This window comes from Poeciliopsis prolifica, unplaced genomic scaffold (genome assembly GCF_027474105.1).
Source record: "Poeciliopsis prolifica strain line A6 unplaced genomic scaffold, Auburn_PproV2 SCAFFOLD130, whole genome shotgun sequence".
Classification (NCBI taxonomy): Eukaryota; Metazoa; Chordata; class Actinopteri; order Cyprinodontiformes; family Poeciliidae; genus Poeciliopsis; species Poeciliopsis prolifica.
In genome coordinates, this window is record NW_026562505.1 from 427,526 (window position 1) to 499,614 (window position 72,089).

Genomic DNA, 72,089 nt, shown 5'->3' on the forward strand with positions numbered 1-72,089 from the left:
CTGTGGGGATGACCTTGGATGGAAATGTGAACGGCTATACTGACGGTGTGGTTAGAGTCCCCCTGGTTCCTGATTTATATGGAACAGAATGTTTTAGTGAGGTTCCTGGTGCTGGTCCTGTTGAGCCTTCCCTACCCGATTCCCTGTCCTGCAGTGATGGGGATGACCGTACTGCTTCATGGGTTCAGGATGTGTCCTTGGCTCCATCAGTTGGAAATAGTGACCTGCCTCATGACTGTGGGAACTGGAGTATGAGCAACTGCTGGATCCTTACCTCAATGTCCTGATGATGCTGGTTCTGTTCATTGTCCAGACAGTGTGAGAGGAGATGTTGTTTGCCGCCTGACTTCATGCTTTGGGAGGGTTATTAAACCAATTTGTCAGCTGATGGAGACAATGGCTGTCATTGAGGTGCTTTATGATAAGGATAATGTTCAGCCTGTTATTGATGTGTGATTTCCAAATTTTTGTCGAATGATTCCTGCCATTTAGTAAGATTGTTCTTTTCTAGGTTTGCATAAGCTTCAGTACCATCTATATGTTTACTCTGTATCGGGGGGTGTAAAAGGCACCTCTTGTTGTCCATAAAATATTATGAGATTTCACTAGGCGTCGAGCGAGCTCAAGTCTCCTGACCCCATTGTAGGGTAGCTGTTTTGCTGATGTTACATTATTGCAGAAAAAAAAAACTATTTTGTACTCATACTGAGTGTCTTTATCTCTGTTTTTCATTTTGTGTCATTCTAGGGGGTGAATGTAACCTGGTTATATTTCTCTTTTGTTATAATTACACAAAATGTCTTTTTTTTGGTTATTTGTATTGTTCCCTACCTGACTGAAAATCTCTCGTTGTTTTAAGAGTGTTACTTTAAGAACGGAAGCCCCTCATTTTTATTTCTTCTTTTGTGGTATTGTCTTTAAAATGTTTGCGTTCCTTAGGCCCTCCCCTTTTGTCATGTTGTCCTTTGGGAAAGGTGTGTACTATTTATTTTCTATCTAAATGCATCCAGTTTTTAGATTTATGAAGTTAATTTCTGTTATGTACTCTTGTTTTGTGTAGGACTTGGAGCGGCAGCCTATATCACGGTTGTTCTTGCCAGGTATGTTGTATAAAAAGGTTATTTTGCATATTTAAAAGTTGTGAGATATGGTTCTGCCCCTTTTGTCATGTTGTCCTGGGGCGAGGACTTGGAGCGGCTGCTGTTTTTGTATGTTGTTCTTGTCAGAATAAATCAAGGAACCATCCTTTAAAGACAAACCTTGCCATGGCCTGATCACTTCAAACCAGCTCAATGCAGAAAGGATCCAGTTACATATTCAAAAAAAATTAAAAATTAAAAATTCTGAAGAGTGCTTCTGACGCTGAGGGGCCACTCGTAGGCAAGCAGTCACATTGTGAAGAATTGTCATTCTGGGTGACAAGCAAGCAAACGGGGAAGGTTACGACAGCAATCCTATCTGCAGAGTGAAAACAGATCAGAGACAGAAAATGGAAAAGCTGTCGACAGGGTGTGCAAAAGGTTAAATATCAACCCAAGTTGCACACTACTACAAATAATGAGGGAGATTTTTCAGTGTTATGGATGTGGCAGCTCTCCATCTCATCCCAAACATGACTGTCCAGGCAATGGAAAAAATGTCATTTATGTGGGAAAGAGGGACACTATCAGAGGGTGTGTAGAACTCTCAAGACTACATGTACATGGTGTTGAAAAAGATGATGATTCTTTGTTTTTAGGCAGCATTACAAATGGAGATGAACCTTGGAGGCTTGTTTCTGAGTAACAGAAACATCTCATTCAAGATTGATACTGGTGCTGATGTTACGGTTTTGCCATGCGCCATGTACAAAGACATCTACAGAGACAAGAGTCCCCCTCCTTCTGAAAAAAGCCACCAGGCAGCTGCTGAAACCAGGGAGAAATGCATTGGATATTGTGGGGGTTGCTGAGACGTTGATGAAAAAAGGAGAAAAGGAGATTCAGGAAAGCGTGAACATTATGAGACACCTGCAAACTGCACTTTTGGGTAGACCAGCCATTCAGAAGCTGGAGCTTGTAGCTAGATTAAATGAGATAACTGCTGAAACATTAAACACTAGCTATCCAAAGCTATGCAGTGGTCTGGGAGAGGTGAGATGGCCTTATGCCATCAAACTGAAACCAGGAGCCCAACCATTTTCATTAAAGACACCCAGAAGGATTCCACTTCCTTTGATGGACAAAGTCAAGCAAGAATTGTCCCGTATGGAAAGTTTGGGTGTGATCAGCAGAATTGAGCCAACTGAGTGGTGTTCAGGAGTTGTGGTTGTTCCCAAAAAGACAGGGGCTGTACGCATATGTTCTGGTTTAATTCTTACATAAAGAACAGGGATTTCTTTGTTTCAATCAGAAACTTCTTATCAAAGAGGTCAAAGGTCACATGTGGTATGGTTCAATCCCAGGACCCCTCTTATTCAATATTTATCTTCTCCCACTAGCTCAGGTTATAATAGGAAATAATATTAGCTACCACAACTATGCGGATGACACACAGCTCTACATTATGATGTCACCAGGTGACCTTTGACCCAATCCAATCACTGAATAATAGAGCTATAGATCTAGAGCTATAAATCTAGAGTCAATGCACAGCTTCAGTTATTACAACTAAAAACTAATGATCAGCCCGAAACCTGGGAGTAGTGATGGATTCAGACCTGAACCTACAGAGCCACATAAAGACGATTACAAACTGAAGAACATCTCCAGGATTAGAGGACTAATGACTCAGCCAGATCTAGAGAAACTCATCCATCCGTTTATCTTTAGTCACATTGATTATTGTAACAGCGTCTTCACAGGCCTGTCCAACAAATCAATCAAACAGCTGCAGTTGATCCAGAAGCTGCTGCTCCTGTTCTCACTAGAAACCAGGAAGATAGAGACATAACAGCAGTTTTAAAGTCCCTCCACTGGCTCCCTGTAGCTCAAAGAATAGATTTTAAAATACTGTTGTAGTTTATAAATCACTGAACGGTTTAGCACCACAATACATCAAAGATCTGCTGTTGTTCTATCAACCTTCCAGACTCTCAGGTTCTGGTTCTGGTTCTGGTTCTGCTCTGCATCCCCAGAACCAGAACCAAGAGAGGAGAAGCAGCTTTCAGCATCTATGCACCAAAAATCTGGAACAAACGTCCAGAAAACTGTAAAACAGCAGAAACCCTGACTTCCTTTAAATCTCAACTAAAAACACACTGATTAGAGTTTGATTTGAAAAGTAATCAATTAAAAATGTAATGATGTAACAATGTATTGTTTATTCTATGTTGCATGACTTTGTGTTTATGATGTAAAACACTTTGAAATGCCTTGCTGCTGAAATGTGCTATACAAATAAGATTTGATTGATTGATTGCAGGGCCGTGCAGAGACCACTAAAGGGGCAGGTGCTCAAAAAAAAAAAAGGGCATATCTAATCGCATTTCAGGACAGAATATTAAAGTCACAGAGCTTTCTGAGTTTAATGAACGATGATAAAACCAGTAGGAACTAGTAAAACCAGTCGACAATGATGAATGATAAATCAGAAAATTGTGAGACATACATACAATCAAAGCTAAGGAAAATTTCTACATAGAGCATACATTATGCATATGTGAAATATTTTATTAGTCATTTCTGTCGGGTGTTGGAGTTAGGCTGGGTGGGGAACCTTTTCTTTCCCACCAGATGGAGCCAGAGGGTGGCAGTCGTTGGAGGGTGGATCCCGCGCACCTGTGCGTAATCGCATCATCGCAGCCAGCATAAGAAGAGCGGGCAGGCGGTCTCAGCGCTTGAGTGTATCCTTCAATGGTACTCAGAGCCCCCTCTGAACCTGGTGTCGGTGTTGTTGTGCGTGTTGCAAGCAACTAGAGACTATTCTAAAATTTCTCTCTCACAGGATTATCTCCCGCGGAGCCGCGGAGAAGTTCTTCCTGAGACCGTGAAGCCTGATCCAAGAACTGCCGAGACTGGCCGAGACCCGCTCTTTACCTGCCTGCCCTCCAACGGCAAACCCATCTGACGCCAACCCTCGGATCTGGACCGGACCCCTCCACCTGTCAGTCACTCCCCCCCTCCTCCCAGCGGAGACCACATCCTTACCAGTAAGCCCGTTCCTGTACTCTGTTGATTTTTTTTCCGTATTATTTCACTTACCTCATCTCTCACCGTATTTAGCACGGAGACGACCCTCACCCAAGACCCCCCTCCGAGACACATCGCAGAATTTCTATTTATTTTTGTTCCAATAAACTTATTTCATTTTTCCAAATCGCTTCTCCTTGTTTGTGCGCCTGCATGTGGGTCAGGCGTGTTGCTTCAAATATGACAGAACACTCAAGCCAACCCACTGACCCAGCAGACGCATTAAGGAGATCTTTGGCCGAACAAAATACGCTCATCCAATCACATGAAGCCGCTTTAAGAATCTTAGGGAATCAGCAAAGTGAGACTAATCAGCGACTTGATCACCTGGCTAACCTGTTACAAAGGGCTCTTCAACAGGGCGCTGAGGCTGCAGCAGCTTCGGTTGTTCCTGATCCCGGTCCAGATCCGGCACCCGCTCCAGAACCCACTCCCCTAGTCCACTCCGGGTTTTCTGAGGCCCGTCCGCCCAATCCAGAGAAGTATTCAGGTGAAGTCAATCGGTGTGGTGGATTTCTGTTACAATGTTCTCTAGCGTTCAATCACTCCCCACGGAGTTTTGCTCATGACGGAGCAAAAATCTCCTTCATCATTTCTCACCTGACAGGAAGAGCTCTGGAATGGGCAGAGGCCAGGTTCAAAGATCCAACCAACTTCGGTTGTTCATTCAATGAATTCCTGGTTGAATTTAAACAGACTTTCAATCAAGAGCCGGAGAGCACATCTAGTTCAAGAAGTCTTTTGAATATAAAGCAAGGTTCCAGATCTGTGGCAGACTTTGCAGTTGATTTTAGAATCAAAGCTGCTTCCTCGGGTTGGAATGAGTCGTCCCAGAAAAGTGTGTTTTTTCACGCACTTAACGACTCATTAAAGGACGAATTAGCCACCATAGATGAACCGCGAACTTTAAATGACCTAATTTCCCTGGCTATTCGGCTTGACAATCGAATGAGGGATAGACATAAGGAAAAGACTAGGAGACTTCCCTCCGTGAGAGTTCCTTTTTCCCCGTTGTCTCCACCTACTCATTCTCCACTTCCTTCACAGATTCAGTCGGAACCAGAACCCATGCAAATCGGGCGAGCTCGGCTGTCCGCTGAGGAACGTCGTAAGAGGATAAGTGCCAATCTGTGTCTGTACTGCGGATCGGCTGGCCATTACATCGCCGCTTGTCCTCTCCGATCAAAAGCCCAGGCCTGTCAGTAGATGTGAGGAGACTGGCGGGCCAGTTAAAATGTGAAAAAAGTTCTCCTCGTCTTCTCCTTCCTGCCACTCTTTTTATCAGTAATGAACCCCTCAGTTTGTCTGCACTAATTGATTCCGGATGCGAGCAAAATCTCCTAGACTCCACTCTGGTTAAACAGATGGCAATTGAAACTGTTCTCCTCCCGGTCCCCGTCCGTGTTACCGCCCTGGATGGAAAGATCCTCCCGCAAATAACCCACAAAACTAAACCACTACGGCTGGTTATCTCCGGAAACCACAGCGAACTAATCTCCTTTTTTGTTTTTCCGTCAGCCAACTCTACCGCGATTCTGGGATTTAGTTGGCTTCAGAAACATAACCCTAATATAAATTGGGCAGATTTACATATCGAATCCTGGTCGTCTTTTTGCCACTCCGACTGTCTCCGCTCCGCTATCCCGCCGAGTTCTCCGCCGGCAGTTGCTCAGGAGGCTGACCCTCCCGACATGTCTGCTATTTCTGCTGAGTATCAGGATCTAGCGCCGGTCTTCAGCAAAACCAAAGCTCTGTCACTTCCCCCTCATCGACCCTACGATTGTGCCATTGACCTCCTCCCCGGAGCCCCTCTGCCCTCCAGTCGTCTTTATAACATCTCTCGGCCCGAGCGCGAAGCCATGGAAACGTACATTAATGACTCCTTGGCGGCAGGAATCATCCGCCCTTCATCCTCTCCTTTAGGAGCGGGATTTTTTTTTGTCGGGAAAAAAGATGGGACACTAAGACCCTGCATTGATTACCGTGGTCTGAATCAGATTACCGTCAAAACAAATATCCCTTACCACTCCTCTCCTCCGCTCTCGAACCAGTTCATGGCGCCACGGTTTTTACAAAACTCGATCTCCGAAATGCTTATCACTTGCTCCGTATTCGCCGGGGGGATGAATGGAAAACTGCATTCAAGACCCCCTTAGGCCATTTCGAGTATTTAGTTATGCCGTTTGGCTTATCCAACGCCCCAGCATTTTTTCAAGCCCTAGTAAACGACGTTCTCCGTGATTTTCTAAACATTTTCGTTTTTGTTTATCTAGATGACATAGCCTACTCATTTTTTCCAGACCTCACTGAACACAAACGGCACGTCCGGATGGTCCTGCAACGTCTCTTGGAGAATAAGCTTTTTGTGAAGGCAGAAAAATGCGAATTCCACAAACAGTCTGTGACCTTCTTGGGATTTATTCTTGAGGGCGGGCAGGTCCGACCAGCGATGGATAAGATAAGAGCGGTCTTGGAGTGGCCGGTGCCGCAGACCCGCAAACAGCTGCAGAGATTCTTGGGCTTCGCTAATTTCTATAGGCGTTTCATCCGCAACTATAGCCAGACAGCTTCGCCCCTCACCGCCCTCACCTCCACTAAATCACCGTTCAGATGGACTCCCGAAGCTGAGAAGGCTTTCCTATATCTCAAGTCTCTGTTCTCTGAAGCACCTGTCCTCATACAACCAGACCCTAAGAAGCAGTTTATTGTGGAGGTGGACGCCTCCGACACGGGGGTGGGGGCGGTTCTCTCTCAGTTTTCCGACTCAGATAACAAGACTCACCCCTGTGCGTTTTTTTCTCGCAGGCTGTCTCCAGCTGAACGCAACTACGATGTGGGCGATCGTGAGTTGCTGGCCATTAAGCTGGCTCTGGAAGAGTGGCGGCACTGGCTGGAGGGCGCGGACCATCCAGTTCTTATCTGGACGGATCACAAGAACTTGTCCTACCTCCAGTCAGCCAAACGACTCAATTCCCGTCAGTCCCGCTGGTCTCTGTTCTTTTCAAGGTTTAATTTGTCCATTTCTTATCGCCCCGGTTCCAGAAATATTAAACCAGATGCACTGTCCAGATTGCACTCACCAGACGACTCTGACAAGATCCCAACCACCATCCTCCCTCCAAGCTGCACCGTCGCCTCTGTGACCTGGGAAATGGAGGACATAATTCGTCAGGCCCAGCAAACCGAACCAGATCCAGGTACCGGTCCTGCCAAGCGGATCTTCATACCATCAGCTGTCCGAGCTCGCCTCATCCATTGGCTACACACAGCTAAGTTCTCTGCACACCCTGGAATCGGCCGCACCACAGCCATGATAAGTCGCCGCTTCTGGTGGCCATCTTTACATAAGGATGTGAAGGAATATGTACTCGCCTGCCCCATCTGTGCCAGAAACAAGCCATCACATTGTCCACCAGCCGGTCTCCTCCAGCCACTACCTATACCTAAAAGGCCCTGGTCGCACATCTCCATTGATTTCGTTTCAGGACTCCCTGTTTCCAAAGGTATGACCACCATCTTCACTGTTATTGATCGTTTTTCTAAATCTTGCCACCTCATCCCTCTCAGAAAACTCCCCACAGCCTCCCAAACTGCACAACTCCTCATTAAACATGTTTTCAGACTACATGGAATCCCACAGGAGATCCTGTCGGACCGCGGCCCCCAGTTCACTTCTCAAGTTTGGAGAGAGTTCTGCTCTGCTCTCGGAGCCAAAATCAGTTTAACATCGGGTTATCACCCTCAATCTAATGGGCAAGCCGAGAGACTAAATCAAGAACTCGAATCTACCCTGAGGTGTTTCACATCCACCAATCCGGCGGATTGGAGCCAGTTTCTGCCCTGGGTTGAGTACGCGCACAACACACATACCTCTGCAGCTACAGGCTTTTCGCCATTCGAAGTCTCTTTAGGTTATCAACCCCCACTTCTCCCGTCTGATGAGGAAGAGATTGCTGTCACTTCTGTTCAGCACCACATTCGCCGCTGCAGAAACGTCTGGAGAAGAACTGTTTCTGCCCTTAACCGCACCGCTGAACAGAATCGCCGTTACGCTGACCAGAAAAGGAGACCTGCACCGCAGTACATCCCGGACAAAAGGTTTGGCTTTCGGCTCGAGATATTCCCCTGAAATCTATGTCGAGGAAACTCTCACCCAGGTTTATAGGTCCATACGAGATTGAATCTGTGCTCAGCCCCACCACTGTCCGTCTCCGTCTGCCGTCTTCTCTGCGTATTCACCCGACTTTCCATGTCTCCCAACTGAAACCTGTCCTTACCAGTGCCCTGTGCCCTCCTTCCGAGCCCCCTCCTCCCGCCCGGGACATTGATGGGCACCCGGCCTTCACTGTTCGCCGGGTCGTGGCCTCCCGTCGGCGAGGTCGCGGGTGGCAATACCTCGTCGATTGGGAGGGCTACGGCCCGGAGGAGCGCTCTTGGGTGCCCGGTTCGTTTATCCTGGATCCGACTCTCATTTCTGACTTTCGATCGTCTCTCCCTTCTGGTTCTGCCGGGCTGCCAGGTGGCGGCCGTTGAGGAGGGGGTACTGTCGGGTGTTGGAGTTAGGCTGGGTGGGGAACCTTTTCTTTCCCACCAGATGGAGCCAGAGGGTGGCAGTCGTTGGAGGGTGGATCCCGCGCACCTGTGCGTAATCAGGTGGAGGGGTCCGGCATAAGAAGAGCGGGCAGGCGGTTCTCCAGCGCTTGAGTGTTATCCTTCAATGGTACTCAGAGCCCCCTCTGAACCTGGTGTCGGTGTTGTTGTGCGTGTTTGCAAGCAACTAGAGACTATTCTAAAATTTCTCTCTCACAGGATTATCTCCCGCGGAGCCGCGGAGAAGTTCTTCCTGAGACCGTGAAGCCTGATCCAAGAACTGCCGAGACTGGCCGAGACCCGCTCTTTACCTGCCTGCCCTCCAACGGCAAACCCATCTGACGCCAACCCTCGGATCTGGACCGGACCCCTCCACCTGTCAGTCACTCCCCCCCTCCTCCCAGCGGAGACCACATCCATACCAGTAAGCCCGTTCCTGTACTCTGTTGATTTTTTCCGTATTATTTCACTTACCTCATCTCTCACCGTATTTAGCACGGAGACGACCCTCACCCAAGACCCCCCTCCGAGACACATCGCAGAATTTCTATTTATTTTTGTTCCAATAAACTTATTTCATTTTTCCAAATCGCTTCTCCTTGTTTGTGCGCCTGCATGTGGGTCAGGCGTGTTGCTTCAAATATGACAATTTCTTTCTGCACGTCTATTTTGTTATAGGAAAGTATAACAATATTCAAACCCACAATTTAGCTAAATATGTAAATCAGAGCAGCAGACATATTTTGTCTTTACAGAATTGCACTGTTAAAAATAGAAACAAGGGCACAATGGAACCTTTTAGTGACTGTAATCTATAGAAAAGGAAACTTCTGCCTGGTTTGCTGTATTTGCTGTGGGGATGAAGACGGTCCATTCAGAAATGCAGAGCTGCATCAAACTTTCATGTGGAACTGCAGAAAAAAACCAAAAGCAAAAATGTAATTAATGCATGTCACTATGAGAAAAGCTGACTCTATTTGTGTCTTAGTGTATTTTGTCAGTACCTATATACATTTTCTTTGATCTTTCCTCTTCTTTTCTTCCTCATTGTCTCGTCTTCTCTGTGTTGAGTGAAGAAGTCTTATTTATTTTGGTCTCTTGCCTTTCTTTCCCCCCAAACTGAATCTAGGATTATTATCCAAAATTTAACTGTTTAAAAACAAATGTCCAACTTTTAAGCATTTTTGCTATTTTTGTTCTCTTGTGTTCATAGCAGCAGTTTTCTGTTGGTCATGTGTTGAAAAATGTTAATAACCTCACTGTGAATGATTGGCACATCTTTCTCGATTGCCAAAGGAAAGAAGGTCTGACGACCGATCCTCCTTGCATGAGCTGCGTAGTTTTGTTTTCACGAGCTTCAGTTTTGAGAAGCAACGCTCAACAGTCGCTGTAGATCCTGGTAATGTGGCATATTAATAGTGCTGTCATGCTGGGAAACACTAGAGCAGCATTGTTTTCTTTGATGACAGACAGCATTGATCACACCGTGAAAGATGGAAAGTCCAAATTTGATCTGTGAAAAACCTTCAGCTCTGTCTGCAATTTTTCTTGGTCATCAATTTCATAAAACTGACAGAGCATCTTTAGAACTTGAAGTGCTTTTGGAGGAACTGTTGCATTGGTCCATTTTTCTGAGAGTAAGGCAGTGGAGGGCATTTAATATTTCCCAGGTAGCATCATTATCTCCTCCCTTAAGCTGTTTCTGAAGCTCTTGTGTAATGAGTCAACAAAAACATGATATACCTGCAGCATTCATCAAGGTACAGAAAACGAGGTCATCAGAAGCGCCTGTACCAACCACAAAAAACTTTGCTGGCACTTTCCTCTTTCTTCTGTGTCCACTGACTTCTTCAGGGGGTTTGAGCCCCTGCGGTACTGGTTCTGACCCAGTTGGTCAACAATCCACTACCTTTGGCTGCTTCTAGCAGATCTTTTCTTTTTTGTTTCTGACATCTCTCTTTACTTGGCATCTTTGAACTGAGGTGCTCAAGCCCCGTCTGTCCCCCCCACCCCCCACACGTGCCTGATTGATTGATATGTGTTGATCTCACAAAGCTGAACGAGTCTGTTTGCAGAGAGAAGTATATTCTTCCTTCCATCCATCCATCCATTTTCTGAGCACCTTTCTCCCTAACGGGGTGGGGAGGTGCTGGTGCCTATCTTCAGCTGCGTTCCGGGCGAGAGGCGGGGTCACCCTGGACAGGTCGCCAGTCTGTCACAGATATTCTTCCTTCTGTAGATGAAACGCTCAGTAAGCTAGCAGGAGCAAAAATTTTCAGTAAATTAGATGCTAATATGGGGTTCTGGCAGATTCCTTTAACTGAAGCTACTGCAAAATATACAACTTTCATTACACCTTTTGGATATTATTTTAAAACGGCTACCCTTCGGTTTAGCTTCTGCCCTGAGCATTTCCAGAACAAAATGGTAACAAGAGGTTACAGAGGGACTAGATGGTGTAGTGTCCCACATGGATGATGTGTTAGTATGGGGGAGAACACAGGAGGAGAATGATGATCATCTCAATACCGTTTTTGCAAAGATTCAAGAAGCCGGTATTCCACTGAACATTGATAAATGTGATCTTTCAAAGCAGAGTGTAACATTTTTGAGCCACATTATCTCCGTTAATGGAGTTAGTCCTAATCCAAATAAAACAGAAGCTGTGAGAAAGATGAAAAAAAAAATGTGAGTGAACTAAGATGCTTTCTTGGAATGGTTAACCAGCTGGGGAAGTTTATTCCACAATTAGCAGAGCAAGACAAGCCTTTGAGGGATCTTTTGTGAAAGAAAAACTGTTGGATATGGGGAGTTGATCAGGCCAGAGCATTTAAAGAACTGAAAGAGATGCTTTCATCCCTGCCAGTGTTTTTTTTTTATTGAATTTTCTCTTTTTTGACACAACAAATTTACAAATAACAAACTTAACATTGTAACATGTTAGTTTTTCCAGTCTGAGCGAATTTGCAATTTCTTTCTTCCAGAGTCCCAGGGAGGGGCCGTCCATGCTCATCCAGTGTAACGCAATAGATCTTCTGGCTTGAAGAAGTCTGGAGTCTATCAGTTTAGTTTTTATCTGTGATTGTTTAAATTCCACTGGGTATATTCCTAGAACACAGATTTTGACCCCCAATGGGACTTTCACCTTAAACAATTCAGATAGACACCCAATAACATCCCTTTAATACTTCTGAATCTTAAGATGTTCCCACAAACAATAGACAAAAGTTCCTTTTTCAAACAAGTATCTGGAAAATCACTGGACATATGATGAAGCCTAACTGGTGTTATATAGGTTTTGATAAGCCATTTAAATTGCAAAAGTTTAAATCTTGTGTTTATCGTTTGTTTTTGTGCTTTTAAACAGGCCTGATTCCAGTCCTGTCCCTGCCAGTGTTATGTATGTGTGATACTAACCTGGAATGTAAAGTTTCAGCAGATGCGTCAGCTTTTGGTGTGGGAAGTGTGCTGCTTTCCTCGCCTGTATTCCCTCAGTTCAGACTGGTTTTACTGATAGGAATAAGATTACTTCATTTAGAAGTTTTTACTTTTTCTTTGGGTTCGATGGGACTGTGAATAACATGGTGAAAAAATAATGTTGAAAAATTAGTTATCTTATTTATTTAGTTAAATACGAGAACTAAATAAGTTCTCTTATGACTAACTGATCTTATTTAATAAGAGAACTTATTTAGTTCTTTCATGACTAAATAAGCGAAATTATTGATTTTAACTTTTAACCAGCTCTCTATATAAATGTCTGTAGCGGTTTGGTGACCAATCAATGGATTAAAACCGAGGTTAAAAGTAGGTCCAAAAGGCACACTACTTTTGCTTCTTTTCTCTCCATAGTCGCTTTGCTACGTTGATGTATGAATGACAATGCAACTGGTCGTCCGGATGAACTAAAATATGACTGGCGCAGGATCAGGCGCTAGACCGCACCCTGCCTTCTTGTGGCGCATGTGCGAAGGCAGCATTTCCGGGTACGACATGTAATATGAAGAGGCTGGTGTACTAGTGAGGCATCGTTAGAACGCATAAAAAAACCCCAATGATTCCTATATGTCCAGTGGTCTCCTTCACCTATGGTGAGTATCATTAAAAGCTTGGACATTATTTCGGCTGTTTTCTTCTGACCTTTGGTTGTTCAAAGCTACTGAGCATGACGAATAAACAAGCTAATGGCTAGTCCTTGAAATGCGCTCATCAGAGCCTGCTGTGTCTGTCCTCTGCAGTGCCCAGCCGGCTTGGTGAAGATGCCAAAATGGCTACCGGCAATTATTTCGGATTTACGCATGGCGCCGCAGCTCAGTACAGGTAAGGAACTTGTACATTTTTAGCTGTTTGACACCAGCACACCTGTTTGTAGTATTAACTACATGATTTATGTAACCTGGGTGATTTATCCCCAGTGCTGCCATTGTTCCAACTGGGGGAGGGGGCGCTTGTCCTTCTGCGAATTTGGATGAAAGCCAAAGTTGAGATTTGAATTGTACTCTACGTTAACTAATATATTGCACCCTCCGATTGAATCCAAAATGCATGTTTCCAGGCCAGAGACTAAATAAACCGGAGAGTCCCGTTTATATAGCTGTTAATTATAGGAGGTAATGCATTTTATTTTCACACGAAAACATTCATTTATGTTGTCAAAACAAATTTGATCTTAGCTTTGTCTGACATGCATAGCTGTCAATAGGAATCCAGCTCATCAAAACATGTTAGAGTGAAGGATCTGGCTCTGCAAACAGCATCCTGATAAAAATGAATTGCATCTGTATGAGAACATCTCACAAAAGGAAATGTTCTCATACAGATGAGAACATCTAAAACCCAATTCTGCAAAAGTGCAAAGCTTTTAATAATGCTTAGTTAAAAATTAAGAAGGTGATGGAAAAAGGTCTGGACTAGTTTCCAAAGTTTTACATTAAAACCATATTCAAAATAATTTTAAAAAAGTGGTCATTTCTGAGAAGAAGGACAGAACATTTCTGTTGGATGAAGCGCAAAATTTGAATACAGTATACACAAATCAGTAAAATGATTTCTTCAAATAACTGAAGAAATTAAGCTGGGGAATGTCAGCATAATGGTGTTCGATAAATATTCCTTATTTTAAACTATGTAGTAGGTGAATGGCGTCTGTAAAAGCCCTCATCATACTTGAATACACAAGCTTGTGGGTTAATTACAATTTATTTGGGAAAGTCTGAACCCATTCTGTTTTTTATCTCTAGACTCAATCATAGATATTACCATTAAATGTTGAACATACTTTTTTAGTGTGTAGAATAAGTGTTGGTTCAGCTTGAAGAGTGTGATTACAACATCTCACAAAAGATGTAATAATCTTAAAAACAGCAACTGAATATTTTGCCTTAATACATTTTCTCCGGGTCAAGTGGAGGAGGAGTTCAAGTATCTCAGGATCTTGCTCACAAATGGGGAAGAAGAGAGTGGGAGATCAACAAGTGGATTGGTGCAGCGTCCGCCATGAAGCGGGCGCTGTACCGGTCCGTTGTGGTGAAGAGAGAGCTGAGTCAAAAAGCGAAGCTCTCGATTTACCAGTCGATCTACGTTCCCAGCCTCATCTATGGTCATGAGCTTTGGGTAATGACCGAAAGAACGAGATCACAGATACAAGCGGCCGAAATGGGTTTTCTCCATAGGGTGGCTGGGCTCTCCCTTAGAAATAGGGTGAGAAGCTCGGACATCAGGGAGGGACTCAGAGTGGAGCTGCTGCTCCTCCACATCGAGAGGAGCCAGTTGAGGCTCGGGCATCTGGTCAGGATGCCTCCTGGATGCCTCCCTGGTGAGGTTTTTCGGGCACGTCCCACCGGGAGGAGGCCCCGGGGAAGACCCAGGACACGCTGGAGGGACTACGTCTCTCGGCTGGCTTGGGAACGCCTCGGGATTCCCCCGGAGGAGCTGGAGGAAGTGGCTAAGGAGAGGGAAGTCTGGGCCTCCCTTCTTAAGCTGCTACACCCGCGACCCGATCTCGGATAAGCGGCAGAAGATGGATGGATGAAGAAAATAGTAATGCACAGTGATTTGGACGTGTTAACCCCTACGCCACTACAGAACACCCCAGAAGACGACGACGACAACATTTTGTTTACATTCTTGTCCAAATAAAATGTTAAATCAGGGAATGCATTAGTGAAATAAACAGATTAATATTCCTAGTTCTTTAAACCTTAGAGATCAGCAGACTTTTTCTGAACATAGTTCACTTTTATCACAAGTCTTTACCTTCCTTTCTTCTGAAATGGACCCAGGGGAGGCCAAGGTTAGCATCCTTATTGTACCTTGTGTAAAGAGATGTTGTAATTCTCACAAATGGGGGAAAAAGGAGTGGGACTAAAAGCATTATGTATACATTTTATCATATAAAATCTCTTTATGTTAATACTAACTTTGTAACATTATAAAATCTTTTGAATCCTTTTTACTTTTACCCATAGAATAAAAGTTTCACAAGTCATAGAATATGTCGTAAGTTTAATGATCCAGTTTAACTTGGACAACTACTTTTATGAACTTATTCAGGGTTAGGAAGATTTCTTAGAATGACTCATAACCTCTTAGTCAAGCTCATGCCAACATCTGACATGCTTGGCCTAAGAGATGGAGAAAAGGAACCCAACATAGTTATATATGTGAATTACAAGAGATCTGGCACTGACTTTAAACAAAGATGGTTCTGCAATTATTCTTGCATGTGAGAAGTGAGACATCAGCATATTAACATCCTGGTCTGTGTCAAACAATCAGACCTATGTCCAACAAGAGACATCAATTTCTCACTGAGAAGCTTTTCAATCACCTTCGTGACCAAATTACTAACAACATTTGTGTCTTGACCTGCTGAAAACTAGACCTTTAGTGATAGTCTAGGTTAGCTGGGTGTAGTAAACTACATCGGCCAGAAGAAGGCAGTGACATTGACGCTTGTCGTGGATTTAGTTTTTTGGTTTAAGGAAGTCTAAAAGCAACCAAAAAATTGCAAGGTTCAAAATTGTGTGAGCCTGATTGGAGAGGAAGACTAAATGCATGAAAGATTGCTGAAAACAGAGGAAATGTTAGCATGCACAAAATGGACATTTGACTGTAGGATCAGGATGGATGTGCCCAGTCATCTAAAAGCTGCAGTACCCAGGTACTTCAGTGCCTGACTTGGAAAGCCCAGTTGTTGGAAAAATGGAAGATTGAGAATTTAATAAGTGTAAACAACTCTGAGATGTCTATCAGCCATTATGAGCAGTCTGCTTCCTGGTGATACTTCAAGCACCAAATGGTCCAAAGTTGGTAACACTTGGACTCTTTTATCTCCCTGTTGTTATGGGACAGCTGAGGTAAACTGGACATCTCTGTCAGCAATGGCTCTTTTAGCATTACATGGTTCTCCATTTGAAGCTAACCTTTGATTCTGTTGTCCTTCCAGCCAGCAGCCAGCCGCAGGGGTAGCATACACTCATCCCACCACTGTGGCCAGTTACACAGTTCATCAGGCACCGGTGGCAGCACACACTGTTGCAGCAGCCTATGCACCCACTGCAGCTGCCGTTGCCGTGGCAAGACCTGCGCCTGTTGCCGTGGCAGCTGCAACTGCTGCCGCTTATGGAGGATACCAGCCAACCCATACTACCAGTGATTATGGCTACCCACAACGCCAGGCGGAGGTCCCTCCACCCCCTCCGCCAGTCACCTCACAGAACTACCAGGTACCCAACACACACGTCCTCTTTCTGGGACGCCTGTGTTGTTGATGTAATGGATACTAGAGGAATAAAATTATTGAGCTTTTAAATTTACAAAATACAAGAACTGCATTTAAGTTTTATGGACTTGCATAAATGTTTTGTCTTTTATGTTTTCAGATATTCAAATACAGTAGGTTCACCCCCAGATAGGTCACTCTTCCATTGGGTTTCATTTGTCCTTTTTGAGGTTGCTTTAATGCAATCATCAGATTTTCCAAATTAGGAACTTTTTATATTCAGAGTTGGATATGGCTAACAACAACCTATTGAACATTTCTCTGGGAAGAAGAAAATAAGCAACCAGACTTAAAATTCAGATTTTCTTTGCAGGACTCTTACTCGTATGTCCGTTCCACGGCTTCAGCTGTAGCTTATGACAGTAAGCAGTACTACCAGCAGCCTTCTGTTACAGCAGCTGTTGCTGCTGCACAGCCGCAGCCCAGTGTTGCAGACTCTTACTACCAGACAGGTACGTTTTAAGATGCTCATTATGCACATTTCTCCATATCTAATGATTGTTTGAGCTTCCATTACTTTAGTTGAATCTAAGTAACGAGAACTATAGCATAGCTGGGACAGTTTCTTTCCAATCATTTTCCATATTGTAATACTCTGCAATTTGCTCTTTCTAAAAGAGAAAGCAACAGTCTCTGGTTTTAGTTTTTTACTAGCTGCACATCCATTACAAAATGTGCACAAATCTTTGTCTCTTTTCTGCCAATGTTGAAAAACACAATTTTGCAATTGTGCTTTTTCCATTAAATAAGACATGAAACTAAAATCACACATGCATAAGTTTATTTGATAAGTCATTAATAATCATAACAGCGATGAATGTAAACAGTTACATGAAATATATTCATAATTCAGCTATGGGGCTAAAGATTAAAGCTGATCTGATAATCTTGACTTCAGGTATACATTAAACTTGTATTACTTTTTTTGTGTAGCTCCCAAACCTGTATATAGTCAAGGTGTAACATCCTATACCCAGAGCCAACAGAATCGCCAAGTTACTGTCATCAAGCCAGCTGCTGCCAGTCCAGCTTCATCCACCTTCTCCATCTTCCCGGTGACCTCCACTGTTCAGCCAGTGGCAGCGGCTGCAGCCTCAGTTGTTCCCTCTTACTCCCAAAGCCCAACATACAGCACCAATGCTGTCACCTACTCTGGTAAATGATTGTCTATTTGGATTTTATGCAATTTGCCTGGGTAAAAGATGATTCTCTGACCTGGTTTTCCACAGCCATAAGACCCTAAGAAAAAGACGGTCAGAGACCGTATAGTATAGACTACTGTACTATAGCTGCACCTCATCAGGAAAACATGCAAGTGGAATATTTAATGACTGTTGCACCAATGATACTGATTCTGATTAACTTGCCTTTTCTTGTCTTATGTTTTCATTATTTTCCATCAAAACAGTTTGATTCTCCCAGTGAGGTCATCATCTCAATCACTAAAGAGGACAATGAATCTGGGTGTCAAACTCAGTGAGGGTTGATTGAAGAAGCCAAATCTAAAATCTTTGGCATGATGACAGGAAGTTATGGTGTTAAAACATAATATGCAATGGGTGTTTTTAATATCTTTGGACAATTGGAATATTTCACATACTTATTTGGATGATGACTGTAATTTGATATACTGTATGACTCTACATTCAACTTAAGGGAAATGTGTATTGTTTAAATTGACAAAGCTTTGTCGAGTGCAGTAGTTTTTGGCTTTAATACAGTGTATCACAGTGAGTATGCCCCTCACTTTTTTGAAGATATTTAATACTATCTTTTCATGGGACAATAATGACACTTGTGACACTTTGTTGCTGGTGGTTAAAACATTAACAGCTGAATATAGAGTTATTTTTGAAGGAAAATAAATGTATTTATTCTTTACAAAAATGAAGAATAAAACTATAATATGAATTGCACACAGACTACCTTTCATTGTGTCAGTGTTATTTTGTCATTGTTTCCTTTGAAAAAATATACTTGAATATCTTCAGAAATGTGAGTACGTAATACGGTACAGTGCATCAGTTTAGTGATACACTGTATATCCAGGGCATTGGAACCTGTTGGTATTAAAAAATGCAAATGCATTGGAAACCGTACTGTTTTCCAGTTTTCTTTCAGTAGCCATTTCCAATTTCAGTATAATCAAAAATGTAACTTCTTCTGGATACTAATTTAAATCAAAATCAGTGGTAACTGAGGTCTTCATCTCTCCCTACATTAGCTCATAACTTTACATAGCATCCCCTTCCCTGAGCATCCAAATAGTGAAGTGCAGCTGGAATTTTAACAATTGCAAAGATTCTAACAATAAAATCTGAAGCATGGTACTAACTGCTTCAGAGTTTGAGTAACATTACAACCCTGGCAAAGCATCTTAAAGCCAAAAACTCTAAATTATGAGTGAAGCTGCTGTATCAGCAGGTGTGAGGTACTAAACATGCTAAATGGCATAAGCCCACTTTATCGCAATTACATATTTTGCTAATATCATGCAGCCTTAGATGAGTCTGAGTAGTTTTTGAAATTATCACAACAACTGAATCTCATTTACACACTTCAAACTATGAAATCAATACAACCAACTCTTCCTGTCACCTGAATAGTTGCTGAGATAGCTAATGGACCTTACCACAGTGGCCACTGTGGCTGATGCCCATTCTACGTGGTAGCGCGGCAACCAAGTGTGTGGCCGTCTCACAAACACAAGCTAATGTACCGCCAGACTACATTGTGGACTAGCAGACTGGCAGAAAGTTTTGCATCAACAATGTAAACAGAATGGTTCTCTATTGCCAGTGGAGAATCTGTACTGGTGATGTCAGGTATCCTGATCGTATTTGTGGTAGTGAAATTCACAGATTTCCAAAATCAGAAACAAAATGCCTTGCTTGGATCAAAGCTTGTGCACGACCTCATGAGCAACCTTTGTACAATCAACAAGAACAAAGGAGTCTGTGCTGGTGTAAGTATTATTGATTTTCTTTTTTCTGTCTGAAAAAAAAAAATCAATAATAAACATTTCCATCATGAACACTTTTTAGCTAAGTACAGCATAACGGCTTGGTAAGATCCATTGGTTCTACCTCTAATTTTTATAATGATTATTAATTGTCACAATATAAATGTTTTTTTATCTTTGTGAAAGAGAACATTATATCCAAATTTACCTTCAGAATTTTTCTTACTACTGCTTTTCTGAAATTTTACCATCATGATGTTAAGAGGTAGTTTTGGTATAATAAAATGAATTTGACTTCATTGTATAACAATAGGAACAAATTGGAATGAATGTAATTGAATTAGAGTCTGTATTCTAGAATCTGAATTGATGTTATATTTTTCTGTAAATAACTGATGAATGCTTAGATGTGACATTTTAAGTGAATTTGTGCATTAAAAAAAATTGCATCCTACAGCAATTGAAAAGACTTCAAGATTTTTTTTTTTTTTACTAGGAACGTCGTACTCAGGCTATGAAGCAGCTGTGTACTCAGCAGCCTCCAGCTACTACCAGCAGCAGCAGCAGCAGAAGCAGGCAGTTGCAGCAGTGGCAGCAACAGCTGCCTGGTCAGGAAACCCTTTCCCTAAGAAACCCACATTCCAGAGTAAGCAGCTTCGACCCAAGCAGCCACCCAAACCCACTCAGATACACTACTGTGATGTCTGCAAGATCAGCTGTGCTGGCCCACAGGTAAGCTCACTGAAAACAGATTCTATGGACCTTACCACAGGGGCCGCGTTTCATTGGCTGATGCCTATTCTACGTAGTAGCTCGGCCACTACGTGTGTGGCCGTCTCACAAGCACAAGCTAATGTACATGCATTTTTGAACGCATGCTAATGTAGCGCCAGGCTACATTGCAGACCGGCAGAAAGTTTTGCATCAACAATGTAAACAGAATGGTTCTCTATTGCCAGTGGAGAATCTGTACTGGTGATGTCAGGTATCCTGATCATGATAGTGAAATTCACAGATTTCCAAAATCAGAAACAAAATGCCTTGCTTGGATCAAAGCTTGTGCAAAACTGCATGAGCAGCTCAACTTTCCTAGAACCAACAAGAAGAAAAGAGTGTGTGCTGGTGTAAGTATTTTTTTCTGTCTGAAAAAAAGCAAATCAATAATAAACACATCCATCATGAACACCTTTCAGTTAAGTGCAGCATAACCGCAGTACTGATACAACTCCTACGCCTTGACACCTGTCTCCTACACAGTCTTACGTTAGCTAAACAGATCAATTTGCAATGTGTATCTGACATACAGTAAAGATTTTATTTTAGCAGAAAATGCTTTGACTAAACTGTTACTCATGTTAGCCACTCTAGCACCAAGTACAGTGTATCAGTCTGAGGCACACTCAAACATTTGCCAACAAACAACAGGAATCAGCCACTGATTTCAAAAGTAACCCTCAAAACGATGAATTACCCAGCCTTGCAAGAAAAATAGGCATCAGTGATCTTGTCCCAGTTATAGTGGTGTGAGGGTGTGAGGATCTGCCGTTTTCCTCATCGACCGAAAGCATTTTGCTGTTCCGTGCATAATATTGGAGGCATTGCGTGGCTCAAACACCTTAAGGTCATCCAAAAAAAGATGACATGAACTTGTTAGTTCCTCTATCAATTGTTGTAGCTGATATTTGGTGAAAATCCGGCAGAGCAATAGACTCAGAAACACTCCATCAGTCCAAGTGGAAGACCCCAGGTTTACATAGAAACAAAGCCCGCGAGGCTTTGTTTGTGAGACTTGGGTCCACGTGGGATTTTCTAGGGTCGGTTGTGGGCGTAGCTTGGAAAGAAACTTTCACCGTGACTTTGCAGCACAGATTTCTTTATTCTCTTACAAGCCTCTTTTTATTCCCTTTTTGTGCTACTTACAATAATTGTCAACCTACACTAGTTCGAGGAGTGGGCTTGTGTAGCTTGAAACAGATTTGTTCTTATTTTTTTAATTTGTAGCAGTTCACTTCGGGTTCCTAAATGCCCAAGTAGAAGGCATTTAGACTTTTTAATTGTTTTTTGAATGTGTTTCACCTCTGATCCAAAAGGCTTCTTCAGTTCTGAATATGATTGGAAGTAACAGGTGTAAAATCAGAATAATAACATAATAATGACAATGATATTAGTGACTTCGATAGTCACTTATGAAGCAACTGGGAAATGGGAGTGGATGTTGGAAAATTTAATGTCATCCTCAGTCAACATCCTCTGTTTAATGTCTGAAGCACTTAGGTGGCTGAGAATCTTCTCCAGCGTTCCACTCTGGGAAGATCAGAGTTGATGAAATACTGAAGTTGATGTTTGAGTTTAGAAGACTTATTTTATTTAGAACAAAATAGTTTTTTTTTTTAAATAATTCTGTTTACGGATGTTTGAATGTCTGACTTTTGTTTATTTTCATCGAAGTTTTATTCATTATTACCTTTGTAACTTGTCGGATTCAAGTTATTTCTGTGACCATTGTGGGTTTTTCTTTCATTAACTGAGGGGTACCAGTAATTTTCTCCACCTGCTAATTCCACAAGGGATTTACTGACATTTATTGAACAAAGTGGAGAAAGTAGTACATATTAGGCCTGTCACGATAACAAATTCTGCTGAGTGATTGTTTCAAAAATTATTGTGATAAATGATCATATTATTTGAAGACCATTTTAAACTGATTTAATGGAAATGACGTGATAATGCATGTGATTTACTGCCAAAAATAGATGCACATTATTTTCAAAAGAACATTTAACACTGGAACTGAAACAAAATAAATAAAACAACCAAAAACAAAATGGATTCTCAGTCTCCATTCACAAAAAACGTAGTTGAATTAAACCTAAACAACATGAAGCCAAAGAGGAAATAAATACTGCACTCAACCAAAAGAATGCAGATCATGAAGTCTGTATACTATATTACCCTTCAGTAATCATTAGATTTAAATAGAGAAGACGGGCATATCTGACCACCTGCTGCAACAGTGTGAACTGTTGCATCTCTATTTAAACAATTTTTTGCCCCGATTTTCCCCTTAGGACGATCTTGGAATGTCGGGCATTCTCTAAGATTGTCGCTTGCGATTTCATAACCGATCATCCTGTAGAGTGTGGTGTATTTCGGTAGATCATCATGGTCGCTCCGATATAAATCAGGGGTTTTCCCCAACAGGGAGCGTTAACGCAGCCTGTTGAATGTGACAGGTAGCCAATCAGAAAGCACGGATTCTCCTCTATGGTTTCTGAGGGGAAATTACGGAGGCAAATCCCAAACAGCTGATACGGTGCAACCCAAGTCCAGCGGACATCGGTGATGATATCTGGAAACAACATGACTGCTTATTCAACATTTCGTGCAAAGAATATGTAAACGTCAAGGGGAGAAGTTGGAGCAAAATTGCTACCGCAGTTGATAAACTCGGTAACTTTTCAGCTCTTCTTCACTCGTTCAGTCAGGACTTTACGCTGACACTAGCCACATGCATTGCAGGTAGATTGTAGTGAAGCATTGATCAATGCCTGGTTTTAAAATTAGTTAACCGGACTTGTAGTCATTATTTTGTGCCCATTGTTGGACACCACACGACACAATTGAACCCAATCGAACAGTCATACCTAGGATTTCTGTCGGCTAATGTGTGGTCTCTCAAGTTTTGAAAATGGGCCGACAATGGGCAGACAGCTCTAAGATTGTGTCGTGTGCGATGGGCATTACACTAAGGAAATGAGGAAGGGAGGGTCACCGGAGTTTCTTCATTCAATGTCATCAATAGAAAGAGAAAAAGTCCGGAAGAAACGATAAAGCCGATAATTAAATAAGGTCAATAGTTTTAATTAATTTTATCATGACAGGCCTAGTAAATATAAAATTTTTGCTAATATTGTGAGTCTTGTTATTTACATTAATTGAAATTTATTGATACATTGATGAATCTCTGGTCACAACTAAAAACTTTTAACCATAAGTGCATACACCCAGTTAACAGTGCAGTCAATATGCTAATATAAATAAATAAACATTCCCAGTCATTTTCTCCATACCACCATTAGACTTATAAAGAGCATTTGGAAGGCCAGAAGCATAAGAAGAAGGAAGCAGCACTGAAAGTGTCACAGGGGAGCAGCAGCAGCACTGCAGGAGGGACGCTGGCTCGGAACGCTCAGAACCAGCTTCGCTGTGAACTTTGTGATGTTTCGTGCACTGGAGCTGACGCTTATGCCGCCCATATTCGAGGAGCCAAGCACCAGAAGGTTTGGATGTTGAGACATTAACCAACACTTTGTCTACTTCGAACTTGGAAAAGGTTTCACACAGAGCTTCATTTCAAATGCTGAATTCTTCTTGCAGGTTGTGAAAACTCCATACCAAACTTGGAAAGCCCATTCCTTCCACAGAGCCCAGTATGATCGCTCAGACATCAGCCTCAGGTGCTTCTGCTACTGGCAAGACCTCCCTTAGCAGTTCCAGCACTTCCAGCGCTTTGTGTCTGTCTTCCAACTCTTCCTCCAGCTCTAGCGCCCCCTATCTGAAAGCTGTCAACATAACCAGCAGCAGTGTGGTTACCAAGAATCCACTGGCCAGCAGTCTCTCTGTTGCCAGTTCTGCAGCACCTGGCAAGAAAGTCAACACTCCAAAGATTAATTTTGTTGGTAGGTAAACTTTCTTCATTTTGCCTTTAATGATAAAATATTTACACTTCAGGAGAACCAATGAATATATACATTCTATTTCCTTTAAAACAGTGTTTGTCAACCTTTTTTGGGCCAGTGCCCCGTTGCCATTATCCAGATCCCTCACCAACCCCCATCAAAAAATTTGTAGGATTCTTTGAAACTGAATATTATTTTATTATTAATATTAATATCACTATTGTTGATGTTTTGATTTTATGGGTTGTTTCTGTATTTATCATCAAAAATAATTTCCCAGACAGCAAAAAAATCCATGTGAATAGAAATTATTTTTACAGGTGTCTGTGAAAAATGCAATGAATGGACATTCAGGTTAAAGTAGGCAGGGTTCGGGTCCTTTTAATTCCATACAAATATGGGATAGCAATATGGATTATGTCTTCATATAGACCTGACTTTTGATTTAGATATAAATTGTTTTGCTGGACAGAAATTACAAAGAACAAGGCTGGTTCTTAATTAAATCTCAATGAGTGAACTTGAAAGTGTCATGGAGTCATCAGCCTCATGACATTAAAACTGACATGAAATAAATATATCAAATAAACTCTAATTAAAAACATAAATAAGTGATAAGGTCCTTACAGTTATTGTCTGGAAAATATATTTTTTTAGTAGATGTGGTCTCAAAAAACTCATGGCACTTTAAGAACATTATTTTACCTTTATCTGAAAATAGTGTTGTTTGTTTTGCCATACTGTCCTCTCTGTATTAATTATTGCACGAAAGGCTTTGCCATACCAGCTTTTTCCACTGTATTTACTTTAGTTTCTTAGTTTATTCTTCAATTTTGTTCTTCATCCATTTCCATTGATTACTATTATCCTCTCTTGGCTTTTTGTTATGTCCTCTTCAGTTTCTTTTCTGTTACTAGTTTTATTTTGTTGTTTTTTTATTAATGCTCACCACCAGTAAACTTGACTCATTAAGCCATTCATCTGCTGCGCCGCCTCATCATCATGCGTTTCAGATCATGGTTTTGATTTTCCACTCATATTGACTCTTCACTGTTTAGCGTCAGATTCTATGTGTTTATGTTCTGATTCACATCTAGTTTGTTGCTCCACTCTACGTCCTTGTTCTGTTTCAGAATTTTGCGCAATGTGCGCATCAGTTTTTTTCTTTGTTTGTTTTCACCCCAAACAAACAAGTAGTTGGGGAGCATGTCGATGGAGAAAAGCAGACTGATGTAAAACAACAGAAAAAAAACGTATGTACAAAAATCGTCAATAAAACATAAAATATTTGAGAATCAGACACCACACAAGTGAATCACAGCAACATCATTAGCCGGTGTAACGCTGAACTGATGTGGCGACCTAGCAGGAGCGCAGAGATGCGCCAAGAAGCTAAAAGAAACACTGAAGAGAAGAATAGCTGCATCGATACAGTTGCAGCCAAACATGTTTTAGTATTACACATACATTTTTAGCAAGTTGCTCAAAGTCTAAACTGGTATTGTTGGGCATATAACGTGAAAAGTATATCTTTGAGCAAACGTGCTCCAAAGGAATCCAAGTGCCCCGCTTTTGTAAAACTTTCCGCCAGCACCCCTGTCGTCCTCTGAACAACCCCATGGGGTGGTACGCCCCCATTGAGAAACATCCAAACTATTTGTACTATTTCTGCTGCTGGTTATTGTGGATAACCAGTCATCTATCTGACAATTTTGATTGTGTCTCTGTTGTGTTCATAGTCTGAATGGTTTAAAGAGCTGCTTTCAGTGCTATTCCATCTTAAACATGCAGTAAATAAATCGATTTTCAATCAGTGTTTTGCACCAAAGAGTTAATATTAATAAACACATTTTCACAGATACTCCGAAAGAGCTTTATGAATGAAATAAGTAATTATTGATATGACAGGAGCGCTCAGCTTTGACACCTGCTGGTGGATGTGTCAATGTGGGCGTGACATCATCAAGTATGAATTGAAGGTTACTGGCCTGCTGGCTTTGTGTGTGTGAGTCTATCAATTTAGTTTTTATCTGTGATTGTTTAAATTCCACTGGGTATATTCCTAGAACACAGATTTTGACCCCCAATGGGACTTGCAAAGGTCAGTCCTTGCAAAGTTTGAAGCTTGATAATCAAAATGGATTAAATCGATAATTGTGACAGAACAAAGAAATGGTTTGGAGTTGATTGATACATGGACAGATGAGATTCCCCAAGTACCCATTAGTAAACTAGTGGTTTACTAATGGTATTTTATAATAATAAAACCTGTTTATTATCATTAACTCTTTGGTGCAAAAAACTAATTGAAAATCGATTAATTTACTGCATGTTTATGTCTGTTAAGGTTGATATTAAACTGAACAGGAAAACAGCCCTTTAAACCATTCAGACAACCAACACAACAGACACAATCAAAACTGTCAGATGACTATTTACCCCTCGATAATTACTCAGAAATAGTCCAAAGTAGGATGTATTCTCATTTATGGCTCCCAGAGATTCTCAAAGTCCCATTGTTTACCATTGGCGGTGTATGTTAGTTTTTCCAGTCTGAGCGAATTTGCAATTTCTTTCTTCCAGAGTCCAGGGAGTCCAGCTTCATCCAGCGTAAAGCAATAGATCATCAGGCTTGGAAGAAGTCTGGAGTCTATCAATTTAGTTTTTCTGTGATTGTTTAAATTCCACTGGGTATATTCCTAGAACACAGATTTTGACCTCCAATGGGACTTTCACCTTAAACAATTCAGATAGACACCCAATAACATCCCTTTAAAACTTCTGAATCTGCTACTACTAATGTACCCACTACTACTGCTGTTTCCTCCGCTGTTAAATCCAGCGTTTTAGTTGGATCGTCACATCGCGGAATAAATGGTAAAAGCAAAGGCGAAATATTTATTTGATTAACGTTGTCTTACTGATTATCTTTTATGGGCTGTGTATGTGGTGTGCTGACATTTGCCTTCTGTCAATTGCATCCTCTCTATCAGTTTGTCTAAAAATGCATCATCAATACCAGAGTTCTGTAACTTCGGGATAAAGATTTCAAATAAATAATTCAAATAAATTATTTGAATTTCTTTCTTAGACAGGAACCCAGTTCCTCCATTATTATTATTATTATCATCATCATCATCGTCACAGTTCTTTTGTCAAACAAAAGGAACTTTTGTTTGACAAAAGTTCCTTTTTCAAACAAGCATTTAGTGCAAGTATCTGAAAAATCACTGGACATATGATGAAGCCTAACTGGTGTTATATAGGTTCTCATGAGCCATTTAAATTGCAAAAGTTTAAATCTTGTGTTTATCGTTTGTTTTTGTGCTTTTAAACAGGCCTGATTCCATTCTTCCTTATTTATATGTCCGAAAGTCTCTCTCCAAGCGTCTAACTTGTCAATTGCTGAATCCTTGGAGCAGGGGTGCCCAAAGTCGGCCACAAGGGCCGGCATCCTGCATGTTTTAGTTCTCTCCCTGGTTTAATGCACCTGGATCCAATGAAAGCTTGTTAAAAGGCCTAAGAAGAACATTGACATATTGAAAAGGTTGTTACTACCACCAGGGAGAGAACTAAAACATGCAAGATGCCGGCCCTCGAGGACTGACTTTGGGGACCACTGCCTTAGAGGAAAGCATCAACAAATTATAGAACACCGAAAGAAAACCTTCTCCTTTTTAGTCCCAACACACACCTCTTTCATTTTTGGTGGAATGTCAACTATTCGTTTCAGTTTTGATGACATTTTTTTCAACTGTAACTATTTAAAAAAAATGTTTTGAGGGTTTTAAATACTCTTCTATACAACTGATCAAATGTAAGCAACATGCCATGAGCATATAAATCTTTAAATCTGAATGCCTTTGGTTTTTCATAGTTTAAATCCTCCATAATTTTTCCCTGGGTTAAACCTTTCATTACCCCAAAGGGATAAATTGTGATAGCTCTGGGCGGTCACGCATATGTTTATGTGCTGCATGCCAAGTTATAATTGTATTTTTTAAGAAAGGGTTCTTGTGGGTTTTTTAGTGTCTTTATATCCAAAGATATAGGAAGGTGTTTAAGGAGAAATCTGGAACAGATTGCTGTTCAATGTCTATCCAGGCTGGACACCAGCCATATAATACCATCTGGGATTAGGGACTTGAAGTCCACCTCTATCATAGGGCTAATAAAGTAGCTTCAGACAGAGTCTTGCTGACAGAGTCAGAGTCTTACTCCAAATAAATTGATTAAATAGTTTAAGACTGTCATATTATGAATCTGGCAGTGGCAATGGAATTGTTTGAAAATAGTACAAACATTTGGGCAAGATTGTCATTTTTAATAAATTTATTCAGCCTATCATGGGTATAGACGAATTTAACCATCTATTTAACATTTCTGTGACTTTTTCCACAAGGAAATTATCATTTGCTGTGCTTATTTCATTGAGGGATGGGGTGATCTTAATGTCCAAGTATGTAAAACCTTTTGCAATTTTAAATGGGGTAACCACAATAAACATTAACTCTGATTTAGAATTATTAATTTTATATCCTGAAAATTCACTGAATTCTTTTATTAGATTTAGGAAATTGGGAATACAGATCTTCAAATTACTTATGAAAAATATGATGTCACCTGCAAACAAGGAAATGGAATGATCTCTTCCTCCAATTCTAATACCTGATATTCCTGTATTTGCTCTAATAGCCACCGCCAGAGGTTCTTTTGCTTCTGGTCTGGTTGACCGTTGTAAATTAAAAGGTTTTGACATGCTATTATTGGTTAATACTTGTGCTGTGGGATCAGTATGTAGTAGTCGTATCCATTTTAGAAAAATTTCACCAAGTCCATATTTGGGGAGCACTTCAAACAGATTATTCCACTCTATTCTATCAAAAACTTGATGTGCATCCAATAATAACGTCGCTGTGTCCTTACAATTATGTTTTTCATGCAATGCATTAAGAACTTGTCTTACATTATGGTAGTCTTGTCTTGTTTGAATAAGTTCTTGTTGATGATCTATTATTAATTTGGGCAGGTATTTATGTAATCTTTGACAGAGTGCTGTATACAAAATCTTTGTATCACATCCCATAAGACAGATTCCTTTATAAGAGGAATCTAGCCGTAGCGCTCACTGTTCCAGTCAGTCTTTCCTATCCTATACTATCCAGCTTGACTCTGAAATCCGACTGGAGTGACTTTAGCTCTTCCAACACGTCAGCTATGCTAGCCATATTAGCGTCCTCACCGCACGTTGGACTCGGTGTTGTTTTGGTGGCTGTCTTGTCTTGAAAAAATGTCTTACTATTTCACAGACGAAGCTTTAGACATAACAGTGTCATATCTTACTTACAGCTTTTAGAAGGATTTTAAAAGGAAAATTCGAACACTGTCCAAGGAGTTATTCACTGTGCTGCCATTGGGGATTTCGATCACGTGATCCCCAGGAAGAGGCATGAATATTTTGAGAAATGAATTGTTGAAATAGGTTGGAGAACGTCAAAGTATTTAAGAAATGAAAAATGTAGCGAGAATTTTCAGAAGTGAGAATGCATTCTTTGTAAGGCAAAGTGCTGATATTGGCTTTCATTGACGTAGTTGTGTGACGAAAACGGAGTCATTTTGTTCGCAGAGAGGCATCTTCTTCCTGAAGCCGACACCATGCCTGGGCCAAACTATTTGCACACAGCTCTGTGTAAAATGTTCTGTGATTAGTTAGAAGTTTGTTGCTGTGCTTTTTGCAGAAGTGTGCTCAGACAGCAATGTTTATTTATTTTCTACTAGTACTCTCTTCCACTATCTGGTTTTTGTATCTGCAGGAGAAATGAATTTCTTTGAGGAACTTTGATCTGACTTGTTGAGGAATTATGTACATTTGTACAGTTCTTTCCTAAATAACTCCTATAAAAATAACACTGCTGAATGTTTAATATTTGCTGGACAGAAACTGTAACATCATTGTTCAGAGAGGAGGCTGTCTGTAGAAAAGTGGCGCTTTCTCTGTGAATGTTTCATAACAGCAAAACAGAGGAAGCTGGGGGTTGGGATCCCTGGAGGTAGAGGTACACATACAGAACCGAGAGCGGTGTCACTCAAAGTGGTCTGTGACATTGTATGAAATGTTACAGACCATCAATATGAACATACCGCAGCCACATTACCGAGTGTCAACTGTTGGGCTTTGGAAGGAGCATGCCGTGTCCTCTAAGAAGAATGCGCTACATTGTCTTTCAAATGAAAAGAATCAGTGTGAAGACATTATGCATTCTCACTGATTAAAAAATAATAATGCACACTTGTCCTGCCTCCCAATTATTTGCAATAGTCCAGAAAAGATCTGACTGAGCTGGTTCAAAATGTCCTGCTTCCCAATATGTGTATCTTTCATTGTTTCAGTAAATTCATAATTTATGGAATTTCCATTTCTGACAACTCGGTATAAACATAACTAAAATAAAGAAGTGTAATTAAATAAATTTTGACAATATTTCTTATGTTTTTGCATTGTATTCACGTTTGGATATTCAATTTCATATTTGATGTTTTGTAAATTTCAGCTGGGAGTAAATTACAGACAACAGGAAAGATGGAGGAGATGAGAGAAGAAATCAAAGGCGATACTTGTAAGCCGGCCGCACCCTCTTCTGCTTCCCCAGATGCTAAGGCTGATCTCTGTGATTCTCTATCCACATCGGCACTTATTGCTTTGCAGAGTGACGTCCAGCCTGTTGGTCATGACTATGTGGAAGAAGTAGGTGTTTATAAAGAAATGCTGTAGGTTGGTTATGGATAACCAACCCGCACTTGTGGTTTTTATCTGGGTTGGCTTTGAGTAGATATTGTGAATGTTTTTTTGCAGGTCAGAAACGATGAAGGCAAAGTCATTCGCTTTCACTGCAAGCTGTGTGAATGTAGCTTCAACGATCCCAATGCAAAGGAAATGCACCTGAAAGGACGGAGGCATCGCCTCCAGTATAAGGTTGGTGGCTGGCTAACTTTGCTGCAGTGAAATTTTCCTTCAATCTGTGCAAAATCCTGGAGAATTAAATTGAACTCAATGTCTGAAGATTATTAAGGACTACAAAAGCATTGCCTATTGATAGTTTGAAACTATTTTGTTCACATCAAACAAATTACAAGAACAGTAACTTAAGTTATTGGAACAACTGAGCCATACCTCCCAAAACATTGAGTGACATGCCTGCCTCAAAGTATGGTCAGATCACAGCAGGGTTTCCACCAGAAAACTTAAGCCTGGTGGTCGGGGTGCCGAAGCAGGGCATGCGGGACGCCAAGGTCGTCCATTATGTTTTGTATTAAAAGATGTTAAGTAGACAGGAAAAGTAAAAATAGTGCAGGGTACTTGTATGTTACTGGAAAATCACGAGTTAAATGCCACCTAAACCCACAACTAGTCTTAAAAACATCAAATCAAAAAATACAATTAAAATGAATATGAATTATTTGCAGTTATGTTTAATCCAAATTAAGTCAGCTGCTCCATCAGGCCCCCCCAGGGCTTCAGGGCCCCAGGCCTGATATTTTAACACAGACCACAGATGCAAATGAAACATTTGTTTATTGAGGTTATCAGTGCTGCTAAATTTTATGTAATTGTTTCAGCATACATAACTTAAAATATTTAAAATTAACATTTAAATATAAGATTTTAAGGAGCACGCATGTTTAGTTTGTATAAGTTCAAGAACAATATTCATACTTACACTGTTTGGTTACCATAGCTCCTCTCTGATGCTATGAGTTTAATCTTTGAGTTTGAGCTCTGTTTGTTCACAAATACAAATTAGTAAACTGAAATTATAACTTGTTTCTTCTTAGGTTGGCCAATTAAACTACTCCCCCTCTTCCAGATTTTACTAAATCGAACACAGAAGTTGTTAGAGGCACTGATGTTTTTAGCAGTAAAAGGAGCTCGAGAATCAAATTCTGCTCAAGGCCTTCCACAGTCTTGGACTGGCCCTGCGTGATGAGTTAAAATCTACTGCTCTGCAAACAGGGGATTTAATTTAATGCTGCAAATCTGGCTTTAGTAGCTCTTCCATTTTGTGTCTGAGTTTTTAATAAATTACCTCGAGCAACTTAATTATTAGTTGCTCAAGGTGACATTTCACTATTAGTTTAAACATTAGTTTAAACTAACTAGTTTTTCTGATCTCCGCACAGCCGCGCACATGAACAATGGCTGACTAAGTGGACAAAGCATTTAAAATAGTTTCATGCATTGTGTAACCAGAAAAAGAAATCAGAAAAAAACAAACAAACTATAAAACCAGCATGAAGGCAAGTGCAAAAGCTCCTCACCGGGCAGAACCTGCGTGATGAGGTTAGTGCTGGTTTGTTAATCACTAATGCACCGGCCAAACGGGAACATACCTAAACTTTACAGTGAAAACAGAACCACACAGTGGGCAGTGTGTTCAGATGTAATGCCCCACATAATTTTTTGTGGGGCATTTACATTGTCACATCATTCTCACTGCTCCCTCAGCATGACCTCTGAAAGCGTGTCTAAGTTAAGCAACCAGGTAACGCGGTGGGGTTAACCCTCTCCGGGCAGGTGTTGCAGATTTGCAACAACTTAGCCAGTCTTTTCAAGTAATTTGAGCCTGAGAGGGTTAAACTCCGACCTTGATTTCTTCAAAGAGACATAATTCCACACAGGGGTTGGTTGATAAATACCCATACAGGTCAGCCTGTGTCCAGTTTGAGTGAAAGGAGGAGCGCGCGATCCGTACTGAGGTAAATTTCAGAGATCAAGCAGCGGCAGCTTGCAAGGCAAAAGGCGCCACCTGTGTGATTGGTCTGCCCTCCGGCTTGATATGCATAAACTATAAACTTATTCATAAACTATCATTTGCTCTGCCAGTGAAACGCTCTGAGCAATTCAATCCGGATTTAATTAGGAGAAAAATCTATATTTTTTCCATCATTATTAATGTTTCTAAAAACAAGCAGTGCTTGGCTGGGCAGGGGCCATGGCGAGCTGCACTGGGGGAAATTCTGCAGAACATTAAGCTTTTTTTTTTTTTTTTTATGTTTTGTAGAAGAAGGTAAATCCCGATCTGCAGGTAGAAGTCAAGCCCAGCATCCGAGCCCGAAAGATTCAGGAAGAAAAGATGAGAAACAGATGCAGAAAGAAGAGTACTGGAGAAGAAGAGAAGAAGAGGAGCGCTGGAGGATGGAAATGAGGTATGGTTTTGTTCTGCTTTGGCTGTGAAACTCACTACACGCACATCATTGTGCTTCACTTGGGTCTGAGCAACATAACCTAATGTCATGCCTAGATGTCATGACATCTTTAGTTGTTCACCTCTGTGATGATGAATGGATGATAAAACCAACCTTGAGTCAACAGAGTAACAAAATTATGACAGCCCCACAACAGCTGATCCATATCATCTGTTGTGGTATGGATCGTTTACCATATGCATCGGTAAATGCATTCCACCTCACTGGTTTGGGCAGCACCATAAGACGAGTGCTATGACGCGAGATTCTCCAGGCTGTTGCTCTATAGCACATATGTCAAAGTCAAGGCCCGCGGGCCACATCAGGCCCGCGAGAGGGTTTTACCTGGCCCCCGTGATGATATTAATCTATTATTAGATCCGGCCCGCAGATATAATGTACGCACGAATACTACATTTCCCACAATGCAACGGGGACGTGCCGAGTCGGAGCATAGCGGGAGACCTTAATTTATTCAGCAGTCATTCAGCATCAGTCATTAGCATACCAGCAAAAGTTATCTTACAGATACCCATCAATGGCAAAACGAAAGGTGGACAGTGAAAACCGGGGGTTTCAAACAAGTGGGAGTTGGAGTACATGTTCACGGAGGTAGCTGGAAAACCTGTGTGTCTTCTGTGGAGAAAGTGTGGCGGTGATGAAAGAGTTTAATATGAGACGGCATCATGAAACAAAACACAAAGACAAAAACAAGATTCTGGACATGGAACAAAGGCTACAGAAGGTCGAGGAATTAAAACGAGGCCTCAAATCTCGACAGGGTCTGTTCAGAAAAGCCCAGTCACAAAGCGAGGCTGTTGTCAAGGCCCAGTTTTATTTTAGCAGAGGAGATCGCTAAATCAGCCCGGCCATTTACAGAGGGGGATTTCATCAAAAACTGTTTGCTTAAAGTCTGTGACGAACTTTGCCCAGACAAAAGACAGCTCTTTTCAAACATCAGCCTGAGCAGAAATACTATTGCTCATCGCGTAGACCTGTTGTCTGACAATCTAAAAGAGCAGCTTGTTACAAAGGGAAAAGATTTCATCGCATATTCCCTGGCTGTGGACGAGAGCACAGACATTTCTGACATTGCCCAGCTGTCAGTTTTCATCCGCGGAGTGGACTCCAGCCTAAACGTGACAGAGGAGTTGTTAGCGCTACGTCCTATGCATGGCACAACTATGGGACATGATTTGTATGAGGAGGTCTCAAGATGTGTAAACGAGATGGAGCTGCCTTGGGAAAAACTCGTGGGTCTGACAACAGACGGAGCACCTGCGATGTGTGGACATAGGAGTGGACTGGTGGCAAAGATACGGGAGAAGACGCAGAAGGAAAACGTCACACGTGAGCTAAACAGCTTATCACTGTATCATACACCAAGGTCGTTGTGTGGTAAAGCCTTGAAAATGAAAGATGTAATGAGCACCATCACATGCGCAGTTAACTTTATTAGAGCCAAAGGGTTAAATCACCGCCAGTTTAAGTCATTTCTGAGCGAGTTAGAAACGGAGCATGGTGATTTGCCCTATCACACTGAGGTGCGGTGGCTAAGCCAGGGAAAGGTGCTGCGCAGGTGTTTCGAGCTTCATGGGGAGATTTGTTTGTTCTTGGATAGCAAAGGGAAAGACACAACACAACTCCGAGACAAAAGGTTTCTGTGTGAAATGGCTTTTCTGTGTGACATTACGAGTCACCTGAACGCAATGAACCTGCAACTGCAGGGTCGGCTCATGTCATCTCTGAAATGTACAGTACAGTGAAGGCGTTTCAAACCAAACTGACTCTGTGGGAGGCACACATGCGGAAAGAAAACTTGAGCCACTTTCCAAGCTGTCAGACCATGAAAGATGAGCTATCTACCAGTATTTTCCCGAGCACAGAATTTGCTGATAAAATTAGTATACTCGCTGCTGACTTTCGACACCGATTTGCTGACTTTGAAGCACAAAAAACAGGTTTGCACTGCTCAGCAATCCATTTGCCATTGATGTGGAAAGCTCACCGCCAAACCTCCAAATGGAGTTGATTGAGCTACAATGCGATGATGCGCTGAAGGCAAATTACAAAGCAGTGGGTGCTGCGGAGTTTGTGCGCTTCCTTCCGGACACAATGCCCCAGCTGCGCACCCAGGCTGCTCAAACGTTGTCTATGTTTGGCAGTACATACCTGTGTGAACAACTGTTTTCATTAATGAAGCTGAACAAACATCACACAGAAGTCGACTTACTGCTGAACACCTTTACTCAGTTCTGAGGATTTCCTCAGCTCAGAGCCTGACCCCGAACTTTGATGAACTTGTGCAAAAGATGAAACACCACCAAGTATCAGCCTCAGCCTCAAACAAGTAATGTAGTGTTACAATAATACAGTATATGTAAATACAGTAATAATACAGTAATGTTTACTGTGCAATTACATATTTTGAGCATGATATGTCAACTGAAACAAAAAATCTGTATTTTCTCTTCTTTCTTATGCACTTTTTGTTACTGTGCACTATTTTATTTTTATATTTGTATCATGTTCGAATAAAAATTTCATTTCATATTTGAAGTTAATACTCTGTTCAAGTTTAAAAGTTAAATATGCACACAAAGAAGGTCTTGTTTTTGGTTGTTCCCCTCAGGGATTTTAAAGCTTTCTTGTCTGTGTTGACTATGTTGTTTTTGTTTGCCGACTCCGTTCCTGGGAGTGTTTCTTGTTTTTCGGCCTTTCATGGAAAATAGATCGTGAAGTGGACAATAGTCTTTTGATAAAATTGTCTCCTATTTAACAGAGAAAATGACTTTTGATTGTTATTATTTGTTAATCAGTATTCCTTTTTTCACACTAACCCAGAGAAAGCACAGAAAGGAAAGTCAATGTACATTTGAGCAGGACAGATGCAGTCCAGTGTGTTAATTGCTATTGGTTTTAAGTAACAAGAGATTTTTGCACTTTATTTTATTGTATTTCGAGGCAATATTTCTTTAATTATTCAGTTGAGTGAATGATAGAAAATTGATTATTATTTATTTCTTTGAAGTTGCCTAAATTCAGCCCATTTTTGCTAAATGAGAGAATATACTGATGGTGCCTTAAATAATATCACTTCATACATTTAATGTTCATGTTATGAGTTTTTTATATAAAGGACATTTGTATTTTGTGCCTGCTGAAATTAAAAATGACTGACAGAGTCATAAGAAAATATTGCTTTATTTATCCAATCATATTGTAATATATTTGTTATGCTTTCAGTAGGTTAAATCTTGGTTTCAATGAAGATTGGACAGTCTGGCCCTCGGCTTGTAGCCAAATGTTTTATTTGGCCCTCCGTCCATTTGACTTTGAAACCCCTGCTCTATAGTGATGGTGCCAAATACACTGCAGTGTGATCCGATAAGTCCATATCTCCTATTGCTGGGTTGCAGATGACATGGTACCGATGTCACACAATGAAGATGGGGGGTCAAAAAGTAAAAGCAGCCTGTTTACTTCTACTGTTCCAGCTTCAAAATTCCTAAGGTCTGTGTCATGTATGGAAGTTTCCAACCATTCCAATAGAAAGATAAACTTTATTTTTGTGTTCTGAAAGTAGTTGGTCACAAGGGAGTTGATTTTAAAGACAAGACTTACAGAAAAAAGTTGGAAAAAAGACCACTTTCTAATAGGTAAGGTTCATGTTTAAATTGTATTTTCAAGTACTCTTATGTAAGGTAAGATATATTATTTTTACACCCTAGCTTGGTTGAACCATGTTTTTAATGGGGTTTCTGCACCAGTGCACAAAGCAGCATGCATCAATCATAGCTTGTAATAGGTGCACACTGTTGGCCACCGCACACTGTAGTGGTTTGATCTTTGAAGTTTACAATGGCGCAGATTGCACGCCTCACTTTTTCTTCAAAATGGACACAGGCTGCCTTGTATGGACATTTATATGAACTCCCTGTGAGGAATTATGTTTGGAAAATTCTTCATTAAGGTACAAGTCAAGTTCGAAGGCCACAACGTTGTTCTGGTTAGCTCAATGTGAAGCACATTTTATAGCCTGTAGTTGCGCTTTAAGAGGGGTGCTTTGAGCATGCAGTGAGAATGATTTATCTTTGTGAACAAAGAACTATGTGTGGTCTCTGCAGGTACATCTTACACAGCTGTCCAGGGCATGGCCATGTGTCTGTGCTGATAAAGTTTATGTGTGTGTTCCTGTTTGACCAGTGGGTTGGTTAGTGGTTAATGAACCAGCACTAATCACTCATCATGCAGGTTCAGCCCAGTGAGGAGCTTTCACGCTCACCTTGTTGGCGCTTCAAAACAACATGGAGCATCTACAGCAAAAATGCTACCACTGCAAATCTTCAAACGTACTTGCTGTTTGCTACTAAAACATTAGTTTAGTAATATGAGTGGATCCATTCGATCCTCTTAAATCATTTACTGTTTTTCGATTTCATTTTTTCCTCACGCTGGTTTTATATTATTTTATTTAATCTTTTTGTGTTCTTTTTCCGGTTACACGATGCACCAAATCATATCAAATGCCAGTCAGCCAGAGTTCATGCGCACGACCCCCCGAAAATCTAAAGATCTCGTCCAGCTTTATTGTGCGTTCACACCAATAGCGTTTTGAGTGTCAGGCGCTTCTGATTTACTTAAAAGTCTATATGGAGACAAATAGGTGCATGTAGCCACGTCAATGTCCATTGCAGCGCGATTTGAACCAAAGTTTGACGCAGCTATCGCGTACGACGAACCACATAGACTTTGAATGTAAACCTGACGCACCTAATGCTCAAAACGTGTTTGGTGTGAACAACAAACACGTTGGTGTTCACAAACGTGTTTGGTGAACAAAACATAATTTGTTTGGCAGCGGCAGGAGGAACTGTCCTACTGCTACAGGCGAAGGTCCAAAGTGTACAAAATAGCGCAAGTGCGTTTTGCCCTGCCCTGGCACATAGCTAAAATCCAGTCATCATAGAGTAAGTGTTTTGACCATTTTTGGCTGTCTGACAATTTGAGCTTGGTAAAGAAATAAACCTAAAAATTAGAGAAAGACATGGCTGATAAAAATTAAGAGTTGAGACAGATAAAAAAGACAGATATGGAGGATGACATTGTCAAGGTTTTCTTTCTTAGGAATATTCTGTCAAATATGCAGACATATTCAAGACATTCAAGTATTTCTTTAATAACTACGAAATGTATTTTGTTTGCAATAATGATCTACAGTACAGATCAAAAGTTTGGACACAACCTTCTCATTCAATGGGTTTCCTTTATTTTCATGACTATTTATAAGGTAAGAAATCTCACTTATTAACCTGACAGGACACACCTGTGAAGTGAAAACCATTTCAGGTGACGACCTCTTGAAGCTATTCAAGAGAATGCAGAGTGTGTGCAGAGCAGTGATCACAGCAAAAGGTTGCTACTTTGAAGAAACTACAATATAACACTTTTTTGTTTAGTACATATTTCCACATGTGTTAATTCATAGTTTGATGCCTTCAGTGTGAATCTACAATGTCAATAGTCATGAAAACAAAGTAAACTCATTGAATGAAAAGGTGTGTCCACCTTTATTCTGTACTGTATACGTTGACTACAGCAATCAACCGTTCAGCAGACAAATCTAAAAGAAAGCAGCGGCGCACCAATTGCAATTTTCTGATCACCGATCTTTAATAAACCGGACTTGCTGATTTATTGTGTGTGTGCATGTGTGCACAAAATATTGTAAAACAGTCATTAGCTTGGAGTGGCCATTGTAAACTGTGCACAGAGAGAATTGACCTGGTTAGCCCTCTCTCAAAGCAGAGCCATAGGAGGCAGTGGCTGATTACTGTATAGGGCCAGCACATTGGATCAAACTCAGGGGTTCACGCCCTCCCAAGTCCGGCCCTGTTTCGCATGTACGATAATACTGTGACTAAAGACTCCAATATAGTGATGTGACATTCGCGAACGAGCTGATTCTTCTGAATGGCTCTTTACTATGATAAATAGTAAAGAGCCAGTTCTCAGTGAGAACCGTTTTTTGTTTTGCTCTGCGCACTCTGCATTTGCTATTATTCTATTTTATGAACAATATATATTTATTCAATCATCAAATAAGCCTCCAATTAAAAACTAGTGGTGTCGTGGTGTGTGTGTTCTCATATACATGTACAATCTTATTTACATTACTGCTAATGTTTTCTGTTTATGACATTATCATTATATGATTCCTCAATTAATTTACACTTTTCAATTCATACTTATCTGTGCGGGCTTTATTTTCAGATTTTTGTCATTTGTATTTCCTCTATCTGCCTGCACTTTTACATGATCACTATAATTTAACTTGGTGGGGTTCGGTCTTTCAATCGTACACTTTTCTTTATTAACCTGTTGTACCTGAGTCATGGAAAATTATACTGAAGGTCATGGAGAGTCATGGAATTTTTTTTTAAATACCAGTAGTATAACCCTATATGGTAGGGATGCTTTGATCAGGCTTTTTGCTACTGATTCCGATACTAATCATGCCTGAGGCCGATCTTTACCGATCAAAGATTTGCCCACTGGGAGCTGAACGCAACCTGTTGAATGTGAGCGGTAGCCAATCAGAAAGCTGCTTTCTGAGGGGAAACACGGAGGGAATCACGAACAGCTGACACGATGCAACCCGAAGTCCTGCAGACATCGGAGATGATATGTGGAAACATGAATGTTTATTCAACATTTTGTGCAAAGAAAATATAAATGACTAGAGGAGGAGTTGGAGCGAAATTTTTTGCTTTAGGTACAAATGATGCTATGTTACCTGGCAAAATGGAAAAATGATTTAGTTATGCACGTGCGTGCGTGTGTTCTATATACATACATATGTATAGTCTGTTGCTTGCTAAGACAAGCAACAGGCTGGGTAGGTGCAGGTCATTCAGAGTAACATAGAATCACAAAAATTAACAGTTACAAGTCTCTGGCTATAAAACAATCCCCAAAGTCTCTCTCTTTCGGTAGACATATCATAAGTCTGGCTCACGTCCTCAAACTTTAATAACTCCCATTGTTAATTATTTGAGAAAATGCGGTGATTCTCTTTTTTTGCCCATCTTCTGTATTTGTGGTCTATCGATGCTTGAAGGAAACTCGGGTGGTACGCAGGCCAACTCAATACTTCTATCTGTTTGATGAGATTAAACTTTTTAGTGACTTTTGCCCACTTTTTCAAAGAGAAACCTAAACACAGAGTGTGTAATTGGTATGCCCGGGGCAGCCCAGGACAGACTGTATAGGGAAGTCCTACCAGAAAAGATAAATGTCCTTCCATTTAGCCTCACATCCTGGGTTACACCAGCACACTTGAGGTCTATGTTGGGCAGATGAAGAATTTTTTGTGGGGCTTTTATAAAGCCTAATGGTGTTTGTATTTATTTGACTGCATTCACATTCGTTCAGACAAACAACATATCATTTACAGGCGATATGAAGAAGACATGTACTGGAGACGTATGGAGGAGGAGCAGCATCACTGGGACGATCGGCGTCGGATGTCTGATGGGGGGTACATACAGGGGCCCCCGGGCCCTCCTGGTCTTCTAGGAGTCCGACCAGGTCTGCCTGGTCTGCAGCCACAAGGTCCCATGGTGGGTCTCCATAAATTGTTCTGCTTTGTATTTTACACTAAGCCACAATGCAACATTTGCTTTACTGTCCAGTTGAACCATCGGAGCAAAGTGAAATCACATAAGCGAATTTATGAAAACACAGCATCTTTCAGATTCCATCCATTTGCTTAATGAACCTCTTAAATACAAGCTCTCTGGCTGAAAGATTGCAAAAAGCGGCACATTATACAAGAAACCCCCTCACCTCCACGCAATGCACGAATCAATGGGTGACTCCAAACCAGCCCCGTGTGGCCAGCCCGATTGGAACCACAGCTCCCAGGACTCCAGGGATCAGAATGTGATTGGGGTGGAAGTGCCAACGCCAATTCTGAGTTCGAAGCCAGACCAGGCCCTGCAGTTCGAAAGGGGTTAAAATATGTTGTTTTGGAGTGGTCTAGCCAAACCCTAGAGTTGTGTGCAATTCAGTGAAGGAATATTTTCACCGAGTATGAATATGTCTTTTTGCTGAATGTTGGAGAAATATGTTTTCAAATCAAGGGTGTACTCACTCTCTCCAGGAAAATCCAAAAGCAATTAATTGTTTCAGCCCTACTTCATTGCACTTAGATGGATGAGAATAAACATTTATTTTGTCTAGCTATTTTTTTTGCAATTTAAATAACTGAATCTACTTTAAAATCTGTTCCTTTCAGCCGCCCCGTCGTCCAGATTCTTCTGATGACCGATACATCATGACCAAGCATGCAGCCATTTACCCATCTGAAGAGGAGCTCCAGTCCATTCAGAAAATCGTGTCAATTACAGAGCGAGCCCTGAAACTTGTCTCTGACATAATCACAGATCAGGAACACGACAAAGAGGACGATAAAGAGAAGAAGGAACCGGCCAAAGACAGGTGCGGCATTTGTCTTAGACACAAGTGTTGTTCTTTGTCAGCCTGTTAAGACCAGATCTCTTGGTCGACTCTTACTGTCATTGTCTAAAACTGGAGATGAGTTTTTACTCCGCACTTTCAGTGTTACTCTTAATAAATGCTCGGGTAACAGTTAAGAGCTACTTGTTTGTTTTTTTGTGCACATTTCCATTGTCCATGTTTTTTTTTCCTCAACTCTCCAGAGTCCTAAAGGGTGTGATGAGGGTTGGTGTCCTGGCTAAAGGCCTTCTGCTCCGTGGAGACAAGAATGTCAACCTCGTGCTGCTCTGCTCTGACAAGCCCACAGAAAGTCTGCTGGCCTGCATTGTGGAACACCTCCCCAAACAACTAACGGTACTCTTTATATACATGTCTCCCAAATGAGTGTGCTAAATCTTACAGAAATAATAGATTTTATTTGTAGGTGCAGTTCTCGACACTCAAGGTCACCTTACATAATCAGGGTTTTTGCACGGTAGCCAAAGGTAGTAAAAGGTAATAAATTAAATAAGCTCAAATTAAAGCCAGTGAAAGGGTAGTAAGAATTAGGTCTGTCGCAATAAACGATAAATCAATTAATCGCACGATAAAACTATCGACCTGATTTTCATTATTGTCTATATCGTTTCTTCCTGCCTTTTTCTCTTACTGTTGATGACACTGAATGAAAAAAGGCTCAACTCCGGTGCTCTCCACTGACCCTCCCTTCCTTATTTCTTAGTGTAATGCCCAGCGCGCGCTGCACAATCTTGTGTCGCGGATTGTCGGCCCATTATTAAAACCTGAGAGACCATTAGCCGACAGAAATCCTAGCTATAACGGTTCAATCGAACCGTGTGGTGTCCAACAATGGACACAAAATAATAAGTCCAGTTCACTAATTTTGAAACCAGGCATTAATCAATTCCTTACTACAATCTTCCTGCAATGCATGTAGCTAGTGTCAGTCCTGACTGAATGAAAATCATTATAACCTATTTAGGGTCATGTTAACGAAGAACAGCTGAAAGGTTACCGGGTTTTCTGCTAGAAATTTCGCTCCAACTTCTCCCGTAGTTATTTATATTTTCTTTGCATAAAATGTTGTTTCCGATGTCTGCTGGGCTTCGGGTTGCATCGTGTCAGCTGTTCGTGATTCCCTCAGTGTTTCCCCTCAGAAAGCAGCTTTCTGATTGGCTACCGGTCACATTCAACAGGCTGCGTTAAGCTCTCAGTCTGGGCAAATCTTTGATTTAGATCGGAGCGGCCACAACGATCTATCGTAACACACAAGTGACAATCTCAGATCGAATAACGTTCTAAGATTGTCGTTCGGGGTAAAAAAATCCTGTAGTTTGAACTATTGCATCAGGCAGTCGGATGTCTTCTCTATTTAAATGTGATGATTACTGAAGGGCAATATACTATACAGACTTCATAATCTGCACTCTTGGTTGAATACAGCCTTTATTTCCACTTTGGCTTTATGTTGTTTAGTTTTTATTCAAGTACATTTATTGTTAATTGAGACTGAGAATCTATTTCATTTTTGGTTTTGGTTGTTTTATTTATGTTGTGTATCAGTCCCAGTGTTAAGTGTCTTTTGAAAGTAAAGTGTATCTATCTTTGGCAGGAAATCGCATGTATAATTACGTAATTTCCATTAAATCAATGTAAAAAGGTCTTCAAAATATTATCGTTTATCGCAATGATTTTTGAGACAATTTATCGCCCAGCAAAATCTGCTATCGTGTCAGGCCTAGTAAGAATGCAGGCCTGTAACTAAAGGTAGTAGAAAGTAGTACATTTTTAATCATCCCTTCAAAATATTTTTAATTTTCCATTGATGCTCACTTACTGTTTCAGTTCATTTTACTAAAATCTGTATAAATTATAACTAGCGTACTGGCAGGACTTGAGCTGTCACTGATAGACTCCAAGCTGTGCTTATGCATACTGTTGAGACGAGCTAGTCATTTTGTGCTTCGCCATAGGAAAATTTTAGTTTTCACAATTTTGGCTTGATGATCCGAGATTCAAAGACTTGAAATGACCAAAAGACATTTTGTAAAGTCCGCCAGTCCAAACTGGAAATGTATGACGAGGCCTGTCGCAATGAACAGTAAATCAATTAATCGCACAATAAATTGAAACTATTGACCTTATTTAATTATCGGCTTTATCGTTTCTTCCGGACTTTTTCTCTTTATTGATGACATTGAATGAAGAAAACTCCGGTGACCCTCCCTTCCTCATTTCCTTAGTGTAATGCCCATCGCACACGACACAATCTTAGAGCTGTCTGCCCATTGTCGGCCCATTTTCAAAACTTGAGAGACCACACATTAGCCGACAGAAATCCTAGGTATGACTGTTCGATTGGGTTCAATTGTGTCGTGTGGTGTCCAACAATGGGCACAAAATAATGACTACAAGTCCGGTTAACTAATTTTAAAACCAGGCATTGATCAATGCTTCACTACAATCTACCTGCAATGCATGTGGCTAGTGTCAGCGTAAAGTCCTGACTGAACGAGTGAAGAAGAGCTGAAAAGTTACCGAGTTTATCAACTGCGGTAGCAATTTTGCTCCAACTTCTCCCCTTGACGTTTACATATTCTTTGCACGAAATGTTGAATAAGCAGTCATGTTGTTTCCAGATATCATCACCGATGTCCGCTGGACTTGGGTTGCACCGTATCAGCTGTTTGGGATTTGCCTCCGTAATTTCCCCTCAGAAACCATAGAGGAGAATCCGTGCTTTCTGATTGGCTACCTGTCACATTCAACAGGCTGCGTTAACGCTCCCTGTTGGGGAAAACCCCTGATTTATATCGGAGCGACCATGATGATCTACCGAAATACACCACACTCTACAGGATGATCGGTTATGAAATCGCAAGCGACAATCTTAGAGAATGCCCGACATTCCAAGATCGTCCTAAGGGGAAAATCGGGGCAAAAAATTGTTTAAATAGAGATGCAACAGTTCACACTGTTGCATCAGGTGGTCAGATATGCCCGTCTTCTCTATTTAAATCTAATGATTACTGAAGGGTAATATAGTATACAGACTTCATGATCTGCATTCTTTTGGTTGAGTGCAGTATTTATTTCCTCTTTGGCTTCATGTTGTTTAGGTTTAATTCAACTACGTTTTTTGTGAATGGAGACTGAGAATCCATTTTGTTTGGTTGTTTTATTTATTTTGTTTCAGTTCCAGTGTTAAATGTTCTTTTGAAAATAATGTGCATCTATTTTTGGCAGTAAATCACATGCATTATCATTTCCATTAAATCAGTTTAAAATGGTCTTCAAATAATATGATCATTTATCACAATAATTTTTGAAACAATCGCTCAGCAGAATTTGTTATCGTAACAGGCCTATGTATGACCTTTCTTCACCTCTAAAGAGCTCAATAGAACTGAATTGTAATTTGACTCAACTGTGCTGTGTAGGTCATTCCATCACCTATATCTCCTTACCACAGCAGCTGACCTACACCTGATTTTTTTTTTAATGCTTCATGAGGGAGCACTAGTGGACAGGTGCAGGAACAGCACGAGGTAGTGATCAGGTAGTGTTGCTGAAACTGCTGTTAGACTGTTATATCTCCTACACAAAAAATTCACTGAGGAACCAACCTAATTGATTAATCATCATCGGGTGCCCTACAATACCCCATGGTCAAATGATGACATCACTTAAGCCGTGCTCACTGAGAACAGTAAGTGTCATGGTTTACTATGAATGCGCTGCCTTTTGTAAATTAAGCTGGACCAGCAAGGTTTTGAAAATCACACTAGAACTCCCCCTGGCGGATATTTTCTAACATTTTTTGGTGACGCTAAAAAAGAAAATAGAGATCCAGTATGGTGGAACGTAACACCAAAGAGTTCGTAAAATTAAGCGGATTACCTTGATATGTTGTGTTTCTGATAAGATTTGTTTGTAAGTATTGTTTAATAGTAAAAATAATAGTCGCTTTGTTTTGTGTAACGGTGGTTGAATAATTTGTACGTTTGTCATTTCTGAAAATTTTTTTATGTTTCTTTTTAAGCTCTCAATTAGCATGGCTAATTTGTAATGTTCGTTAGCTAATACTAAGCCTTGTAGATTACATTTTACAATGGCCAAAGTGAAGAAAGAAGTTTGAAAAATTTACGGCGAGGACAACATAAAAAAACATCAAAGTGGGTCACAACCACAAGGGAATATTCAGCACATCAGTCATGAGCCTGTAGTCAGATAAAGCAGATGACATGGAGAGCAAGGATAATGCAAGCAATACAGACAAGTTCTAAGTCTATAAACACGTACATCCAAACTTCCGTCCACTAGTTCCACAGCATTAAAAGGACAAGCAAAGCGGAGGCTGCACGTGCACAGCTGACATAATCAGAAAAAGAAGCAGACATAATGAAGCAGAAAAGTGAACTTGCATATTTTGAGTTATCAGAAGGCTGATGCAGCTGCACAAGCAGAAGTTGCAGTTCATGAAGAGGAGGATTTCTAAAAAATTGAACAGGACTATCGATCAGTGGGACTATCTGCCAGCCCAAAACAGCGTAGTGCGCAGTGTGTTCTAAAACATACAAGCCTGTTTTTTTTATTTTCCCTTGAAGACAGTCCTACAACGTTCTGCAGTGTGTGGTGTGTTGAATATGCCAATTTAAAATCTGGCATATTCAACATTGTGTTAGCCTGATTATCGCAGCCTGTGGGGTTTTCCCTGTCTGGGATCGAGAACGCAGCCTGTTGAATGTGATCCCAAACAGTAGCAGCTGAGAGTTGCCATGTCAATCTGCATCTACCAATTTGGGCTAGATGCAGGTTGGTAAAAATTAAATATAATATAATTCTTTTAACTCTTCTTCTTGTGAAGACAGAACAAAGTAGCAATGGAAAAAATCAATTCAAAAGCTTTTCATTATATTTTATTAGTTGAGAACAATATTTTACACGCAAAAATTCTCATTCAGGGAGAAAGGGTTTTATTTTTTGGATAATCATGTTTCACTGGTAACAGAAATGTGTAAATGCATTATAAGGTGGTAAATATTTATTTAGATAAGAATTTTATAATTTATAATGTTAGCTCATTATTTCAAACATTTCCTAGGTAAATTTGGGAAATAGCTGAATTTTATTTTATGGAATAACCATGAATACATATTTTCTGTATTGACAGAATGTGTTACAATTGGTAGACTGCTACTTAAAGAAAAACTTACAGTAAAAAAAAAAAGAAGCAAAAAACGGCAGTGTTTAGAATGACTGCCACAATATTCTAGTCAGGGTTAGAGCGGTTTTTAACCCTCGTCCCCTAAATCAGTGGTTCCCAACCCCCGGGCCACGGACCAATTGGTACCAGGCCGCGCAAGAAATAATTAAATATTTCCGTTTTATTTTGAAACTCCTTTAACCGGATTCTCTCGGTTACATATTGTACAACAACTAAGCCCACAAGCAGCAAAATGAGCAAGAAACAAATTGCATGTCTTTGGAAAGTTTTTTTGCGAAGGGAAAAGGCCCAGAGAAGAGACGGGAGAATGGATTTATCCCAGACCGGTTGGTGATTCCCACATTCCAAGCTGCTCTGCATGATACGGCGACCGGCTGTTAGTGAAGCAATGAAGCTTCAAACTGCTTCTCCACGTAGAGACCAAGCACCCTGTGCACAAGCATAAGCTTCAGGTCATTGTCTCTCACATGGGACTGTCTCCTAGCAGAGAAACAAGCTCAGGGCTCCCATTGATTGTTATTAGTTGTTTTTGTGGCGCATATGTGTCTTATTTTGAAGGGATATGTAAACGTTACCATAGCAACCAGAGTCAGAGCACATTAGGGCAGGGGTCGATATGAGATGAGAGGAGTGGAGCTTGTGAGTTTTAGGTCTGGTTCACACGATGTAACGATTATCAGCCGATTTTCCAAAGTCCAACAGGTTTGATGGGTTCGTGTGTCCAGCCACACGGCAGGAGCAACACCACAAGAACCAATTCCACTCAGACATCCCCATTCCAGAAGAAAATCCGCTAAAACCTCCAACATACCATATGTGAATTTATAGTTTGTGGACTCATTTTGAATGATAAAAGATGTAACAAAAAGACAAGGCGTGTTGGCTGCACATCGATGGCTTTAGATTTAGTTTCCGAGTTGACCAGTCAGAAACATTCCAGAAAGAATACAGGCATGTCAAAAGGAGCTCAAGTCACTCTCTGGATATTATTGGCTCGGAAAAAGCCATTTCATAACATTACTGGTCGAATACTTTGTCAATCAAAAAGGGGGTAATAATGGTTTTAATTAATACTATTTGCGCCATTTGAACTTCAGGGTCTTTGCAGACATTGCCTGAACTTGGCTCCGGTTACCATTTTAGCACTTTTTACGGATTACCGTTGTTCAGAATTCCCAACAATTCCCTGCCACAATCAGAATCAGCAGGTCAGATTGTTTAAAGGTCAATGACTGGGCAAAACACTGCAGTCTGTGCACCTGTAGATGTAAACCCTGGCTCCTATGATCATAACAGCTGCTTAGCTGTTGTGTGTTCACAGAGAAAAACTTTGATGGACAGTTACCTGTCCCACCAATCGAGCTAAGAATTGAACCCCAGCACCGCATATAGTCATAACCACTGGTTACCACAATTACAGGGAAACTACATATGAATATGATATGCTATAATCTGGAGCAAAACCAGCTGGCCAGAATGTAATTTTTTTTTTGTGCATTTAGTGTCTGTTTACGTCTACACCTTTCACTTTGTCCCTGCAGCTAGTAACGCCAGACAAATATGAGGTCAAGGGATCGATGGAGGAAGCGGCTATCTTCCTAACATCTTGCATCGAGCCGAAGATGCAAGTGACAATCACTTTAACTTCACCGGTCATCAGAGAGGAGCCGGGCCGGGAAGGAGGTTGGGAAACTCATCACAAACTTGCCATTGCACTTTTTTCTGGTCTTTCTGTTCTCTCTATGCAAACAGTTTCGGTATGTTGGTTGATATTCACAAAGAGCATTGTTCTGCTGGCACTACTCAAAGATTCACATGTTGGATCAATTTCCTTCCTTCTTTAGACTTTCTTTTTTTATTTGGATTGTGAGAGCTCTTTCTTCTTTGGGACAGCTTGTTTTCCCTCTTTGTTCTTTAAACGGATCATTTTTTTCAATGACATGCATGACCTCTATTACTGGTCTGAAGTTAAGAGCCTCTGAGAGATCCATGACTTGGTTAATTTACCTGTAGTCCCATTGTGATTTTATGGGTCACGTTAGCTTGTTTATCAAATGGAAAGTGCCAGCAGTGTTGCTCTTCTATCTTCTGCTCTGTGATTCCTACCTCTCAAATGCTTTCTTTTATCCTTGGAACAAAGCATGATCAGTGTTTGCCTTGTGTTAAGTCTAGTTATTCCAAGGTGAGATTCTATTTTGTTTCCTGTGTTCCAGGGGATTGTTTCCATGTGTATGTTGGCTATACTCAATGGAAGACATGATTACATCTTTTCCCTATATTTAGTTTGAGATCAGTTTAAGATATTTTTTTCTTGACAAAGAAGTAGACAAGCTGAATTTGTTCAAATGCTGCAGTGAAACCAGAATTGTGTAAGAGCAGAGGAAATTGATGTAATTTTCCCACAGGAAACAAATCTTCTTTTTGTGTGCTGGTGAATGGTTCACCATGCTTACGTCCCCTGTTCTGAAGTGCTCCCCTGAGTTGACCTCTTTTTATTCCAAACACTCAAATTTGAGATTGATTCCTCTCTAAGACAACTCTTTGCCATTTCAGATTCAACTGGCAATAAAAGATAAGGATAAATGATTTAACACAATTCAATTCAAATATAGAAATTGATCAAGCCAAGGAGTGGAAAATGTATTGTTTTTCATTATTCTTAGGGGAGTATTGTATAAAGTTCAGGAAAGAAGGTTTCTGTAGAGGAATCTATGGTTGCATCGGAGCGCAAGCTTTAATGACCGCTGGGGTCTTATTCCAGCCTACTGATGTTAGGTATGCATGCAGTGATATCTAACCCCTTTGTTTTTGGCTAATCGTCATTGTTCTTCTTTGGCAACCATTGCTTCCTCCTTTTTTAAATTTTGTAGTTATACACAGTTTTGCATAATATTGAATTATTCTTCATAAACACACCACAACCACCCACAGAGGATTGTGTCCTAGTGAATCTCATATGGCCCAACAGTCTCGGAAGGATTTTTGACCAAGGTTTTCTCACATCCCAAAAACTTTGCCACACCTGCTATTCCCATGCCACTTTTTATCAGGTCATTCTTTTTAGCGCTTTCTTAGTGTTAAATTTTTCAGTTCATATAACTGATTGGTAGACATTCAAACCTTAACTGTGAATAAATACTATTCACAAAAAAAGTTATATTGAAGTTTCAGATTTTTACCTGATAAAATGGTTTTGGCCTAAATAGTTCTTATTCAAACCTCTCCAGTTTTTTTACTAAACACATAAGTGAGTTTGTTGAATCAGTAATTGCATACCCATTTGAAAATTAGTTGAAGGACACAGCCAGCTGCCATCAGCTTTGTTCCTCGGCAGGGTAATTTTTTTTGTTAGACTGTATTTATTTTTTAAATTACTAAGGGCAGAATAAGTATAAAGTTTTGTTAGAAAGAAACATTGGTATGTGTGGCAATGTGTTTGTTCTATGCCAGCCTCGCTGACCTGGTCAAACACCCATTCCTCATCATCGTTTTGACACTTGAAATCCATTTTTAGATGTAACCTCGGGTATGGTGAAAGACCCAGCGGACGTCTTGGACAGGCAAAAATGCCTTGACGCTCTGGCTGCTCTGCGCCACGCTAAGTGGTTCCAGGTTCGGAACATCATTTTACTTTCTCATTGTAGCCTTATGAGATGTATTTTTTAAATTTTTAAAACCTTTTTTTCTTTTTGTTTTTTTGATAAACAGGACAGTTCATATTTGAACCAAAAAAAAAGCATATTCAAGGATGCCAGTCTGATCATCTGATTTATGTTCTTTGTATATATTATAAATCTCAGCCCATCTGAGTCCTTCATATAAAACTTGAATAATCCCGTTGAATTGGCATCCTTGTATTATTTTCAACATTTTTCGACTACTACATAAAATTCCATAAGGCTGCAACATAACTTGCACAAATGCCTTTATGTCCAACGTTTGTATATTCATTCTTAACTTTTTATAGAATAGGGATTGAGAGAAAAGTGAACATCTGAGTACTTTCCTGTGATTTTGCTAACTGAGCAAATAACACAGGCAAAGAAACTGATTTATTTGCCTCTTTCAGTCCCTATACTCTTCTCTCAGGTGGACTGTTGTACTTCTCAGTCCCTGTTTGTGAGAAACTACAATCAGTATGGGGTCAGGGTTTAGAAGATGGCAAGAAAAGTCCTAATTCTTGTGCATCTTGTAAACTCACAACTCCTTTACTAACTGTGAGGAACAAGACTACTGGGAATGGCAGCTAAATGCAAATGTTTGGCTTAAATACATCAAACTGTGTTAAAGCTTCCATTATGCACAGTAGTGATTGGACCTCTATAATGTAACTGATTCACTTGTTTGGTCCATTTATCTCTTGCCAATCTTGGTCACGCCATAAACCTAACTGTATTGCCTCAAAAGGCTAGAGCCAATGGTCTTCAGTCCTGCGTGATCATCATCCGAATCCTGAGAGACCTTTGTCAGCGAGTCCCCACATGGTCACCTTTCCCAGGATGGGTAAGTTCACAATATTGCTGATTTATACGCTTAACTCATTTAGTTGTTGTTGTTTTTTTTTTTTTTGTTTGTTTGTTTTTTGTCTAGTTTGTAATTTCTTTGTTTTTCTTCATTATCATAATTCAGCATCTGAAGGTCCCAGTAGGTTTTGCTGATAAATGTGGCTTAAATATTCAGATTTCACTTCGTGGAAACTCCTTATATTGCCCTTGTTTTTTTGCTGTATATTGCATTTTCCCCAATTAACATTTATCATGATAATAATATAACATAACTATTCAAAATATTCTCCAGTCTTATTTGCTTCTGGTGATATTAAAATCACTATTGCATTTTCTTCTAATTTAAAGTGTAACTAATCACCAAATTATTATTTTTTGCTGAAAAACTGCCTAAATAGGTGTGATGGAGACCTGGGATTCCATCACTAATAAATGATTATTGCTGTTACGTAAAATTTATTTTCAGAAAATTGCTTTTGTTTCAGTTCTTTATTTCAGTTACGTTGTGACATTTAGTTAAATATTCTTTCAGGCAGGGGGACTGACCATCCTTCCTGTACAGGGAGAATGTGTCCCTGTACAGAATGTCAGTTTTCAATTTGAGGTTAATTGATTGAGCCTTACCTTTTCAGGTGTTTCTTCAGCAGCAAAAGCTCCAGGTGCTGCTAAAAAGCCTCTGGATCATACCATTTTCAGTTAGGAGTGGTAATACAATGAGGAGTTATATTAAGTTAAATTTATTCTTTGATTGATCTTGGTTTTGAAACTAAGATTAAGACTAAAACTAACAGAGGGTGGTGTTGGTGCAGCCAGTGGTGAAGTGAAGCCAGTTGAGTTGATTGTGAAATGCAGCACATAAGTCCAGGAGAATCAGGATGGAGAGAGAATCAGCATCAGATGATATCAGGTATTCTCGTGCTGTGAGTGGGATGAAAATTCGACTGAATATTATTGAGGTTTAGATCATTTTGAAGGTGGATGGAAACTGCTTTTGGTTATGAGGGGCTGATTGGAGATGAGACTGTAATTGGAAAGGACTTCTGGGTCAAAAGTGGGGCTTATATAGCTTGGTAAAAACTAGCCCCTCGTCCTCCATGATTTGTTTCATCCAGTGTTTATTGAAAAATGATACATCCTGGAGGATTAAGTGTTGAAGTTTTAAATTTCACCCAGTTGCTAATGACAGATGAAATGGGCTGTTAGACAGTATGAATTTTACAGCAAGCTATCCACAACTGTCTCCCACTGTGAAGAGAGAAGAGCAAATCTGAACAAGGCTTCAGTTAATTATTTATTACAACCCAACACAGACTGAAGAGCTTCATTCACTTCCTTTTTGAGCAGAATTGTACAGGATTGCAATGGCCAGCCTAAGTATTATGAGGATAATTGTTTTTAAATCACAGAATCTAAAGAAAACCAACACTTGCATGATTTAAAACGATGGACTACTGTGTTTTCATTCTATGTACACAAAAGCTGTTAATAAGAAATATTTCACACAGACTGATATAAATTCCACAACATTTCAGAGTCGTATTGTTTCTGTCTGTAGTAATCAGGTCAAACGCTGGTGCCATCTTGTCTTGTAATGAGGGTAAGTCAAAACATGAACAATTCAAGCTGAGCACACAGAAGGGGAGGATGTTGTGAGAGTTTCAGCGAAGACTTGAGCGACTTATGTGCAGTTTTGGAGGAAGAGGCTGTACGGTACAGAGGGATTATCAGTTGACGTCACCCAGCATCATCACCCAGTGTATTGTGTAGTCTGCCTGTAGAAGGAAAGCAACAATATTGTATTCTACTATTTACAATTGGGCAAAGAAAACTATTTCCAACTCTGAGCCTGCACAGACCATGCAGCGTGGGGCTATCTGATATAGACGTCAGGTTTTATTTTTAGTACAGTATTGCACTGCCTCTCATTCAGGCTGCTGCACTTTTAGTTTCTGATGACTTAGTTCAATATATGCAACATTTTTATGACAGAAGGTTACTTGATTGTACTATAGAGTGGAATCATGAGCCCTATATAATATTGTCCCTTTAAAGGTGCCAGTGAGTCCTACATTGTTTAGATGTTCTTCAGTGGATCAGTCTTCAATAAGCTCTTAGATTCTATTTGGTAGACTGACCTCTGCTTGGAACGTTCTTCACTGTTTAATCTTTATTCCCTGTGTAATGGTGCATACTGTGATTTTGTCAATTTCAATTCAATTTATTTTTTTTCATGGGGCCTATTCACAATAAATGTAGTAGACTATGCCCAGAAATCTACAGATTCCAACTGGATTGCTTTTATTTCAATTGGATCCTAGTTATTAAATAATGCAGTAAAATTCAGTTTATTATGCTAAAAAGTTGAAGGAAACGTTGCCCATTGCATGCAGTTGCTGACTGGCAGCTTTCACTGCCACAGGGGCCAATTGCGGACAGGAGGCCCTCCACAAAAATGTTTTGTAATTTCTTCATAGAAATAGAAAAAAGTTGGTCCCTTATTAATTACAAAATAATGTGTTTTTAAAATTGTTTTTATCAGTAAAAAATAAATGTCACAACTCTCAGACCAAAAAGCACACATCCAATTTGCATTGAACCCCTTGGACCTTCATGAAATGGTTCGTTCCTGACGCTGACGATGGTGGACAGCAGTCAGTAGAAGTCAAGAAAGACTATGGCAGTTACTGTGCCTCCAACAAAAAGTAATAAAGTCAGGTACACAAAAAAGAGAGCGCGAAAAAGACAAGAGTGACAATTTGCAGTGCAGTTTTTCTTCGAGAGATGGTTCGACCATTTAGCAGCTAGCTTAGTTACAAACTGTTTGCTTCCATTTCACTAGCATTTAAAGAACAAAGTTAAAAAAAAATCTACCAACATATTCAAATATTTAAGTTGTCCCTGTACTCTTTACCACACTTAAGAACAGATGAGTCAGACAGCAGCAGCTCTAAGCCCCATATCAGAATAATCCCTCCCTGTCCCAGTGAAAATGGTGAGCAACACTGTGTTCAGTGACAACCTAGTTAGCATCATTCCAGGGAGTCTATGCATATTTTCCTATCTCACTGCTCTTTTTACCATTACACAACAAAGCAATATATTTATTAGTGACAGAAATTCAAATAATCTTTATAAATTATAATGACAAACAGCCTCTTGTGAGTCCAGATAGTTCTGCCGTAGCTTGCATTTAAATGACAGATATCTGTTGCCACGTCCCTCCTGACCCATCCACTCTTAAGTGAAATTGAAGCTATAGGATATACTTTTATTAACAAAAGGCACATATGTGTTAAGACTGCCAATATGTTGAGAGATTATCTGAAAATAATTTATTTCCTCTGCCTTCTCCCAGTGCTCTACCCTACCTAGAAACAATCAGAGGCATGAGGGGGGTTTTAGCGCTGTAAATCTCAATATTTAACCGTCAGTAGTAGGTCAGGGAGGAGATGCAGGAAATGAATCTTTTCACAGATTATCTGTCTCATAACAAATTCATGACAAGAAAGCAAGGCAGTTGCATGCCTTTAAAATTGTGCTGCTTTTTATGGGTCAAATAGACTCAAGAAATTGTAACAGCAGAGCTGCCCAATTACATTTTTTGTCATGGGGCCCAAGTTTTCTAGCCACGGCTGAGTACTTTCTATTTTAATTCAACAAACACACATTCTCCTTCGAATCCCATAAGTTGTTTTTATTGTTGTCTTCACGCAGGCAATGGAACTGCTGGTTGAGAAGGCCATAAAACAGCGCCTCAGCTCCTCTCGGCCCTGGTGATGCACTGAGACGTGTCTTTGAATGCATTTCTTCTGGAATTTTACTTCCTGGTGAGATGTCCTTGAATGTTTTCTGCAGTTCTGCAGGTGTGACGACTTCAGTGTTTTTTATGTGGGAGTCAAGGGAAGAGCTACATGGAACATTTCAGAGAAAATTTCTGTTAATTAAAACAACATGCATATTTGAGATCAATTTTATTGATCAGGTTTGATTAATTTATATCTTATCCAGTCAACTCCCTGAGTCCAGTGGACCCTGTTTCTTAATCCTCCCACCTCCTGCAGCCTTAGAGCAATGCTTAGGAAAAATGGCAGATGTCACGGTCGGTCAAGGCAGGATTTTATGCAGGCATCCATTAAAGTTATTGTTTATTTAAATTGTTTTACCCTGTGCACTGTCCAGCAGGATCATGCTGTGTGCTTATACAAGTTTTTTTTTTTTTCTTTGTGGTTTCACCCCAACCCACAGTGCTTCCTCGCTGTCTCATTGTGGTATTTGCTGTGCTCCTCCTGAGCATCATGCTAAGGGTACAAGAACTGCACTGGACTCAGCGAGCTTTACACTGTGCGCATCGTGACGGGGTCCCACTGACCTTGCATGTGCCTTTAGCCCTCACTTTCCCACTGTGTGACAGTGACATCTGCCTTGCTCCTCCTGGCATCATGCTAGGATCCTGGGAGGTTAAACCCGACACATGTCCAGATATTTAACGTTTTTACACCTGCTTTTTTAATGAGCTTTGTCACGGTGCTCCCTGCTTGCTCTGTTTTGGTGACAGCTGGTTACATCAACAAGAATTACCGCTTTTAGCCAGTAGACTGAAGATCTCAATCATAGGAACATTTTCTATTATTTCTACCATATACTGGGTGTATCGCACATTCTTATTGCGATATGAATTTTATGCCACGTTGCACATCCCTAGTTGCTCCTATGCACAATGGGCATATTAACAAAAAGAGCCGGTCCAATTGGAGTTTTATTGACCTTGTGCTCATAAATGTAGGATTTCTTGCAGCAACACAACTGGTTTCGTGTCCCTGTGCAGGTGGACCAGGGTTGTTAGATCCGTGTGAGAAGAAGCCTGTGGATACCCTCACTGCCATGGGAGAGCAGCAGAGAGAGGACATAACCTCCAGTGCTCAGGTACATTCATTCTGATAGTTTGCTTCAGATATTTGGCTCTTTGAATATTCATTTTTATCATACGGTTGTAAATACTGATACTAAATAATGACAATAGATTCTAGTATTTGCCTTAATGAGCTGCTCTAATTTCATCACGTGAAATACCAGTGATTTATAAATGATTTAATTCTTTCTAAATGACAGGTTGTCCCTTTTTTCCAACTGATACGAGACAGACTGAAGCAAAGTTAGGCATTTATACTGCATTCCAAAACAAATCCCTGTTCCTCTTTAATACATTTTCACTTGAAATAATCAGTTCTGCTGTAAATTAGATTGTTAGAGAATTGATTTAGAGAAGTTCTGAAATGTTTATGTAACAGTAAGACTACACCTCCCAGGAAACTTCCATTTAGCTTTTACCTACTGGAGGAGTTAAGTCATGTAAAGCTGCAGTAGAGTTTGAAAACAGAAACAATCAACTTCACTTTCCTCAGAAGTAAAGAAGTGAATCAGCAACATTGTTAAACTGCAGCACAGGCCTCAGGTCAGACTTAAAACACATTAACTGTTTACTTTGACTCGTCGTCTCTCTTTCCAAACCCTGATGGAGCGACATTTGTTTGAACACATTGTCATTGTTTTGCAGTTTGCTCTTAGGCTTCTGGCGTTCCGTCAAATTCACAAAGTTCTGGGTATGGATCCCTTACCGCAGATGAACCCTCGGTTCAACGTTCGCAACAGCCGAAAACGCCGTCATGACAACAGCGATGGAACAGACAGCTTTGAAGGGGAAGGCAAAAAAGACAAAAAAGATTTTGATAATTAAAGTTTTTCTGTTGTCACTTAAGTGAAACCCTAGAAAAATGTCCTAGAACTGTTGTTCGCCTGTTTCGTGTGTGCTGTTTTTTTTTCTCCCTACAAAACAGTGTATCTGAACCAAACTCTGTATTACCAACACAAACGTTAAGCTCTGTTCTTTCAGTTGTAGATTTTCAGAATGCTGGTGCTTGGCAAAGTAAACGAGCTGCTGTGCTTGTTGTGTAGAAACATTGAAGGACCGTAGGTCTGCTGCTCTCACCTCACCTGACGACATGAGCCGAAGCTCAAAGGATCACTGTATCCACGTTTGGACCATCAGCTCAGAGGAGTACTGACTGTCAATGACTTTATTCATCTGTATAGTTCTATCCAGAGTTATGTGTTGTTGCTATTGTGACACAGATGGGCCAATTGAAAGTTTTTCTAAATGAATAACTCATCTAAATGCAAGTGTTGTTTAATGCTGGTCTTGTTATGTTTCAGTGCTTAACATCACTTAAAAGTACCAACAAAGCAGTGCATACCAGAATTTTAGCTCTTCATTTATCTTTGTAGTTAGTGGAATTGTTGTTTGATTTTTGCATATGTATCTGAGAGTATTTCTAATCTATTAATAGAAAAAATAGCTTTAATTTTGTGATTTTTCTTTTCTTAAAGGAACGAACATTTCACATCCTATACTGTCTGTTTTTATATTAGGTTTTTAGTTAAATGCAACATTAATGGCTTGCCTCTCAATTGTTAGAAGCTGAATTATTTCAAGGCAAGAAATATGATTAGAGCGCATGACTGGTTGTGGAAGCAGTGATGACGTAAACGCCCTCCATCATGGCTTCTTTTGTGAATGTTTGCTGTATCTTGTTCTGCCCAGTTCAAGTGGCAGAATAAAAGCATTTTTAGATGGCTGAATATTTGTAATAAGCTATTTTTTCTTGTTTCCTTTTCTAGTTTTCATTTTTGACTAATCAATCATATGAAGGGGGTTCAGGTGTTCAGGGATACTAACCTAATGCAACTTGGGCAGTAATTGGCTTATTCTCCAGATTTTTATTTAACCAATTGAGCTTTTTAAACTATATTAGAAATACATGAAAATATACTTTTGTTTTTTTGTTCAATCACATATGCATTCCAGTTGATCCTTGTAATTAAGCAGTACAATAAGCTCAGTTATTCAAAGTATTTTAAAATATTCCCCAGGAAACCCAACAGATTGCATCAAGTCAATAATGTAGTCACAGCAGAAAATGTAATGTTATTGTCTAATAGCATTCCTTTAATAAACTCTTGATCATTTTAGGAAAGGTTGCATTTTCAGCTAAAATATCCTAATGTGAAAAGCTCAGTCCTTTCTGCTTCACTCAACATTAGTACAGTGTAGAACTGATGTGTTGCTCATTCTGGGGCAGAAAAGACTTGCTGGAGCATTCTGTAGCACATCTAGGCTGCAGTAATGTGTCTGCTCCTCAGGCTGTCAACCACATTACAGAGGTGATGAAAGGCATCATCAACCTTTCATCACCAGGATGCTGGTGAGAGATGGCATTCTCTTCACCATATTTTACAGTGGAACATCCTTTATGAGTTTGTTGAGTGTTTGAGTCCCTCACCTTCATTGGAGCACTCAGAACATCACTGCACTGAAGATGGAACTTAATGACAGATGAAACATGAAGAGCATCCTACTGCAGATATTAAAAGGATCCAGGATTAGTTAAACATATTGGCCTAAATATGTTGCAATTTTCCTTTTACCTCGAATATTGCTGCTTGTGATACACCAAAACTCATTATTACTTCCAAGATTTTCATCTTTTGTTATATTTATCACTCATGGAGGTTGCCATTTCTTTACTGATGGGTTGATGGTGCATAATGGTCCATTATGTACTGGAATCTACAGAGTAAACTCAGGAAGGCTAGTTTTACCTGAGAAGTTCATCATATTGCGTTTGGTGGAAAAGTATTTCTCAACCATTTTTGGGCCAGCGGCCCCCTGTCCATTATCCAGGCCCCTCAACAAGCCCCATCGAAAACTTTGTAGACGTTTTTGCACTAAATATTATTATAATTCTACCATCACTGTTATTGTTTTGATTTTTATGGTTGTTTCTGTATTTATCATCCAAAATAATTTCCCAGAGAACAAAAAGTCCATGTGAATAGAAATTTGTTTTACAGGCATCTGAAAAATTCAATGAATGGACATTCAAGATAAAATCAGTAGGCTTAACAGCAGCCAGAGTGGAAAAAAACTATTCTTGTTCTGTGCCATTTTCTGATGTTAAATATTTCACAAAATGACCAGATAAAAGATACACAGCAATGTCAGTTAAAACTTTAAACCATTTGCAAAAAACTGTGCTCTGCAACATTAAGACAGGGATAGAACTGCAACCAAATCAATTCTAACTCTTCAGTGTTTCTGTGAGTTTCTTGTGCTGCAGCTCTGTGCTGCAGCTCTGTGCTGCTTTCAGGAGAATGGGACATCAGAGAGTCATCCTTAAAATTTTACCCACGTGACATTTACTGTGAAAACCAGAGCTTTCAGTGGAAAAACAAATGTTCTAGATCCTTTTAGTTCCATACAAATATGGATATGGATTATATGTTTATATAGGCCTGACTATTGATTCATAGTTAGAGGTTGCTCGGTCATTTCGACCCAGGACACGCTGGAGGGACTATGTGTCCGGGCTGGCCTGGGGACACCTTGGGATTCCCCGGAGAAGTCTGGGCTGCTACCCCCGTGAACTTACCCTGGATAAGTGGGTAGGTGGATGGATGGACGGATGAATGATTCATTCATTCATTCATTTATTGGACAGAAATTACAAAGAACAAGGCTGGTTCTTAATTAAATCTCAATGAGTGAACTTGAAAGTGTCATGGAGTCATCAGCCTCATGACATTAAAACTGACATGAAATAAATATATCAAATAAACTCTAAAAACATAAATAAGTGATAAGGTCCTTACAGTTATTGTCTGGAAAATATATATTTTTTTAGTAGATGTGGTCTCAAAAACTCATGGCACTTTAAGAACATTATTTTACCTTTTATCTGAAATAGTGTTTGTTTGTTTTTGCCATACTGTCCTCTCTGTATTAATTATTGCACGAAAGGCTTTGCCATACCAGCTTTTTCCACTGTATTTACTTTAGTTTCTTAGTTTATTCTTCAATTTTGTTCTTCATCCATTTCCATTGATTACTATTATCCTCTCTTGGCTTTTTGTTATGTCCTCTTCAGTTTCTTTTCTGTTACTAGTTTTATTTTGTTGTTTTTTTTATTAATGCTCACCACCAGTAAACTTGACTCATTAAGCCATTCATCTGCTGCGCCGCCTCATCATCATGCGTTTCAGATCATGGTTTGATTTTCCACTCATATTGACTCTTCACTGTTTAGCGTCAGATTCTATGTGTTTATGTTCTGATTCACATCTAGTTTGTTGCTCCACTCTACGTCCTTGTTCTGTTTCAGAATTTTGCGCAATGTGCGCATCATTTTTTTTTTCTTTGTTTGTTTTCACCCCAAACAAACAAGTAGTTGGGGAGCATGAAAGCTATCATAGCTATCATATGATATGCTATGATAGTTATCATAGCTATGATAGTTATCATAGCTATGATAGCAAAGATCGCTATCATTAGTAAAGCAACTTATATAGTCATGTCACGGTTGTAACATTCAGTTGAATCGAAGCAATAACAAAGTTGTAAAATAAATAAATGAGGTCTTCTGATGCTGTTTTGTGTTATTTTAAAAGCCAAGAGAATCACTCTTTCTCCAACCTGTCTCATTTAAGCCTGATAAAAGTCAGGCACCAAATACAGTTTTCCAACACGAAGTATGTATTTATCATTTTTCATTGCTGATATAAGAGGATGGAAGCTACTGATAGCAGGGCACAAAAATGAAGACTTCCTGACAGGATGAGAGTGTAGACTTTCTGGTAAATTCCGTTCTAATGTAAAATATGACAGATTACTAGATTAAGGAAATTTGTAGTATTTGTAAGCTATCACCTAACCTAATATTTGAGTCGCCTGAAATAATCCGTTCCCCCTCCATAACATGGGAACAAATTGATTTACCAGTGTTGAACTTAGAGGAATAAAATTACTTAGCTCGTTAATTTTCTTCTAATCTGCCGGATCCAGGGACTCCGCATGCACAGTGGAAATCACAGAGAACAACCATTCAACATCTAACTTCAGACATATCTAGTTTTATCCAGACAATTCAATGCATACAGAATGTCACATCAGCATTAAATCCAGATTATCAAGAAGTCCAAACACATGACAAAACAGACATTTACCTGCAACGAGTTGGAAAGGAAAACACAATAGGAGAGACACAAGAATGCATTTTTGAAACTGGAGGGACCGATTGATATAAAACCCCACTGATTTGACTGATAACATATTTTTTAAATAGGTTTTAGTGTTTAGTCTAGAATCTTGAGGGCCACATAAAAAGCTATGGCAGGCCAGATTTGGCCCATGGACCTTGAGTTTGACACATGTGCACTAGTGGGTCTTTGTCATTTTATGAGGGTAATAACTGTTACTGGTAAGCTGCCTCTATTCAGTCTTCAAACATTTGTAAGAGTAAGGGAGAAAGTTCTGTAAAAGCAAAATTTCCATAAAATTCTATTGTGAACCCATCTAAACCTGATGCTTTATTTGCTATGATGTTTTTTATTTCATTTATTATCTCTTCCTGTAAAAGTGAAGCTTCCAAAGATTGAATCTGTGCTTCTGAAAGAGTTAGGAAATCTAACTGATTGACAGAGAAAACTGTCAATCTCCTGAGCGCTTGCCTGCAGTTTTTAATAGTTTTTAGAAATTGTAGGGCTTGGTTCTGTCTTAAAGGACACTTCCACTATAGCAACCTGTTTCTCCAGAGCTAGCCATCCGGCATGTTGTATAAGACACCTCTGATGTATGCTTTTATGATGTAGAGCTTTCCACACTATATCAGCAGATGGACCTGCTGGTGATTAGAGACGGGACATTAGTCTCTATAAATAAGTTCATTTGACTCTTAAGGAGTTCAGAAAGTCATTGTCCTGCAGCTTGAATTTAGCCTCCATCCCATGACAAAAAATTTAATTGGGCCTCACCATGTTACAATTTCTTGAATTTATCAGGCCCATCAAAACATCACAATTTTAAAAACTTGCAACTGCCTTGCTTTCTTTGGTCCAAGACTGATAACTAGTACAATATTTACTGCTCATGAATTTTACATCCAATGGTCCACATACAGTATGCAAGTCGGTTGCTTACATTTTTTGTTAGTTTTAGATTACTGAAATGTCTCTCCCCAGGAGCAACAGTCATAGGCAACGTGCAAAATATACATGAAGCAATCCAGACTTCTCACAAAATGCTATGTAGTTGCATTTCAATCTGGAGAGACTCAGACTGAGAGAGAGGAAGACAATTAGAAGAGTTTATTGACATACAAAATTAAAGTCTTTGGCGCTCAGGCCCTAGCTGAGGACATCGATTATCGCAAAACTTTTTGCGATAAACTCGGATGAGCATTCCGATGCTGATAGGAACGTCATCCCCCAGGGACCCGGCACTAGTGGTGGAGGTTGGCTGGGCGAGTGGAGGGGGGGAGATGGTGGGTTGAGCTCTGCTGGAAAGCGGAAGATGCCATGGATGGAGGTCCTTATCAGCTGGGACTTGGACGGTGATTGGACGTGACGTGTCTTGGACCAGCGTTGATTGGTCGACGGTGATGAGCAGGATGCACCAATTGGAAGATTCAGGTGGGACTAGGAAGACTCTTCCAGTTTGAATTTGCGCCTAGGCTTCATTTTATTCAAGCTGTAGTACATAACTTTAATAAAAAAAAAAAAAAATGCTTTCTCTATATTTGTTAAAGCTATCATCACCATGTTAGATAATCTGTGAAAGCATTCAATCTCCTCCACTTCGTCCCTGAGTTGCTATCACTGGTTAAAGCAATGCAACGTTCCAGCCAAAAACAGCCAATTAGAACCAGGAGGACGCTCTTAGTGCTGTCAATCAACTCATTTACTCACTACTAAATATGCTAATGGGGGAGAAACACCTTATTACAGGAAAGATGTTTATCTGCTGTCATTACCTGACTATAGAATGTAAAAAAATAATAAGAATTGCTTAAGTATTTGATGTATTGGTGCTAGCTACAGCATAGGGATGAGCAGCCACATGAGGTTGTGATTGACAGCACTAAAACTCTCCTGCCACTGACTGGTTGTTTCTAGATAGCATTGGGATAAGGCAGAGGAATTAGATTGTTCACAGATTATCTCTCATGCCATACTGTGAAAACATAATGAGAGTTTTAACAAATATGTATTAAAGTTATTTACTACAGCTTTAAATTCACTGAGGGGAGGATGGGACAGGAGGGACGAGGAATAGAGCTGCTGCTGACTGACTCATCTGTTGTTAAGTGAAAAAGGTGCAGGTACATGTTCAGTATTTGAATATGTTGGTAATTTCTTTCCTTAATTTGTTAAATGCTAGTGAAAAGGAAGCAAACAGTCAGTAGCTAAGCTAACTATGCTGAATGGTTGATAATCTCACACAGTCTATCCAGTGCTCAGAGAAAAACTGGGTTACAAATGTGTAGAAAATGAAATCCCTCATTGTTGGAATAAGTAGTCTCCAAATATCAATTGAACATAAGGCCTTGCAGATTTTTAAAAGAACTGAAGTCAAACAAGAATGATGCTATGCACGTATGCTTTGGTCCAATATTATATCCATAAGGGAATTTTTAAGGGATGTATGGGAAAGGGAAAAAATTAAAAATAACTTTAGCTTTAGGTGTTATGCTTCATAGAGAACTTACTATTTCTCAAATATTCTCTCAACTGGACCTAATAATGCAATCTAATCATAGGGCAATTGGGGTTCTTCCAGCCATCTTAGAGCAGAACCATAGATTCTGAGTTGCAAACATCTGATGACTTCATCCACAGAGCTGCCTTGGCCACATAATCAGGATTCATCTGAAATGTTGCTCAGCAACTCTTTGTGGAAATGTTGTTCGGACTTTTGGCAGCTACAGAAATCTGGGGGTGTATAAAGCAAAACACAGTCCAGCCAATAGCATCACTTCTTTCTGGTGGGGAAGTGGCTTTGTTTCCAAAGTCGCAGCTGCCAGATCACACACGGTGAGCGTGGGACTCCCACAGATGACTCGTCACATTTATCTGTGACCACTGACAGCTTTACAGAGGTCAAGTACAGAGGGAATAAATTGTAGCAACAACAAAAATGAAAACAAATTGCAGGTAGGTGTAGGAAATACTGTGTGTGTTGTTGGGGTTAGTATTGCTGCATATTGTGAACTTACTGTTTCTTCTGCAGGATACATTTTTTCACCTCTGATGTTTTCAGTTATATTTTAGTCCTTTGTGCTTCAGTTTGATCTCTTGAAAAGGATTTCATAAGTTTGATGTTCCCAGAATACGTCACCATGAGCATGCTAACCAGATGCATGAGCCACTCAGTCACCACTAGAGCTTCAGAACGTAGATGACACTTCATAACTTTGGTTAAGAACCAACTGATGTTTTTTAATACAGATATGACAACATATTCAGGGCTTATGAGTTTCTTTTTTTCATAGAATTGCCATAAAAGAAACATTGAAGGTACGAGTAAAACTCATTTGGATCCATTTTTCTTGACATTAGGTTGAAACCTATATGTTTTACATTTTCCACAAATACATTTAGTTAAGGTATTAGGTCTTTTACCTCATTTTTAAGCCCTACCACATTAAGACACAATACTCATTCCTCCCAACTACTTGAATTGAAAAAACCTAAAACCAAATCTTCATGTGGCCCCATGTTGTTCTGTGTCAAGAAAATCCAAGGTCATCCCACTTCCCCATGCTGGAGATTTTAGTTTAACAGTAACAATAAATAAAGTTACCTTTAACATTAGTCACACAAGTGACATCTAGATCCAACAGTAGACCCAGATTGCAATAAAATAAATCTGGTTGTGTGTTTTGTTTTTGTCTCCTGCAAACTTTGCTTTAATTATACTTATTTTTCCTATCTAATCATAAGAAATTATAGTCAAAGAGAGAGATGAGACATGAAGAGCAGGTTTCCTGGAAAAAGAGGAAGTAAGTTTCCAGCTTGCAGTTGTATAAACATAGCTGAGACTATTCCTTGTTTCAAAGCATAACAGTTTTAAAAGATGAAATCTAAACATTTTGAGTAATTAGATAGGATTTAAAGTAAAGTACTTATATTAATATTGGCTTTCTTATAACAATACTTACATTTATACTTTCATTTGTGGGAACATTTACAAGTAAAACAAGTAACTGTAACTTTGGCATCAAATAATTACAATAATAGATTATTCCTGGTTTTTTCAGAACATCTGTAGTAACTCAAATTATAATTATAATGAGAGTAATACGTTGTGATTATCATACAATTATAAATGAATGCTTCAAAGAAACTAAAAGGTGAAATGTGTAAAACATGTAACTGCTATTAAAGATCACTGATGATGTGTTAGAGGTAGATAATAGGTGAAAGGTTAGGGGTCAAATGGGGACTAACAGGAAAGCAGAGGTGACCAACACCTGACTTGGAACAACTTTGACTTTTCAAAGAAAAGGTTATGCAGGCAACAAACATAGGACCACTGAGCAATCCTGGGTCAGTAGAAAAGACATCAGGACGGAATGTCTCTAAGACATCCAAGCAGACAGCCAATGAAACAAGCACAACAACAGTGCTAGCCAATGCAAATGCACCAAAAGTGTGGATAAACCCTATAACAGGTGAGAGCAAAAGAGGAATCTTTGGTTGGATCCTCCAGGCAGCTTTGAGCCAAGACCGAGACAGACAAAGAACTCTGCAGCTGAAGAAGAGCCAGAGACACAGAGCCGAAGACTGTCCTGCGCACGGGGACCAACCCATCAGCACCGCAACATGTGGCTTCAAATTGCACTTCTCTCATTGGCTGGGTCCAAACCCAAAGACAAAGATGAAGATCAAGGAAAAGATGAAGACCTAAATCCTGTGTGACCTCATCATGGATGCAGAGATGACAGCTCATCAGAAAAACAGAGATCCCTGCCTTTGTCAATCAACCTCCTTCTGCTGCAACACCTTCTTCATCATCAAGCCAGTTCTGGGGTTCGAAACACCAAACTCCATCTGTCTCTCTCAAAAGGTTCCCTTTTTAGTTCTTAGTGTCACCGTTAGAGAAAGACAGGCTAGATGATTGATTTTACTTGTTTGATAATTTCTGCTACTTAATTAAGCTGTACTGACCCTTGCAAAAAATTGCTTTACTAATAAAATATTTAGCATTAAGAAAATCTAAAAGATGTTGTGGACATTCAATTAACATACTCTTTGTGATCAAATTGGTTTTGTTTTAAACCAGAGAAATTCACTTCTGGACCTCCATCTCACGCGTCATTTGGGTCACGTGTCTGAAACCCAGCTATCGGTCTGTGGTGCATTAAAGAAAAAATATCAAACGTCAGATTTTTCACAACAAAATATTAACAGTCATGGAAGAGTCTTACATAACTTTGTATTAAAGGCTTACAGTGTTCAATTATGCTGCATGAACTGATCAGTACATTATTGGGAGTGAACCCAAAACCTTTTGCGAGGTAACACGAAAGAAAAATAAATCCCCAACTCCCCTTTAGGGCTCCATAAGAACGGCTCACTTAGAAAAGCAATTTAAAAAAATCTTGCAAGAATTGGGACTCGCAGATATCTGGACATATTTCTAAAAACATGACCGTGAATTTACTTTTTACTCAACTAGGCATAACATACATACTAGAATTGATTATTTTTTTATGTTCAATGAGAACCTTCAAAGAGTGAAAGATAGTATAATAGGACAAAGAGACATTTCTGATCACTTTGGTTTAAATATGAAAATTAATTTAATTAGAAACCCTAAAAAATACTTTATGGAGGCTCAACACAAGCTTATTAAACAGTACTGCATTCAAAATGGAAATGCCAGACAAGCTTCAAAATTCCTTAGACTTTAATGATAATGGAACAGTTAGCCCTGTTCCATTCTGTGGGATGCGATTTAAGCATATATTAGGGGTAAAATGATTGCAAAATTCGGAATTTTGAATAACATTAGAGCAACAAAACTAACACTAAAACTTCCAGAAAAATTTCAAAAGATTGGAGCAGCTGCATTCGATTAACAAAAGCCCCTCCTTCCTGGAATAAATGAAGCATATTAAGCAGTAGAGTCACAACATTTCTAGTGAGGAAATTGAAAAAAAACTTAATTGTATGAGACAAAGGTAGTATAATGCAGGGCCGAAAGCTGCTAAGATGCTTTTGTGGAGGCTTAGGAAACAACAGGGTTAAAACACAATCTATAAAGTTCATAACTAAAACACTAACAAGAACACTAATAAACTTGATGAATTTCAGAGGTATTATGCAGTTCTGTACACACAGCCAGACAAAATAGATAATTAAACAATTTAAAAAATTCTTAACTCCTTGGATCTTCCATCTCTAGAAAAAAATAACAAAATGACAAGTTAATGGCAGAAACATCAGCTGAGGAAGTTGACTATGGGATATCAAATCTTAAGACCAAATCAATGGGCTGTGATGGGTTCCCTCCTGCATGGTATGAGGCCATAAAGGAATCTGTTCTCCCACTAATAAAGGTTTCTTTCAACTACACCCTGAGGGGGCGCTCTCCTGCCATCATGGCGAGAGGCGTTTATATTGGTCATGAAGGACAAAACGGATCCTAAAGGGTATAGACCAATTAGTTTATTAAATATAGACTAAAACTATATGTTACCATATTAGCTAAGAGATTAAGTAGCCCTGATAGATGGGGACCAGACAGGTTTCATTGGTAATAGATAAATGCATGATAGTATAAGGAGGGCCATTCATAATCTTTATAATTAAAGAAAAATCAACTCCAGTCCTTCTCAGCTTAGATGCCGAGAAGACATGTGATACTGTAGGGTGGGAGTTTTTGTTTCAGGTAATGACGTGATTTGAGTTCTGTGATAAATTTAGTTATGTATTCCTCACCAAAAGCAAGAATTACAATTGAATCAAATAACATTATGAGGGTGTATGCAGGGCTGCCCATAAAGCCCACTGCTCTTTAATCTTTTTATCGAACCACTGGCTCAGGTTATTAGAGAGGAGTCTGGGCTGGAAGGGGGGACAATAGGAAATGTGGAAAACAAAATATGCTTGTATGTGGATGAAGTTAGTGGTAACTAAAAACCTTAAAACTGGTATTCCATTGCTTATGAACATCCTGGAATCATATGTCAGACTCTCAGGTTATAAACTCAACGTAAAAAAAACCCTAACATTTTGACCCTCCATTTCAATTTAGTTGGGGTCAATAACAGAGTATTTAGGTGATATAATAACAAAATATTTGGCTCAATTATATGAGGTTAATTATAAATGACTAAATAAAAAATTATATGAGGACCTGGACAGGTGGAGCCTTTCCCCTTGGCCTTGGCAACAGAATCCAAACAATAAAGACAAATGTTCTTCCAAGACTATTGTATATATTTGCAGCACTTCCAGCCAAACAATTTAGGGAGTGGGATAAGCATTTTTCAAGGTTCATATGGAGCAATAAAAGGCCAAGAGTAAGATACTCGACCCTGCAGCTGCCTGAGGACCAAGGATGGGAAATGGGTCTGCCTTACCTGGTGGATTTTTTCCAGGTCTGCCCAGATTTGACCTGTGGTGCTGGTGTAACCCAAACTATGATGCTAAGTGGAATGACATTGAGCTTTCTTTGTTGGACTTCCCTATGCAGACTGTTTTGGGATGCCTAGATGGGCTACCCCAGATATGCCAATTACAAAATTTGTGTTTGAGTTTCTTTAGTCTTTTCATTTCCTGCTATGGACCATGGAATACTTCCTGAGAGACTCAGTAATGGGGATACATAGCTGTTGAAGTTATTTATCATTGCAAGCAAGAAGGCTATTAGTAATTGTTGGCTCCAACCTAGACCCCCTCTCTGTGGTCCACAATCTGACTTTTACATGTCTCCAGAAGGAAAAAGGAGAGACACTTGTTGTAGCCAAAGGTGTGTAACAGTTAATTTTTGTGATTCCACATCACCCAGACAGACACCTGGGAGTTTTCCTTATTTTTTGTTACTCCAGTAAAATGACTGTAAAATTGTAGTGGTCTTTAGTGTGACAGCCCACGACCTGCCATAACCCTCATGTTTGACTGTATGTACTTCTATGTTTAAAAACAAATTAAAGTACATAAGAAAATAAAGAAAATAAAAAACTGAAGGAGACCTGCTGCTGAGAAAATATTAATCTATACATTTTTCATGCCGACACTATTTCTAGGTTTCGGGCTCCTGCTGCCATCTTCCAGATGTGGGTGACTGGCAGGATATACACTGGAAAAGACAGCTCGCAACTTTTCCAGCCATTCATACTATTAACACATACAACAAGGGTAAGCTAGAATGGCCAAGCAACCCTGTTAGGAGTTTTTACATAAACATGTTAACACATTGTACATTATACTAATTCTATTTTATAACAGCTTTGCACAGTATCAATTTGAATAACCAGGCAGAGGTTAGTTGCAGTAATATTTTATTTTCACTGGTGGCAAAACAGTGAAACAAGGACTAATTCTTTTGAACAGGACCAGAATGTATTTCTTGCTAAAGAGTCTGGTATTACATGATGAGGCATGGAATCACTGAGCCAATATCCCACCATACATACCATGAGTGGGAATAATGGATGTTGAGCATGTTGTACCAGTTTGTCATTTATATCTACACAAGAATACTGGCCATGTTAGCCAAGGGTGTAGGAATAGTGAAGTGTGCGCCTTTTTTAAGAAAGCAGTCATGTTGATGGGTTCCAGGCTGGAGCTGACGCTGGCAGACCCCCACCAGGTCATCAAAGAGCAGGTCATTGTCATACACTTCAAGCTTCATCTCATCATTTTCTAGAGCATGGAAGTAGTTGAACTCCTCTTCCCACCAGGGGTTGACTGTGTCTTTACGAACAGCAGTCTTACCAGGCTGGTTGCTCCACAGAATACCTTGACATAACAGTCTGCTGTTCCAAGCAGGTCAGAGGGGAGCTTGCTGGCCCGAAGATTGAAAAGCCTGAGCTGGGCCTGAGCCAAGCTGAGAGCACACAGGACCAGCAGCACAACAGGAAGGTTGGAGACCATGACTCAAAGGAGGCTGAGGAGGATAAGCACATTTTGACTTGCAAATTCAATTAAAATTTTAATTATACACGAGATTGATGAAAGATACAATCTGGAAGAATAATTATGACCCAAAATTTTGAGAATAAGATTGAAAAAAAAAATTCTGTCATCAGATGTCTATTGTTTTGGTTCAAAATTTGAGTTACAAAGATCAACTAAACATAATATTTGTACTTTTCAGAGTATATAAGCATGCTCTTTTTATGCTGTCATTGCTTTTGTATCTAAATGACTTGTAACCTAAATAAGTATAAGTGATATTCAAGGCTTATTTTCATCATCATAATCATAATCTCACTCCTACGCATTCGTGTGCACGTTCTCTGTTCATTTGATTTAGTCCAAAGTAATTCTTTTGAGCACTAACAAAAACTACATTAATAGGGATATCTTACCTTCCGGTGGAACACCTTGTTTCACATTTCTACATATGATGCTCTTGTATTTAAAGACCAGTGGAGTGTCAATGTGGTTGATAAAACCCCTCCCATTACACAGACGGCTATTTTCCCAGAATTATGCAACCTGACAAAAATAACTCAGACTGGTGGGATTCAAATGATTTAGCAGATGGATTAACTATGTAAAGGACATTTAGTGAGCTGTAGATTTGGAACAGGTGTTAACAGGTACAAGTAAAGTGTAACCTTAATAAGTGTTAAACCTGACACTTGTAAACACAGATTAAACAAACACAGGAAAGACGAGAGTTAGATTCTTTGTCACTGTGATGGACCAAGTTAAAACAGGAGGAGTCACAGGATATATTTAGAAAAATAGGGTTTTTATTTTAACCCAAAAATCATAAATGACGAAAAATAAACTGAGCTCATAAAAGAGGTCAAAGGAACAAAACTGAACTCAGGCAAAAGTGTAACCAAACTAACTGCACAACAAACGTAACTGACCTAACAAAGAAATGACACACAGGGGTTTATATACTGGCTGATCAGACCATGACACAATAGGGGTAACTAAACAAATACAAATAACACAAAACGAATAATACAGCTAAGTTTGGCTAAACTAAAGATCCAAAAATGAAAATCAAAAAACAAACTTCAAATACTAATATTTTCTTAAATACAAAACTTATCTAAACAAACTACTATATCCCCTGCCTGCAGGAACTATTGGTGTAATCCAATTAGCACTTCTTGTTGACATCAGGGTGTGGCCATGGATTTGGCCATCACAGTCACTCGCGAGGAGAACAGACATAGATTTGCTTTCAGTTACAATCTCCTACCGCTCTGAAACCACGTTTGTCTGCTCCTCTCTTTTTATTGTTTTTAGAATCACAAAGAACGCTGTGACTCAAAGGGAGGGGAAAAACACTTCATCACATAGCTACAGCGCCAATGACAATCACTAAC

At 39.9% G+C, this 72,089-nt stretch overlaps 1 protein-coding gene across 1 annotated transcript; it reads left to right on the forward strand.

Annotated features, from left to right (window-relative positions):
* The first annotated feature begins 12,741 nt into the window (after positions 1-12,741).
* Positions 12,742-58,709, forward strand: zfr (zinc finger RNA binding protein). The gene is given in 22 exon segments (XM_055024834.1): positions 12,742-12,850; positions 12,998-13,079; positions 16,207-16,486; positions 16,856-16,994; positions 17,476-17,697; positions 20,001-20,236; positions 23,584-23,792; positions 23,882-24,183; positions 30,735-30,928; positions 31,037-31,156; positions 33,243-33,315; positions 33,318-33,387; positions 40,883-41,048; positions 41,726-41,928; positions 42,150-42,300; positions 48,715-48,856; positions 50,688-50,785; positions 51,581-51,676; positions 55,393-55,422; positions 55,424-55,505; positions 56,504-56,601; positions 57,233-58,709. Coding segments are annotated over 22 exon segments (3,210 nt in total). The 5' UTR covers positions 12,742-12,813; the 3' UTR covers positions 57,413-58,709.
* The last annotated feature ends 13,380 nt before the right edge of the window (positions 58,710-72,089 follow it).